The sequence below is a fragment of the Zingiber officinale genome, chromosome 5B, assembly GCF_018446385.1.
Source record: "Zingiber officinale cultivar Zhangliang chromosome 5B, Zo_v1.1, whole genome shotgun sequence".
Lineage (NCBI taxonomy): Eukaryota > Viridiplantae > Streptophyta > Magnoliopsida > Zingiberales > Zingiberaceae > Zingiber > Zingiber officinale.
The window spans coordinates 115,640,675-115,712,763 of record NC_055995.1 but is presented as its reverse complement, the minus strand read 5'-3'; the positions used below and the strand labels follow the sequence as shown (position 1 = coordinate 115,712,763).

Sequence of the window (72,089 nt, the reverse complement as noted above, 5' to 3'; positions counted from 1 at the left end):
CTACCCCCTAGAAAGCATGTAGCCCTAGGTTTAAGCCAGAGCATCTCACAAGCATACTAGGATTAACTTGCTTGTGTATGAAAAACACTTAGAATGATATGAGATGCATAGGGTGCTGCCTGGACTTCAGAATACTTATGTTTGTGCATCAACACAAGTCTGGCAATAAATATCAAATTCATATTAATCAAATTAAGTTGTCCATGCTTAGTCAAACCAACTGGAACACTTACTTAATTTGACTAACTAAGTAAAAGCTGCTACCTCATGGTAAAACAGCCAGTAATTGAGGGTTAGACATTTGTTTAAAAGTAAATATTTTATTACTCATGCTTGGACTCTAGAACATTAAATTTTTTTATTGACTGGCATTAATCAAAGGGGAGTAAAAGAAAGGTTTTTCAAATTAAACCAAGTTCATGTTTTTAAAAGTATTTTTCAAATAGAAGTTTTTTGTTAGACTTTACTTAAAATTATTTTTAAAAAACTTGATCATTTTTAAACTTGGTGTTATTTTTCATGTTTAAACAAATTATTATTAAACTTAGTGTTTATTTAAAATTAAAATTATTTTTCCAGCTTATTGTTGAATTAATATCAATTTTTGAAGTAAAATTAGTTTTTAACACTACAAGAAAAACGTCATTCAACAACACTCAAACGACAACGGTTTTATACCAAACCGTTGTCTTTTTGCCTTTTAACAACGGTTTTAACAAAAAATGTTGTCTTTTAGTAAATTTTTTGGCCTATGACAATGGTTTTTAAAAACCGTTGTCTATTTATATTTTTTTGGGGATACGACAACGGTTTTTAAAGGGTACAACAACAGTTTTTTAAAACTGTTGTCTATGTGCGCTTTTTTGGGATTACGACAACGGTTTTTAAAAACCGTTGTCTATTAAGTGTTGTTGAATGCGAATGTTTTTTCTTTCGCCACTTTTTCTCCTTCGTCATTTGTCTGTTTTACGCCTTTTTTTTTCTGTCTCTTTCCCAAAACCCTACTCTTCGCCACCTCCTCCTCACCGCCCTCTTCGTCGCCTCCCTCTTCACCGCCTTCTTCGCCGCCTCCCTCCTCACCGCCCTCTTCGCCGCCTCCCTCCTCACCACCCTTTTCGCTGCCTCCTTCCTCGCTGCCCTCTTCGTCGCCTCAACTTTCGGCCTCGCCACCTCCTCCTCGCGGCCTCTACTTTCAGCCATCTTCACCGCCTCCTCCTCGTCGCCTCGACTTTCAGCCATCTTTGTTGCCTCCTTCTCACCAGCGCCTCCTCCTCGCCACCTCGACTTTCATCCATCTTCGCTGCCTCCTCACTAGTGTCGCCTCGACTTTCTTTGCTAGAGTTTCTTTAATGCCTCCTCCTCACCATTTACTAAAGAAGATGCCTTCACTGATGTGGTAATTCTTTGTGACTGTACAATAGTGCAAGCAGAGCAATTAAATGTGCTAGTTGTTGTAAGATTTTTACTGAAAATGTGTGATAATACATATAGTTTGTCAGGAGTAGGTTTATTTGCTGAAATCACTCATTTTACAATTTAACAACATTTAGGAAGTGCATTTCTCGGTGCTCTAGCATTATGTTTAGGCAAACTTATGGAATTAATTTCTGTTTTTTTATCTAACAGAAGTGTTAAGTAATTATCTTTACAACCTTTTATTCTTGGACTTTCGTTTACAAAAGTATTTATCCTCTGTTGATGGTAATTTTCTTAGCAGATGAACTATCCAATCTGGCTAACCGGTCATTGTGCATACCTAGTCTTAGCGTTCATCTTTATTTTTAAATTAATAATAAAAGATTCAGTTTAAGTCTAGTCAATCAGTGTCAGTTCCAGGATTATGGATACTATTTTTGTGCCATCATCAGACAATCTAATTCAAGTTTATGATTGCTTCCAGGGTCATTTTGATGACGTTGAAAGAGCACCTATCTTGCCATCTAAACCCCCTAAGGAGACCAAAGAGATGGTAATTTTCTTGTTCTATCTAAATTTGGCAACATTAAGATATATAAATTGAACACTTCTAAGTGGGAACAATGTCATAATGGACTTTTTAACAGGATGAAAATAAGAGTAAGAAGGGTCTTGCCGAGATATATGAGGTTCGCTGCTTCATTCATGCAAATCATTTTTATTAATCAGCTAATGCGTGATACATAGACTATGCTCACTTCTCTCTGTCTGTCTCCTTTTTTTTGTAATTTAGTAAGAATATGCGCAGAAGACGGGTCTAGCTCCAGCTCTTCTTTCTGCTTATGATAAACTTAAGATTGAGGTATTTTACTTGTCCACTTATTTACTATTCCTATGTGGTAAATTTTGTCATAAAAATTCAAACTAAACCCTGGCAATTAGTAGCTATTTTTACCAAAATTATCTGCATTTTTTTCAATTTCTAATTTCAGTTGCTGGTAGGATAGTAATCATAGTTTAGTGATTGATGGCTGATGAGAATGAGAATTTGTATGACTTAGGTGTCAGTTTATAAGTCTTCATCGACGCATTTTCTTTAAGCTCCTTACAACTGTTGTATTCTTACTATTGAGAAATTATATTGAAACCTCTCAAGCTCTTTGGGTTTTCCCTCCTTTCTGTTTGTCTGCCTGGGAAACTTTCTCAGAAGTCCTGATGGAAGATTATATTATCGATAGATGTCTTTCTTACTGATGCATATAATGACTTTACTTTATAGCCAAAAAAAATTGACATTGGGATATCTGCAATCTGAATTTGTTAATAATACAGATCCACTAGATCTATTGTATTGATCTGCGATAACATCTGGCTACTTGTGTAGCTTCTCAGCTTTTCTCATACACTTTCTTTTATGCCTGCAGGCAACGATGCTATTCAAAAAGATTTCCTTAAAGTTGGATGCGCTGTCTCACTTCCATTTTGCTCCAAAGCCGGTTAGCAATAAAGCTTATCAAGTGTTTAATTCTTTTAGTATTTATTTCTTGATTGACCATAAGTTATGATGTAGGTTATTGAGGACATGTCTATACAAGTCAATGTACCTGCTCTAGCAATGGAAGAGGTAAAAATATCTTTTGGAGTTGTCTTTTAGTTTATGGTAAAAATAGTTTCGAGTCACTGAAATACAATGGTTTTGCAGGTTGCTCCATTGGCCGTCTCAGATGCGGCTATGCTTGCCCCTGAGGAGATTTTTCATGGAAAAGGAAACATCAAAGAAGAGGCAGAGTTAACAAAAGAAGAGAGGAAAAGGAGACGGACCAACCAGAAAAGAAGATTTAGAAGATTGAAAGGTATCCTTTATTCACTTATATTTATAGTTCTGCTTATTTTCATGCTTGTCTACAATCTGTGCATAATGGTCAAAAAAATTAGTGGCGAACTTGTGACAGACATGATCCACCACTTAGAATTACATAGTTCTTGTGCACAGGATTGCATAATTTCATTTAGCTCTTTTTAGGTGTCCTCAAGAGTATTGGGAAGAATGCCGACAAGCTAAAAAAATGAAGAGGCTTTAACAAATTAAGGAGCACTAGGAGCTGCAATCCCTCCTCTTCACCGGCATCTAAGTAGAAAATCTTGTGTTATATTGTTCTACCTTTGTTTTAATAGTGTTATCATTTTGTTGGTTGCTTATGAAATTTTGTTGGTTGCTTATGAAATTTCTCCAGAATGTTATAGATATTATTTTTTAATGTTAGAAAATTGTATATTAAATTTTATTTTGAAATTTAGTATTTTGAATGATTTATAATATTAGAAAATTGTGTATTAATTTTTTTTACTTTTTTTTCTAAAAAAGACAACGGTTTTTCACCGTTGTCGTAGATAGTTTAAAACTGTTGTTGAAGACCCTGTTATTCAAGGTAGACGCTCAAAGACAACGATGAAAAACTGTTGTCTTTGAAGGAAAAGACAACAGTTTTTCACCGTTGTAAAAAATGTTGTCTTTGCCTTCAAAGACAACGGTTAAAAACTGTTGTCTTTGGGCACCCCTTTTAACAACACGGCCTTTAACAACAGTTCAAAATGGGTTACGACAACGGTGAAAAACCGTTGTTGTTAGGCATTTTTCTTGTAGTGTAAGCTTAGTGTTTATCAAAAGTTTTTTTTTAACCTGACGCTTTTATCAGAACTTTTATCTAAGATGAGTACTTTTAAAGCTAAGTGTTTAATCAACTTCATGTGCAAGTCATGTGCATTAAGCCCAAGGAACATGGTGGGATATTGGTTTTGAAAATATTTTTAAATGCTTTTGGAAAACCTTGGTGAAGGCTATCTTTTGATAATAATCACCATTGAATAGTTAGACACAAACTTGAAGAAAACACTAAAGTTTTTGTAAGTTCTCAAGTTTGTGTCAATCTTTGAAAATATGATGTATTTTCATAGAAAACTATTTTTCCATGATAAAGTATACCCTAAATAATGTCTACACAAATTTTCACGATTTTTAGAATTTTGTAGAATTTTCTAGGGGTTTCTGAAGTTAACTGAAATGGAATTTCAGCAACTATCAGAACTCCAATCGATCACCCGATCGATTGGAGTGCCTCAATCGATGGGGCGATCGATTGGGAAGGAAAATCCCGTGAGCAGAAGCTCACTGGATCGATCCACTGATCGATCCACACTACCTGAATCGATCAGTAGATCGATTCAAGATGGTTCAATCGATTGGAACCCCACTCCAATCGATCGAAGATGCTGATTTTGGCTGGGAAAGTTTATTTTCAGCATTTTGAACCTATTTTAGTCTAGGTAACCATTCCTAACCCCTCAAAATATATTTGTATACATAAAGAGGGTGTTTTCATGTTGAAAACAAGGATGGATTGGTTGAGGAAGACTAAATTGAAGTTTAGGTTGAGGTTTGATTCAAATTTTGAACTTTTGAACCTCAAAACTTCTAAATTTGGGTTTCCTAAAGGTTTAGAGATTCCAGGTCATTGTTGGTGCAATGACAGAAGGTACGACCATGTCTTTAGGGGGAGGTACTCTTTAAAGATATGAAAACTATTTTTAATACACCTTGGAAGGTGGTTAACCTTTTTTTTAAGAACATGCTCAAGGTTGAGCATTGGATTACAATAGAGAGTGGATATCTTCATTGTTTAAGTTGTAAATGCTCAAGGTTGGGCATTTGTCTACATTGGGGAAGAATGTAGGGTTAATGATAATGAAGGGTATGGGACCTTCATTATCATGTTGATCACAACGAGTGAAGTTGTGAACAACGATTAGCAACTCTTCAGGGGGAGAGTCTCAAAGGGGAAAATTTTTTAACAAGTGAATTTGTTGATGTGTGTCAATAGGGGGAGAATGTAGGGTTTAAGTTAGGCCTTCATTATCTAAGAGGGAGGTTGCCTTTTTAGTAGGAGAATGTAGGGTTTAACTTACGCCTTCATTACCTAGTGGCATGAAGGAAGTTGAGGCTATGGGAATTAACCTAACTTAAATGAGGTAATGAGATATTGTCAAACATCAAAAAGGGGGAGATTGTTGGTGCAATATCCCACAGGTCAAGGTTGACCTAGTTGACGAAGATTGAGTCTTGGTTTGGGTTTCAATGTTTGGCAATACAAGACTTCGATGACATGGACAAGTGCAGGTGCAGTTGTTCATTTGGGGAGATTGTTTGATGCAATTTCCTTCTGATCAGGGTCTGATCAGGTTGGTTGAAGAAGAGTCAAGTAGGTCAAGGTTGACCAGATACTTGACTGAAAGTCCTGGTGAGTGAAGCTAGGCAGAGGAAAGTCCTGGTGAGTGAAGTCAGGCAGAGGAAAATCCTGGTGAGTGAAGCCACATGAAAATCCTAGTGAGTGAAGCCAGGTGAAAGTCCTGGTGAGTGAAGCAAGGCAGAGGAAAATCCTGGTGAGTTAAGCCAGGTGAAAATCCTGGTGAGTGAAGTCAGGTGAAAATCCTGGTGAGTGAAGTCAGGTGAAAATCCTAGTGAGTGAAGCTAGGTGAAAGTCCTGGTGAGTGAAGCCAGGCACGGGGAAATCCAGATGTGTCAAGGTTGACCAGACATCTGGTGAAAGTCCAAGTAAGTCAAAGGGGATTGACTGGATACTTGGTACAAGGAAGAAAAGTCCAAGTAGGTCAAAGGGATTGACCGGATACTTGGCAAGAAGGGAAAAGTCCAAGTAGGTCAAGGGAGTGACCGGATACTTGGCACGATGAGGAAAAGTCCAAGTGGGTCAAAGGGATTGACCGGACACTTGGTGAGGGAGTCCTAGCAGGTCAAGGGTGACCGGATGCTAGGCATGATGAACCAACAGGGCATGGTTGACCGGATGTTGGTTTAGGAGGCTTTAGACTTGATTTTGGGAGAAAATCATGAGCTGGATCGATCAGCCGAACGATTGGCTCATGCACAATCGATTGGCCGATCGATTGGGCGAGTCTTCGCGACAGGCCTCCTCCCAATCGATCAGTGGATCGATTGGGACGAGTGCGCGATCGCACAGAACAACGCTGGATCGATCGGTCGATCGATCCAGAGCCCCCAATCGATCAGTGGATCGATTGGAAGCTGCGACTTCACGCGATAAGCCCTGGATCGATCAGCCGATCGATCCAGGCAAATTCCCAGAGCACAGAGGCGCTCTGGATCGATCAGTGGATCGATCCAAAGCCTCCCCGATCGATTGGGAGCAATCCAATCGATTGGGATCAGACCGTTGGCGCAGATAAAGGTCGTTGGCGTGCGTCTTCTTGAAAAGAATTTCACCGATTCATCTCCGATCCTCACAGCATCTCCACAGCAACTCTTTGAGGTTCAGATCGCCAGTTCTTGAAGGATCTTAGAGAGACATCCAAGTCAAGAGGCGAGAACACAACAAGAAGAAAAGCTAGGGTTAGGGGTTTCATTGCTTATCTCGTAAGATATTTCTTGTATCTATTTTCTCTTTGCTTTCTTCTTGTATAGAGAGATTGTAGGGCTTCTCTGCCTTTGGTAGTTACCATAAAGGAGTGTTATTCATAGTGGAGGGTGTGTGCGTGTGTGGATCCTTGGACTAGTCACCTCTTGTGAGGTGGATACCAAGTAAAATCCATTTGTTAGCGTTGTATGCTTTTGTTTCTTGTATTTCCGCTGCACATCTCTGAAGAAACGAGCAACACCGACGACGAGCACGCGATGAGCTATTCCCCCCCCCCCCCCCCCCTCTAGCTACATATTTGGTCCCAACAAGTGGTATCAGAGCAAGATCGCTCTTCACTGGAATCATCGTCGGAAGAGGCAAACAAAACAAGCAAAGCTAGAGGGTGAAGAAGTTGGAGCAAAATCATCAAAGTCAAGGAATTCAAGAAGCTCAACTTCAAGATGCAATTCCAAGACGGGCTTGGATTTGACACAAGGGTGGCTCCACCGTACACATCTACAAGCTTCGATTCTTGGAGATCAAGAATCAAAAATTTCTTGATGATGGAGATAGAGCAATGGTTTGCTCTTATGGAAGGCTTCGAAGCTCCAACAAACTCCAAGGGCAAGCTTCTCAAGAAAAGCAAATGGAGTCAAGAGCAAGTTCAAAGGAGCAAGGCAAACGATAAAGTGACCAAGCTTTTGGTCAACTTATTGCCAAGCAATATTTTGGCTCAAGTTGGAGAATTCAAGGATGCCAAGGAGCTTTGGAGCAAGTTGGCAAAGATTCATGAGATCCCCTCCACTGTACCAAACCAAGAAGAATCCAAAGAGGGCGACTCATTGGAGCAAGACCAAGGGGAGGACTCCGAAGTTGAGAGATGCTCAACTTCTGAAGAAGAAGTCCAAGAAGAAGCTTCATCTTCGAGGGAATGCAATGAAGGGAACAAGGAGGGAGCATACTCCTTGTTCCATGTACAAAATGATGAAGCCTCCACCTCTAGGATTGAGGGGGAGTGTAGATCATTGACCCCGGAGCAAGAAGAAGCCTCCACATCCGGGTTAAGAGGAGAAGAGGATGAAGAAGCTTCCACCTCCACAAGTCAAGACAAATCTATTGGAGGAGTATCAAGTTCGGATCAAGAGGAAGCCTCTACATCCACATCACATGGAGGACCAAGTGTCATCCCTACATGTGAAGGTAAAAATATTTCAATTAATAATAAAAATCATATTATATGTTTTGAGTGTAGGGAACATGGGTACTACAAGAGCAAGTGCCCCAAATTGGCCAAGAAGAAGGGCCAAGTGGCACCCAAGGGCAAGGAGAAGCCCAAGGAGACCGTCCCCGGAACAAAGAAGAGAAAGGAGCACATTGTGTGCTTCTTGTGCCAACAAAAAGGGCATTACCGAAGTCAATGCCCTAAAGGGAAGAAGGTGGTCAAAGCTCAAGGAGGAAGCTCAATTCAAGGGGGAGCCTCCAAGGTAAAAAGGAAGGTAACCTTTATTGAGCCTACCCCTTTAAATTATGATAAAAAGCATGCTAGTTCCAATTTATACCATTTTAATGCTATTTACCATAAGAATAGAAAGCATGCTAGCTTTAAGGAAAATCATGTAGCTTTTCATGCTAAAACTACCACACCTACGGTTAGGAAGGTAGATAAGAATTTAGGCAATAACTCTAAGGATTTTAGTTATGAGCCTAGAAATAGAAATGCTCATGGACTTAATGAAAAATCAAAAACTAAGGACTTATGGAAAGAAAATCAAGTCTTGAGGTCAAGGCTTGATAAAATGGAAAAGGCCCTAAAAAGGATGGAAAATATCCTAAAAGGGCAAAATGAGCAAAACCTAGGTCTAGGAGTACTACATGTAGGACCGTTGGGCCGGCTAGAAGGGTTGATAAATAACCTGTCAATTAAAAACAGACAACCCTTCCTCGAACGATTAAGCTAACACTTGTAAAATGAATTAAGCAGATAAATAGAAGCATAAAAGAAAAGACGAGGCACCAGATGTTTACTTGGTTACAACCGATGTGGTTGTTAATCCAAGGAAGATTAAGCTCAAAAACTCCTTTAGGCGGAGAAGCCTCTTACAGCGTTTAGGCACAGAAAACAGAAGCTTAACTACAACTAAAGCATACAAGTGTTTGGAAATAGAATGATCGTGATTGTTTAAAAGCTTCTGGACCAAGGCTATATTTATAGCCTTGGTCGGGGCGCCTGGATGGGTTCCGGGCGCCCTGGGGGGGATAAAATTTATCCCCCAACGGTTGGATCGAGTCAAAGCTCGATCCTGTGAAAAAGTCCCTTCCGGGCGCCCCGGATGGTTCCGGGCGCCCCGGACAGCTCCGGGCACCCCGGATAGTTCCGGGCGCCCCGGAGCCAAAAGTCAACCCAGTTGACTTTTGGTCCGTGCTCTCTTCTCTGGTTCAGCTCGCCTCTGGTCCGGGTCTTTCTGCTCCGGCTCCGCTTGCTTGGGTGATCTCTGACATCCGGAATAGGGCTCACCCGAACCCATCTTCCGGTCTTCTCGAGCGTGCTTCCCTCCGGCTTCTCGTCCCTCAGAATTGTCGCGTGTCCCTTCTCGTCCACCAGCGTACTCATCCGCAGACTTCGTCCCTCGGTCGCACCCCGTACCGACCTTCGCACTAGCTGCGTCTCTTGCTCCCCGAGCAATCTTCCGCTCCGGCTTTCATACCTCGGAACCACCGCGCGCACTTCCTTCTCATCCGCCGGTGTACTCTTCCGCAGCACCTCGTCCCTCGGACGCACAGCGTGCCGTCCTTCTCACTAGCTGCGTCTGCCGCCGAGTACCTGTGCTCCTAAGCTCCTGCACACTTAGACACAAGGTTAGAAACAACGCAGGACCTAACTTAACTTGTTGATCACACCAAAACAACCTTGGGGTTCCAACAATCTCCCCCTTTTTGGTGTGATCAACCCAAGTTAAGCTAGGGTCAACAATAGATATGAAATTAAACAGTTTATTGCAATAATGTGCAACAAGATATAAAAAATTAAATTTCAGAAATTTTTAATTTTCAATTTGTACCTCCCCCTAGACTTATACTTTCCTTCTCCCCCTTTGATCACAATAAAATGAGGTTTAAAATTCTAAGGGTTTAAAGACTTAGGAAATTTTGAAAAGTTATCTGTTAAAATATTTCTAAGTCAACAGCAGCTTTTTGAAAAGTTTCTAAGTTAAAAAAAAACTTTCTAAGCCCAAAAAAGACTTCTATGCAAGAAAATTTAAACATTAAAAAATTTTCTATGCATTTATTTATTTATTTAGTTCTTAATTCTATTTATCAGAAAATTTTAAATTTTCATTTTAACTTGTCATAGTTTCTTAAATCAATCTTTTTCATATTTAAAATCGCAAGTATTAAACATGTAAAAATTTGTATCATGTTAATTTCTATTTTTTGAATTTTTACTTCACAAAAATATTTGAATAGCATAAATTTTAACTTGATAAAATTTTTTGACAATATAAGAAGTTCTTTCGGAAAGGTGCAAAATTCGTTCGAAAGACTATTTTGTGATTTGCAAGAATTTGACGACAAAAATTCTAACTTGCAAAAATCTTTTAACAGTCGATTTCTTAATCCGAAAAATTCTTTCGATAATATATTTGGAAATAAATCTTTTGATAAAGTACTTAATTCGCAAGAATCTAGTTTGCAAGATTTGTTATACAAAAGTTTTTCTGAACCGAAAATCTCTTTTGATAAATCAATTTCTAATTCGAAAAAATCTTTAGGCAGCTTTTTGACTGGTTTAACCAATTGATTAGAAGATGGAGACCATACCTGACTTACCTTTTTGGCCGTAGGTTCTCCCCCTGTTGAATTAATTTCTTTCGAAGATTCTCCCCCTTCATCGATCTCGGGATGTACTTCGGCTGTTGGGGCTGTCTTGGTAATTTCTTTCGTCTCGGATTCTTCTGATGACGACTCGATGTCTATTGAGGAGACGACTTCAACCGGTTCTTCATAGAGCATTAAGAACTTTTCCCAAAGTTCTTTCGCGCTTTTGTACTCTCCGACTCTGTCGAAATCTTTAGTTGGTATTGCGCTTAGAATGTGAAACTCTGCCCGAGCATTTGCCATGGACTCTTCACGTTGCTTCTCGTTCCAGAGGCGTATGCCGATTTTCTCTCCGTTCGTGTCTTTCGATGCTTCATAACCTGTTTTCATTATTAGAGAAATACCAATATCAGAGTTAAGGAATACCTTCATTTGTTGCTTCCATGAAGAAAGCTCCCCCTCGAATGTTGGTGGGTAGTCGCTAGCTCCGGCCATTGTTGCTTCAGACGGCAGTTAGTCCTTCTGAGGCGTCTCGGCTCTGATGCCACTTGTAGGACCGTTGGGCCGGCTAGAAGGGTTGATAAATAACCTGTCAATTAAAAAAAGACAACCCTTCCTCGAACGATTAAGCTAACACTTGTAAAATGAATTAAGCAAATAAATAGAAGCATAAAAGAAAAGACGAGGCACCAGATGTTTACTTGGTTACAACCGATGTGGTTGTTAATCCAAGGAAGATTAAGCTCAAAAACTCCTTCAGGCGGAGAAGCCTCTTACAGCGTTTAGGCACAGAAAATAGAAGCTTAACTACAACTAAAGCATACAAGTGTTTGGAAATAGAATGATCGTGATTGTTTAAAAGCTTCTGGACCAAGGCTATATTTATGGCCTTGGTCGGGGCGCCTGGATGGGTTCCGGGCGCCCTGGGGGGATAAAATTTATCCCCCAACGGTTGGATCGAGTCAAAGCTCGATCCTGTGAAAAAGTCCCTTCCGGGCGCCCCGGATGGTTCCGGGCGCCCCGGATGGTTCCGGGCGCCCCGGAGCCAAAAGTCAACCCAGTTGACTTTTGGTCCGTGCTCTCTTCTCTGGTTCAGCTCGCCTCTGGTCCGGGTCTTTCTGCTCCGGCTCCGCTTGCTTGGGTGATCTCTGACATCCGGAATAGGGCTCACCCGAACCCATCTTCCGGTCTTCTCGAGCGTGCTTCCCTCCGGCTTCTCGTCCCTCGGAATTACCGCGTGTCCCTTCTCGTCCACCAGCGTACTCATCCGCAGACTTCGTCCCTCGGTCGTACCCCGTGCCGACCTTCGCGCTAGCTGCGTCTCTTGCTCCCCGAGCAATCTTCCGCTCCGGCTTTCGTACCTCGGAACCACCGCGCGCACTTCCTTCTCGTCCGCCGGTGTACTCTTCCGCAGTACCTCGTCCCTCGGATGCACAGCGTGCCGTCCTTCTCGCTAGCTGCGTCTTCCGCTCGAGTACCTGTGCTCCTAAGCTCCTGCACACTTAGACACAAGGATAGAAACAACGCAGGACCTAACTTAACTTGTTGATCACACCAAAACAACCTTGGGGTTTCAACACTACAAGGGTCATCCAAGGGCCATAAAGGTTTGGGATACAAACCTAAGGCTAAGAAGGATGCAATTTCTTACCATAGGGTTCCATATAGCTATAGAACCGAGTCTAGGTCTAAGGGTCAAGTCAAAAATACTAGGGAGGTTATCCCTAAGAGTATTTTTGCAACAAATGTGACTAAGACTTCTAAGAAGTCTAAGAAAGTCACTAAGAAGGTCACAAGGGAAGCAATCCCTAGGGTTGACCTAGAAAAAGTGACCAAGGCTTCTAAGAAGCCAAACAAAGTCACTAGGAAGGTATCTAGGGAAGTTATCCCTAGTGAATATCTAGAGCATCCAAGGAGCACCAATAGATGTTGGGTTCCTAGGAGCATTTTCTCTACCTCATAGATGGGTTAGAGAGTGTCAACTCTAAGAAGAAGGGTAGTTAACCCAACTTTGAAGAAATTGACACTCAAGGAGCATTTTCAAGGTTATTATTAACCTTTGAAAATGAAATAGGTTTATCATTTACTCTTTGGAAGAGTAAAATGTGCCAAAATTGAAGATATTGATTTTAATTTTAATTGGCACAATTTGGGAGAACATAAGAAATACCAAGTTGGGACTTTGGTATTTTCTTAGTAATTCAAGGCAAATCTAAGCCTTAATTTAAAGTGCTACTCTTGTGGGAAAAAAAAATGAAATATGCCAACACTTGAGGAATATGCTTAATTTCAATTGGCATAAATTAATCAAGAGAATTAGAAATGTCAATTTAGGTTTTGGCACTTTCTTGAAGCACTTTGGGCAATCTAGGGTTTAAGTTTTAGGATTAGCTAAGATTAAGGATACTTAGATAGGTAATCCAAGTATTTTATTTATGCTAAACCTTGCCATGATTGTTTGCCCATTATATGCCATGACATCATATTTTATTGTTGCACTCATGCTTTATTATGAAAATACAAAAATATCATGTCATGATATACATACATCATGTAGTTATAGGAAATTTTCTTTTGAAAATTATTTCTTTTTGATATATGCCATAACATTATCATGCATTATGTTTATTTCCTTAAAATTAAGGACAAATGGCATTTATCAACAGGTGGTTTCAACAAATGACATCCTATGTAGATGTTAAATATCCACAAAATGCCTAGATAGATATGCATGATCCCTAGATTAGGGCAAAACCAAAATTTTACATCTCACAAAGACCTATAAGATGACTTGTATGTGTTTTGTGCACAATAGATACAAGTGAGATGTTAGGATGATGAACAAAACTCAACATGTTGATCTAGTGCATTTCCTTGAGTTTTAAGTTCATCAAAACACATAGTTATGTGTTTTTCCATCATTGGGAAAGCTAATGTACAAGTCATGTGTATTAAGCCCAAGGAACATGGTGAGATATTGGTTTTGAAAATGTTTTTAAATGCTTTTGGAAAACCTTGGTGAAGGCTATCTTTTGATAATAATCACCATTGAATAGTTAGACACAAACTTGAAGAAAACACTAAAGTTTTTGCAAGTTCTCAAGTTTGTGTCAATCTTTGAAAATATGATGTATTTTCATAGAAAACTATTTTTTTTCATGATAAAGTATACCCTAAATAATGTCTACACAAATTTTCACGATTTTTGGAATTTTGTAGAATTTTCTAGGGGTTTCTGAAGTTGACTGAAATGGAATTTCAGCAACTATCAGAACTCCACTCGATCACCCGATCGATTGGAGTGCCTCAATCGATCAGGTGATCGATTGGGAAGGCAAATCCCACGAGCAGAAGCTCACTGGATTGATCCACACTACCTGAATCGATCAGTAGATCAATTCAAGATGGTTCAATCGATTGGAACCTAACTCCAATCGATCGAAGATGCTGATTTTGGCTGGGAAAGCTTATTTTCAGCATTTTGAACCTATTTTAGTCTAGGTAACCATTTCTAACCCCTCAAAATACATTTGTATACATAAAGAGGGTGTTTTCATGTTGAAAACAAGGATGGATTGGTTGAGGAAGACTAAATTGAAGTTTAGGTTGAGGTTTGATTCAAATTTTGAACTTTTGAACCTCAAAACTTCTAAATTTGGGTTTCCTAAAGGTTTAGGGATTCCAGGTCATTGTTGGTGCAATGACAGAAGGTACGACCATGTCTTTAGGGGGAGGTACTCTTTAAAGATATGAAAACTATTTTTAATACACCTTGGAAGGTGGTTAACCTTTTTTTTAAGAACATGCTCAAGGTTGAGCATTGGATTACAATGGAGAGTGGATATCTTCATTGTTTAAGTTGTAAATGCTCAAGGTTGGGCATTTGTCTACATTGGGGAAGAATGTAGGGTTAATGATAATGAAGGGTATAGGACCTTCATTATCATGTTGATCACAACGAGTGAAGTTGTGAACAACGATTAGCAACTCTTCAGGGGGAGAGTCTCAAAGGGGAAAAATTTTTAACAAGTGAATTTGTTGATGTGTGCCAATAGGGGGAGAATGTAGGGTTTAAGTTAAGCCTTCATTATCTAAGAGGGAGGTTGCCTTCTTAGTAGGAGAATGTAGGGTTTAACTTACGCCTTCATTACCTAGTGGCATGAAGGAAGTTGAGGCTATGGGAATTAACCTAACTTAAATGAGGTAATGAGATATTGTCAAACATCAAAAAGGGGGAGATTGTTGGTGCAATATCCCACAGGTCAAGGTTGACCTGGTTGACGAAGATTGAGTCTTGGTTTGGGTTTCAATGTTTGGCAATACAAGACTTCGATGACATGGACAAGTGCAGGTGCAGTTGTTCATTTGGGGAGATTGTTTGATGTAATTTCCTTCTGATCAGGGTCTGATCAGGTTGGTTGAAGAAGAGTCAAGTAGGTCAAGGTTGACCAGATACTTGACTGGAAAGTCCTGGTGAGTGAAGCCAGGCAGAGGAAAGTCCTGGTGAGTGAAGTCAGGCAGAGGAAAATCCTAGTGAGTGAAGCCAGGTGAAAATCCTAGTGAGTGAAGCTAGGTGAAAGTCTTGGTAAGTGAAGCAAGGCAGAGGAAAATCCTGGTGAGTGAAGTCAGGTGAAAATCCTGGTGAGTGAAGTCAGGTGAAAATCCTAGTGAGTGAAGCTAGGTGAAAGTCCTGGTGAGTGAAGCCAGGCACGGGGAAATCCAGATGGGTCAAGGTTGACCAGACATCTGGTGAAAGTCCAAGTAGGTCAAAGGGGATTGACTGGATACTTGGCACAAGGAAGAAAAGTCCAAGTAGGTCAAAGGGATTGACCGGATACTTGGCAAGATGGGAAAAGTCCAAGTAGGTCAAGGGAGTGACCGGATACTTGGCACGATGAGGAAAAGTCCAAGTGGGTCAAAGGGATTGACCGGACACTTGGTGAGGGAGTCCTAGTAGGTCAAGGGTGACCGGATGCTAGGCATGATGAACCAACAGGGCATGGTTGACCGGATGTTGGTTTAGGAGGCTTTAGACTTGATTTTGGGAGAAAATCATGAGCTGGATCGATCAGCCGATCGATTGGCTCATGCCCAATCGATCGGCCGATCGATTGGGTGAGTCTTCGCGACAGGCCTCCTCCCAATCGATCAGTGGATCGATTGGGACGAGTGCGCGATCGCACAGAACAGCGCTGGATCGATCGGTCGATCGATCCAGAGCCCCCAATCGATCAGTGGATCGATTGGAAGCTGCGACTTCGCGCGATAAGCCCTAGATCGATCCAGGCAAATTCCCATAGAACAGAGGCGCTCTGGATCGATCAGTGGATCGATCCAAAGCCTCCCCGATCGATTGGGAGCAATCCAATCGATCGGGATCCGACCGTTGGCGCAGATAAAGGTCGTTGGCGTGCGTCTTCTTGAAAAGAATTTCACCGATTCATCTCCGATCCTCACAGCATCTCCACAGCAACTCTTTGAGGTTCAGATCGCCAGTTTTTGAAGGATCTTGGAGAGACATCCAAGTCAAGAGGCGAGAACACAACAAGAAGAAAAGCTAGGGTTAGGGGTTTCATTGCTTATCTCGTAAGATATTTCTTGTATCTGTTTTCCCTTTGCTTTCTTCTTGTATAGAGAGATTGTAGGGCTTCTCCGCCTTTGGTAGTTACCATAAAGGAGTGTTATTCATAGTGGAGGGTGCGTGCGTGTGTGGATCCTTGGACTAGTCACCTCTTGTGAGGTGGATACCAAGTAAAATTCATTTGTTAGCGTTGTATGCTTTTGTTTCTTGTATTTCCGATACACATCTCTGAAGAAACGAGCAACGCCGACGATGAGCACGCGACGAGCTATTCACCTCCCCCTCTAGCTACATATTTGGTCCTAACAGAAAGTCCTGATGTCGCGAACCAGGTGGAAGACTGGACATGTCGTGGAGCGGACGTCCAGCAGAAAGTCCTGGAGCCTCGGGCGCTGAGCAAAAGTCCAATTGGTCTGGAGGACCGGTCTAGCAACAGGTAAATTCTCCTGAGTGGAGTAGGTGAGGACGCGTTCCCCGGTGAGGGAACAATAGGTGTCAGTTCGACCTAGGGTTTCCGGACGGGAAATCCGAAGTCAGAACCGGACAGCCCGGAGATTGTCAAATACTTTATTTATCATGTCCATATTGTGCTAACTTTGTTTTACAGAGTATGGTTAGTTTCTAGGACTAACGTATTTTGCAGGAAACGAATTGGACACATTTGCCTCGGATGAACAGTACCCGAGGCGACCTCCATGGAGCTTGGAGGCGCCTCGAGGTCACTTGTAGAGACGACCTCGCAGCAAGGCGTGAGGGTGCCTCCATGGAGCTTAGAGGCGCCCTGGACACTGGCGCGAGGGCACCCTCCATGCAGTTATAAAAATTAATTTCATAATTTCGTAAAAATTTTATCACATCTTTGATTATGATGGTTTAACAGTTATAAAAAATTTTAGAATTTTTACATTTTTAAAATTAACTTTAAAATTATTTTTCTCATAATTCACAAAAATCCAAAATTTTCAAAATTTAAAATTTTTTTATGTTAGTAAATTTTTTTTCCTTAGATGTTAATTCAGATTTATTTCCAAATTATTTTCTAACATTTTACCTATTTTTAATGTGATCGAATGGGGATAATTAGAGATTAAGTCTAAGAGGTACATTCTTTTTTCATTAATTGTTATGAATTTCAAATTATGTACTTGTTATTTTTACTGTTATTTGTTTTTAGTTTACCCTAACTTAACTTGTTTGCTCACATCAAAAGTGAGAGATTGTAGATACCCCATGGTAGTTTTGATGGGATCAACCAAGTCAAGTTAGGTCCTGTTATTTTTTGATGCCTTGTGTTTAAGTGTGCAGAAATTTAAGAGCACATGAAGTTGAGCAAAAGATGCAGCTAACAAGAAGGACGACACGGGATAGAGTCAACGGACTCAGTGTGTCTGAGAGACGAGGCACTATGGAAGAGTACGCCAACGGACGAGAAGGAAGCGCGCGACGTTTCCAAGGGACGAGAAGTCCAAGTGAAAGGTTGCTCGAGAAGGCCGGAAAATAGATTCGGGTGAGCCCTATTCCGGATGGACGAAATCACCCAAGCGAGAGGAGCTAGAGTGGAAGATCCGGACAAAAAGTCAACAAGGAGTTGACTGTGGTATGGGCACCCAGAGCTATTCCTAGCGCCCGGAGCTACTCCGAGCACCCGGACCGGTTTGGTCCAGCCGAGGGCGCCTTGGCCAGGCGCCCCTATGTGATGGCAATCAAGGCTCCCGGAGCTGTTCCAGGCACCCAAACCAGATAAAATATTATCTTTTTCCTATTACATTGCCATTGCGATGTGAATAAAGTTTTATTCACACCCAAGCGCCTAGAGCCCTTTCAGTCGCCCGGACCGTGCCATGTCAGCAACAGTCAGTTTCAACTAGTGGACTATAAATAGAGCCCCTGGTCTTCTCCTTTCAGAACAACACACTTGGTACTTCAAGTTCTATTCATTTCTTCATTTCTAAGAGTCACTTTCGTGTACGAGGCTTCTTCGTCTCTGACATTTTGTTCGAGAAGGAGATTTTCTACTGAGCTTACTTTCCTTGGAGTAGCAATCCTCTGATTGTCAACTAAGTAAATTGTTACTTGTCTCGTACTTATTTTTCTTTCATTCTATTTAATTAAGTGTGTAATTGTGTTGAGCTCGATCGAGTTGAGAAAGGTGTTTGTTTTAAATTATGCAGGGTAATTCACCCCTTCTTGCCGACCGCAAAAGACCTACAGTTTTATCAGATCACAACAAGACTTAACTTAAACTTTAACAACATCAAAACTTTGGTTTGATTCTGATACACCTTGCACCAATAAATTTGAGTAAGAACTTTTGAAGGATAATGATTGAATGCTCAAGGTGGAGCATTAGAAACAATGGGCGATAGAGAATCTCCATTGGGATGTTGGACGGTTAAAATGAATAGAATTATGGAATAAATTTTTGATGTATGTCAGAGAGAGAATGTAGAGTTTAATGTTGGTGCGGGAAGCATCCGACGATCGAACCTGAGTTTTGATAATGACAAAGGATTCAAAGTTAAGGTGTGTTGTGATCTAACAAGTCTGTTGAGTGTTTCAGGAAAAGTCCTAACTGTGGTTAGGCAGGTAAAAACCCTAAGGGGTGGTAACCCTAGGTCATAGGGGGTGGTAACCCTATGCGGAAAGTCTTGGTGGGTCGAGTGCTTCAGGCAAAAGTCCTAGGGGGGGTAACCCTAGGTGAAAAGTCCTGGTGTCGCGAACCAGGTGAAAGACTGGACCAGCCGGGAAGCGGAAGTCCAGCAGAAAGTCCGGAAGCATCGAGCACCGAGCAAAAGTCCAGTCGATCTGGAGGATCGCACTAGCATCAGGTAAATCTCCTGAGTGGAGTAGGTGAGGGCGCGTTCCCCGTAGAGGGAACAGTAGGCGTCGGGTCGACCTAAGGTTTTCGGTTGGAAATCTAAAGTCAGACCCGGACAGTCTGGAGACTGTCATTATATTCTGTTATCATATTTACTGTTGTTTTGTGCTAACTTTGGTTTGCAGGGTATGTGTTTGGGACTAACACTTTTGCAGGACCAAAGGAGCACAAGTTAACCTCGGATGAACAGTATCCAAGGCGCCTCCATGGGGCTTGGAGGCGCCTCGGGTGCGAGCCGAAGCCAGCTGTCCAAAATGGTTGGAGGCGCCTTGAAGGAAGCTCAAGGCGCCTTGAACAAGTGGTTTAAGGCGCCTTGGACAGTGATGAAGGCGCCTTGATATGGATAAAGGGCAGCGGTCAAAGCTTCATTGCAGAATAATTTCCGGGATAAAACTTAGGGATTCAAGGCGCCTTGGAGCTTGATGAAGGCACCTTGAACACCCTTTATAAGAGGGTCTCGACCAGCAGCTCTCAACAATGCACTCCAAGCAATCCTTCTGTGACTAGCTGCTAACGACACGATCCCGAAGTGCTGCAACGACCCCCCGACGACCCTGAGCTCCGAATCTTCAGTTATTGATATTGTCGTCGGTATAATTTAATTATTTCTTATTGATTATTGTACTTCACTTGTAATTCTATTCGAGCTTATAGTTGTTGCCCACGGAAAGCGATCAAGGATCGCGGGCCTTCGAGTAGGAGTCGATCTAGGCTCCGAACGAAGTAAATTCCCCTGTGTCTCTGTGTTTGTGTTTCTTTATTCCGCTGCGTGTTTGTAACTCCGATAGTTTTACGAATCGAGCGAAATAGCCGCGAGCGCTGTTCCCCCCCCCCCCCCCCCCCCCTCCTCTAGTGCTTCTCGATCCAACATTTAAGTTAAGAAACTCTCATTCATACTTTGTCATAAGTTCTAACAATAAGTCTAATTCGGCTTGGGTTTGACTTGAAGGGTCCGGACTTAGGTCTTGCTTTAATCGAGCTACGGTTTGTATGACCTTAGACTTACATCTCAACTTGACTTTTGACTTCTCTGTGACACGTGGGGCTAAACTATCTCTCCCCTATCACTAAGCTATACAAATTGTCATAGTTGAATAAAGATAAAAGGAATGATTTTGCTGAGAAACTTGTGTTCATCCTGGTAGGCCATAAGAGGGAGGTGAATTATCCTAAAAAGACAAATATACCCTTCTCGAAACTTACAACTTTGATTAAAATAAACACTTTAATAAAGAACTAAAATGAATAAAATAAGTACGAGACACAAATGATTTACTTGGTTTGCAATCGGGGAGGTTGCTAATCCAAGGTAAATGAAACTCAACTAATGAACTCCTTCTTCGACACAAGTAGGAGGCGAAGAAGTTTCGTACAAAACATTGAACGCACAGAATTTTGAAGAACAGAGTGGAAAAACTCGAATACAGAAAGCGTTGTAGTTAACTAACTGAACCAAGGCTCTATTTATAGTGCTCTGGTGAATTTTATCCATTGCTGACGTGGCACGGTCCGGGTGCCCCCAACGGGGTAAACCATATCCCCTCGCAATGGCTGTTAGATAGAGTTTTTTCATGTCTGGGTGCCTGGACTATGTCCAGACACTCAGATTGTTGCTGACGTGGACCCGAAGAGTGATCCACTGCGACGAGGTGCCCTTTGGGTACCCTTGTGATCCGGGCGCCAGAATCATCTTATTTGGGCGCCCGAATCGGTCAGCTTCGTGCTGACTGTCTAGCGCCTTCTCCAGTCATTGCCTTCTTCTCCAGTCGCTTGGGTGATCATTTGGCCTTCCAGAGTTGAGCTCATCCGAATCTAACTCCAGCTTTCTCTCCTCGAGCAGTCTTTTGCACTGATTTCTCGTCTCTTAGAAACGGCGTGCGCTTCCTTCTCGTCCGCCATCGTACTCTTTCGCGGCACCTCATCCCTCAGACACACCGAGTCCGTCAACTCCTTTCCCGTGTCATCCTTGTCACTAACTGTGTCTTCCGCTCGACTTCTTGTATTCCTAAGGTCCTGCACACTTAGACACAAGGATCAAATACACACGACCTAACTTGACTTGGTTTACCACATCAAAACCAACACAGGGTACTTACAATCTCCCCTTTTTTAATATGATCAACCCAAATTAAGTTAGGGTTAAAACAACAAATAAAATAGTAATATAATTACAATAATAATACGACATGCAATTGATAAATATGCAAAACATTTAATATGCAAAGTAAAATGTACCTCCCCTAAACTTAATATATAATTCTCCCCCTTTGAGCATATTAAAAATAGGGGTAAAAAGTTTAAGGGTTATACAAACAGTGACTAGCATTTAAAAAAATTCTAGGAATTATTTTTCAAAAATCTAAATTTTGAGAAATTAAAACCATTTTTTGAAAAAAGAATTTAAAATTATTTTTAATTGTCAAAAAATTCTAAAAATTTTTATCAGTGTTAAACATAATAATCTAAAATAGTGATAAAATTTTCATAAATAATCATAATAAATATAAGTAATAATAAATCATTTTGTACAAAGATATGTATTTTAAAAAAAATGTTTAAAAATATATTTTGAACTCGAAAAATATTGTAAATTTTTATGAGTATCTAAAATGGAATGTATATATGAAAAAAAAAACAAAATTTGAATGATCTAGAACTTTTAATATTAAAAATTAATATTTTGATAAAAAAATCATAGAAAATTCATTAACAGTCAAAAAATTTTAAAAAAAGTTTATTCTAACAGAGGATATACTATATTATCACGGTAAAAAAATTCACATAAAAATTATAACAGAAACTTTATAAAAAAATAATTTTCTAACTACAGCAATTCCTAGTCTAGCAAATTAATTAAAAAGAAATTAAATTAGATATGATTTTGAACCCCAATATAGGTTCCTACCTACTAGATTGACAAAATATTTTCTAGAGATAAATTTTCTTGTATATTTCTAATTTCTCCTTTGTGGAATCTATAATACTAATTTAGCCCTTGATAATTTTTTGAATTTTAAGTAACACAATTTAAACATGTAGAATTTTTTAAATTTTCTATTTATTCTTTCAACTTAACATTTTTAATTTTTAATTTTTAATTTTTAATTTATCAAAATCCTCTAATAAACATGATTTTTCTAAGATTATTTTTAATTTTTAATTTTCTTTTTCAATTTTTTGTTTTTTGTTTTGAGTTTACACGTTGATTTAGACATGGATTTTATTCCAAAGTATAATTGATCATCTAAAACTAGATTCTCCCCTTGCATCGTTGCATTCATCTGATGTGGCTAGCTTTCGAGTTGTTTGGTTCTTCGTTATTAGTCATCAGTGCTAGTCCAGCATAGGTTTCTATTTTGAATACAGATGGCAAACTTTCATCTCAAGTGGCCTTGAAATTTTTGTGCTTGTTTCGCCTTGGCCCTTTGTCTTGCTCCTTCTTGAGCTTTGGATAATCCTCCTTTATGTGTCCTTCTTTTTGGCAACGGTAGCATCGAACCTTTTTTTTATTTCTTAGATTTTTTCTAGACTACATTTCCTTAAACTTGTTAGATTTAAAAAACTTTTTAAACTTCTTTATCATATAAGCTTCTTGGTCTGCAACAATATCTGAGTCTAACTCGAATTCATCCTTCTTGGTGGCTTTCAGTGATAGATTCTGACTTAACTCTTTTGTTGTACCTGCACATCTAGTTTCATTTAATTCTAATGTTGAGAAGAGTTCTTCTAAGGTACTTATCACCAAGTTCTTAAAGATGTAATAGGCGTCTATTATTGAGGTCCACTCTAGAGTTCTGGGAAATGCATTAAGCGCGTAGTAGACCGAGTCCCAGTTGGTTACCGTTTCACCAAGATTAATTAGTTTGATGATCAGCTCCTTAATCTTCGTGTGTAGTTGAGCCACCTTCTCACCTTTTTCTAAACGGAGGTACGTTATCTTGTTCTAAAGAATATCCTGTTGTGCAAGCTTCACTTCGAATGTGCCTTCATAGAGCTTCAGGAATTTCTCCTAGAGTTCTTTGGTCGAGGTGTAGCTTCCGATGCAATTGACTTATTGAGATAGTAATACACTTAGCAAGTGGTATTTCACTCTACTGTTGGCTACAAAGTCACTTTGTTCCTTCTTCGTCCATTGATTTTCTTCTTTCTCTTCTCCTTGTTGATCCTTAGGAACTACAAAATCATATTTTATTATTAAAAAAATTTTGAAATATGTTCTTAGAAATACCTCCATTTAAGTGTTTCCAGTGTGCGAACTCTCCCTCGAACTTTGGCAGGTTGAGGCTTGATCCGGCCATTGATTTCTTTGCTTCGATGGGCAATGAGTCCTTCTAAAGCATCTTCACTCTGATACCAATTGTTGGTCCGGTAAGCCGACAAGAGGGGCTGAATTATCTTTAAAAGACAAGTATACCCTTCTCGAAACTTATAACTTTAATTTAAGAAACTAAAATGCATAAAATAAGTATGAGACACAAATAATTTACTTGCTTTACAACCGGGAAGGTTGTTAATCCAAGACAAATGAAGTTCAACTAATCAACTCCTTTTTCGACACAAGTCGAAGGCGGAGAATCCACGTATAAAATGTTGAACACACAAAACTTTGAAGAATAGAGTAGAAAAACTTGAATACAGAAAGTGTTGTAGTTAACTAACTGAAATAGAGCTCTATTTATAGTGCTCTGGTGAATTTTATTCGTTGCTGATGTGGCACGATCCAGGCTCCCGGACCCTCTCCAAGTGCCCCCAGCAAGGCAAACTCTATCCCCTCACAAGAGCTGGTAGATAGAGTTTTTTTATGTTCGGGCTCCTGGACCATGTCTAGGTGCCTGGACCGTTACTAACATAGACCCTAAGAGTGATCTACTGCGACGAGGCACCCTTTGAGCACCCTGGTGGTCCGGGTGCCCGAACAGTCCGAGCACCCAGATCAGTCAGCTTCGTGCTGACCGTCCGACGCCTTCTTCGGTTGTTGCCTTCTTATCCGGTTGCCTGGGTGATCCTTTGGCCTTCTAGAGTTGAACTCACCCAAACTTAACTCCGACCTTCTCTCCTCAAGTAGTCTTCTGTTTCGACTTCTCATCTCTCGGAAATGTCGTGCACTTCCTTCTTGTCCGCCGGCATACTCTTCCGTAGCACCTCGTCCCTCGGGCACACCGAGTCATTTAACTCTCTTCCTGTATCATCCTTCTCGTTAGTTGCATCTTCCGCTCGAGTTCTTGTGTTCCTAAGCTTCTACACACTTAGACACAAGGATCAAATATATAGGACTTGACTTGGTTGACCACAACAAAACCAACACAGGGTACTTAAAACTTGGATTTGAAATATATCTAAACAAACGATAGATGAATGCAAATCTACAGTTGTATTGTATAGGCATATATAGGAGGATAGGTGCAGAAATTATGTTTGTGTCAATGAACGGAAGATTAGACCTTGTGAAATATTGTAGAAGATCAATGATAATGTTTACAGGTTGTGTTTCCTAGACACTTGGAAACTTCTAATGTCTTTAATGTGAAACACTTAAGCCTCTTTTTTGTGGATTCTGATGACACTACTCTAAACTTAACACAAGTTATTTTCAACCCGGGATGACTAATGTAGGAGGCTATGAATAATTTTTTTTATTGTTTAGGATTATTTTCATCTTTTTTGCATCTTAGAGTTTTAAGTCTATTTAAATAATTATTTAATTAATGTTTGGGTATTATTTTTTGTTTTGAATTAAACTTTTTTAGTTAAACCTAGAGATGACGGCTTCTCTTTGTTTGTCAATTTCTTATTTCTTGTCTTCTTTACTATTCCTCTCTAAACTTTTAGCTCCAAAATAATCTCTATTCTGTCTAGCGTCATCTACCTTCTAAACTTCAGCATACATCACCTCGATTTAAGGGAGCTTCACCCGGCTGGAAGATTTGACGGCTAAGCAAAAATAAAAATAGAGGCATCGTCGCAGTCGGAGCTAGCATGGAGGGATGTACATTTTGCCCGTTAGAACTTTGGTGGTTGGGAGGGATGTTTGTGTTTGGGAGCTGCCACGGCATGGTACAAGACCGTCAGAAACAAACACGCCTTTAGGCATTGGGAGATGGGTTTAGGTTTTTCTTTATTCACCTTTTCACAAAGAAGGTTCACCGTCGTGTCAGTCGTCAATTTTGGTTCGAATGCATGTCGCATTTTCACGATCGAAGAAGACGCATGTTGACGCAAAGTGGTTGGAAGTTGGCTTTGGTTCGAACACACATGACTGTTTCATGAGAGAATGAAGAGGTGTAAAACAGGAAGTAGCTGGGTATGTGTTTTTGGAATTTCCAAACTCCGGTACGCAGTGGTGGAGCTAGAAATTAAAATCTACCTCGCTAATCGAGGCTATACACACACGCATAAACGTTATCCTGGGTGGCAACAGTGGGCGACACTCACAACGGTGGAAATCAGTGATTTTTTTTTAGTTTTTTTTATTTTTTTTTATTTCTAGTTATGCCAATAAATTTTTGACTTTAAAGTTTAGGGGTCAAGTTATAATATTAAGCATAAAAAAAAAAAAAAATTTAAATGTGCACGGGATGTGCAAGATAAGTTACATTGTATCAAAACTCTCTCTATATATAGATATATAATCTTAAAATGTCGCTAGACTAGAGCCTAGTAAGGTTCAACACTTGGCTCCGCCCTAATGCAGAATGTTTTTAACGCGGTTGAGTAAATTGTCTATTTTTAAATTTATACTTGAATTATGATGGCAAAAAAGTTATAACGCACATCTTAGACGTTACTTATAGTTCGTCCTCAAATTATGTGAAAGGATTTATACTCGAATTATTATCAAAAGTTAAAGCAACTTTTTTGGTGGAGGACTATTATTATTATTATTATTTAAAACAAAAAATGTCACTCGAATCCTAATTCCTTTGTTAGTTTCACATGCTCTTTAAAAATGAAAATAAAAGATTATTAGAGCATCCATATATGATTCGAACTCTAGAAAAACTTTTTTATTTTTACATTTGTATCACGTCAAAATAAAAAAACTCTTATACATCTCTTCATTGTCAAAAAAAAAAAAAAAAAAACCTCCAATAACTTCTTCATAAATTCCACATTTTTTATTTTATATATATTTTTTATCTTTTCTTCCTATTTTAACATTTATATAATTATTTTTTTATAAAATATTAAAAAAATATTTTAATATTGTATATATTTCTTATCCCATGTTTGTCTATTTTTTAACCAATATTACAAAATATGCATGAGAGGGAGCTTTTCAAATTTGTCAACTCACAATAGGAGTTTTGATGGTCCTTATGCTCATCTTAGACTATCCTCATAGTCTGTATATAAAAAGAGAAAAATTATGGTGTCGATTTATGTTGACTATCAAATAGTTAGACTATAGAAAAAAAATTTCAAAAATATGTATCCATCAAAAATTGACCATTTATCCTATTATAGTACAAATGTCACCTTCTAATTAACACTCTAATTAACTGAGCACCAAGAAGAATAGTTTCACATGCTCTTAATATCGCAGCGGCAGTCCTCGTGCCAAGTGCTAACTGCTGCCTCATACAGCAGATCCGTTAATGGACGGCAGCATGCACCAACGTGGAGCTCCTCCCCTCCATTAGTACTACCGATCAAAAAAGCTCTGTCATGAGACCGACGAATATTATATTTCTCAATCCATTTCGTTCTCAAATCTAAATTACGATGATGACGACGACGATGTCTATGTCTGTGATGATGGACGCATATATATACCTAGTAATCAGTGTGCGAGCATGCCGCATGCTGCATGCAGCTTGCAACGTTTCCCACGTGCACGGGCACACACTCGCAATGCGATGCGAGTTAGAAGAAGCTGGGGGCGAGGGCACTTTCGTCGGTGAAGTCGACGCAGCGACGAGTTTGGTTGAATTTCCCCATCTGACTGTCTAAAGATGAGAAAGATCAATGTGTTCCTGGTGCATGCCGACCGAGGACAGCGCAGCGCAGCGCAGCTTTGGGGTTGTGAGGGGGTATGGACACTCCACTCGATCCACTCCACTCCACTCTTATTTAGGATTAAGGTCCCTTCGCCTTTAGAGGGAATCTGCTGCTTCACTTTTTCGGGTTCCCGCTTAAGAAGATGAGGACGTTTTTGTAATTAACAAGGGGAGATTTAAAATGGTGCTTTCGTTTTGTAATTATCTTTTTTTAATCCATCTGTTATAATAACGATCAAAATTATCGGTAAAATATATATTTAGTCGATAATTTATTTAAAAATTATTATCAGTCGTGTGTGTATAATTTTGATATCTTACGCTACACGTACATTTTATTTTTATTCTTTTTATTTTTTAAAAAAATTTAAATTAAAAAATAATTAAAATATTTATGTAAGATTTCATTTTAGAATTGATGTTTTTTAATTGGATTATAATTTGTAAACTATTTTTGTTTTTAAAATTTTACCGGTTCAGGTTTTCTAATTGAATTATAGTATTTAGTAAAAAAAATAATTAAAAATAAAATAAATTTAAGTATTTATGAGGTATTGTCGTATGTTTAGAGGATATATTTATATATTAAGATTCATCTAAGGAAATATTAATTTTTTTAATTCAAAATTAAAAAAAATAATAAAAAAAATTCTGATAGGTGCGCTCATCACTATATATATATACCGTCAAATTCATTTTAAATGGAAACAATTCGTCCGTAAATCTGACTTTGCCCGTAGTGTTTTAAAAATAAATTGCTACAGCGTGGCGCTTAATTTTGACCGAATTGAAACAGTTTGGACCAACTAAAAATGCTATAATATGAAATAGTTTTAAATATTTGTTTGTTAAAAATATTATAGCAATAATTTTAAAAGTATTATTAGCTAAAATTATTATATAAAATGTTGGAGCAATTTTGATTAAAATTATTATAATAATATTGAACAATTTTAAACTAATTATTGACTAAAATTTTTATAATAATGTTCCAACAATTTTAATTAAAATTATTATAAAGTTGAACAGTTTAAGTGTAATCATTGATTAAAATTACTACATATTAGAGCAATTTCAATTAACATTTTAACAGTTGATTATGGAATAATATTGATAGATGTTAAAAGTAAATTTTATCTAATAATTTTAACAAATATCAAAATAATTTTAGCTATATGGATGATAGGCTAACTTTAATCAATATTCATATGACATTTGGTTATTTACTAGGAATCAGAATCGGAATAGGAATAATAATCATAGTATTATGGAATGAGAATAGGTATGAGCACGAATATTATTCTTAAAAATAATATTTGATTAATTAAATATTTTCTATCGGAATAAATCAAATTTTCTTATTTTACCCTTAGAAGAAAATAAGAAAAAAAATATATGTGAGAGAAAGTGATGGAAAAGAACATGATGAGAGAGGATCAAGAGAGAAAATATGATAAGAGAGAAAGTGTGATGGGAGAGAATAATTAAAGAGAGAAAAAGTGTGATGAGAGAAAATAAGGACACAGAGTGTGTGATGGGAGATGATCCGGCGGTAAAAATCCGGAACCCCATAAAAAGGAGTCAACGCTGAGGGGAGGTCAAAGGGTCCAGTGGCTCGCCGGAAAAGGACGAGCCGACCGGACTCGGAAGAAAGGGAAATCTGATAGTAAAAGGCACCCTGGTAGGGACCAGGGTTCCGACGCTCAAATGAAGCAGTGCATAATGACCGAGCGGAAGGATGTGCCGCCCGGCCGTCGCAAAGAATTAAGTAGGGGTGTCAAAAATGAACCCGACCCGACGACCCAACCCGAGTCGACCCGAAAAAAATCAGGTTCGGGTTGGGTATTTTCGGGTTCGGGTCGGGTTCGGGTTGGAGGGTTGGAGGGTTAAATATTTTCGGGTTGGGTCGGGTCGGGTTCGGGTTCGGGTTGACCCGGGTTGACTTAAATATAGGGTTTTGTGGGGTTTTTTGGGGTTAAATCAAATTTTATTTTAAAAATTTAGATGTTTTTATGTATATTAATATCATGTTTGTATGATAATGATGGAGTATTGAGATAAAAGTGAAGAATTATAGGGAAAATAGCCCAAAAAAGTCGTTTTGAATCGGATTTTCGGGTTATATGGGTCGAGTTCGGGTTGATCGGGTTGGTCGGGTTCGGGTTCGGGTTTAGGTGTTTTGGGTTGAAGTCGGGTTCGGGTCGGGTTCAGGTTGGGTTAAAAAAAAAAAAAAAATCCAACCCGACCCAACCCGACCCGACCCACCCGAATTGACACCCCTAGAATTAAGGTCGTCCGGACGACGTTCTTCGCCCGCCCGGCAGGCCGGGCGTCCCGGTCAGACGGTGGGTAAAAGACGCGGACATCTTCTGACAGCCGTTAAGTCGTATGGCTATGCCATACTTCTAGTCTGACAACGGGGGGTCCTGCTGTCCCATCAAAAAACATGCTCGGACTGTAGCAGTATGGTGTCAGGTAAGCTCTCTGACAAGTGCATACCGGGGTATGGGTTGCTGACACATATGCACCTCGGTGGGCGTGCATTAGTCCCTTCTCCGTCCTATATAAAGAGGCTATTGCTTCGTCAAAGGTACGTATGATACAAGCTTGGCAGCCCCTTTTTCCACCACTTACCTGACTTGAGCGTCGGAGGGTCGTCGCCGAGAACCCCTTCCCGGCTAGACTCTTGTGCAGGATCGCCGGAGCTTCGCTCGACCAGCCGGAGATTCACTTCATCGACTAGGAGCGTGTCACGTGCCCAGCGTCCTTTGGTTCAACGATTCGGACAGGATCAGGAGATATTGAGGAGAGAGAATATGTGATGAAAGAGAAAGTGTGATAAGAACAAATGACAAAATATAATATGATATGAGAGAAAGCATTGGGCAAAAGGCGATAACGCTCGCCCCCAGCGCCCCCGCCGTACCTTGCCCAAGGCCATCACGAGGGAGGTTAATCACGATAACCGGAGAAGCTAGTGTGCAGTGGGAAGAGGGACACGGGGAGTTCCAAAAATTTACGCCCTGACTACCCCGCAATTCGAACCCACGATCTCATTGGGCAATCTTCTACGCACTAACCACTTCGGATAACCCCGTGGGGCGATATGAGAGAAAGCATTGGTGGCAAAACGGATGAGAGAGAAAGTGTGATGGGAGAAAGTGAAAAAAGAGAAAGTGTAATGAGAAAATGAGGAGAGAGAGTTTATGATGGGAGAGATTGAGGAGAGAGAATGGAAAAAGAGAAAATATGTTGAGAGAGAAAGTATGATAGGAGAAAATGAAGAGAAAGAAAGTGTGATGAGAGAAAATGAGGAGAAAGTGTGTGTGATGGGAGAAATTGAGGAGAAAGAAAGTATGATGAGGGAGAAAGTGTAATGAGAAAAAAATGGTGAAAGATAGTGTGATGGGAGAGAAAGCATGATGAGAGAGGATAAGGATACAGAAAGTGTGATGAGAGAGAAAGTGTGATGAGAGATAATAAAGATAGCGAAAGTATAGTGAGAAAAATGAGGAGAGAGTGTATGATGGAGAGAGATTGGGGAGAGAAAAAGTACAATAAAAGAGAAAGTGTTATAATAGAATGAGTAGAGAGAAAGTATAATGATTGAGAATAAGGGAAAAAAAGTGATATAAAATAAAAATTGAACAAATATATTAAGGATATTTTCGTCCAAAACTTATTTCTCATTCCTATTATCATCCAACCCCAATTGAAGAGGTGAGTTCCACCAATATCCAAATTTTTAAATTTTATTTTAAAATTTTAATTTCATTTCTATCAACCAAACATAAAATTTGAAAATAAACTCATTATCCCATTCTTAAATCCCTAAACCAAATTAAACGCCACCCAGTATTACTTATTTTACAGATATTTTCGTTATACCTTTTTTTTCATGTTTTAATTTTTTTTTCGCATTTAAAATGTTCTCAATCTATTTAAAAATTTATTATTTTTAATTTATGCTATCCAATTTGGTTAAGCAGTTTTAAAAAATAGATTGAAGTAGTTTTAGCCTTTTATTTTTTGTCACGTGCAATCTGCCCATATTCACGTGCTCTTACAAAATTCTCCATCTACTGTTCTAAATTCCTTATCGTAATATATAATTTTATTTTATTATAAATGCCGCAATTAATTAGCTTTAAGTGTGAATTGCCAAGTGTCATTAGCTTTAAGTGTGAATTGCCAAGTGTAATTAGGAGGAGATTAGCATATTAGCGGCTCTCATTTGCCACGTGTTTTACTCGCAATTAATGTGGGACACACGTGCGAATTGTGCCTCAAAGAACATGACAAGAGAACCGGCCTCACTTCACACGGCTAGGTCAGTCGACAACGAGCCGCAGCCAAATATTTTAATATTGATAACAACAAAATATTAAATAGTTTTGTTCTTTTCTATCATTTTAGTCGTGATAAACTTTATAAAGTAGTCGATTGATTATTACTTAATAGCTGACTTAGAGTAGCCTGCTATTGAATTATGAGTTGACAAAGAAAGGTGGAATAATCGACATCTAAACCTCATGTCTAAATGGATCTTTTTTATTTAAATAATTTATTCTACGAAAAATATAATTGAGAATTGATATTTATTTATTTAAATTCTAAAAGTATTAAAACCTACCACGATTTTGTATTGACTTCGATCGAGTAAAAGCCAGAGATCAGGCACCGGTCGTGATGGTCCACGTGGGAATAGGATATGTAATTGTCGTTGGTTGGGACTTGTCGATCGCTTCCAACAAGATAAGCATGTCGATAAACATATATATGGTATTAATTAAGACAGATTTAAAGTTATACTCTTTTGTATATATATATATATATATATATATATATATATATATATATATATATATATGTTATGTTGTTATGTTGGTCAAATTTATGTTGATGGTATAAAAATATTAAATATTCATGAGTTTAAATTAAAAAAATCTTTTATAGATATATAATATTAAAGCTAAAGAATTTTTAAAAAACTAAAAAAAATTATATATGATGCTATATATATATATATATAAATTTAAAAAAATCTTTTATAGATATATAATATTAAAGCTAAAGAATTTTTTAAAAACTAAAAAAAATTATATATGATGCTATATATATATATATATATATATATGTCTGAAAATGATGAAGTCATCTTATTGAGGATGTGGTTCAGTAGTTGACCTTGTGAAGACTCTGATCCGTTCTGTAAAATCAAAAACATTAGTGTCAGATCAAGGAAGAGATCTCCGACATTGGTCCTCCGACGCTCAAGTCAGTCACGAAAAGGGTATAAAGATGACAAAGAACTATAGTAACAGCAGGAGCTTAAGCACAAATAACGTATATATCTGTCAGTACATGGACCTCCCCTTTATATAGTGCTTTAGTAGTAGACATGTACATTTCTTAAGGCGCGCACACGTTTTCTCAACTATCTCATAAAAAAACTCGTTAAAAAAATGTCTCTGATATCATTCCTTAACAGAGCGTGTAAATCCTTGACTGTCGTATGATTTGCCTATTGACCATACCTCCTGTTAGTAGCACCAACTTCTAGAATGATATAAAGAGCTACGCAAGGGGTTCCACTGTCTGGCCGAGCGGGAGAGCCGCTCGGCCGAGATTCCCCGCTCGGTTGATCTCGGCTGTTCCTCTCTACGACTGGAATTCTCCGCTCTGTCGATCTTAATTGTTCCTCTCCACGACCGCTTAGCTCGATAGGTTGTTCCTCGCGTGATCGGATATACGGTCCGGTCCGACTATCCCTTATAGGTCGTGACAATTGTGAACATCTAATATCTTCTTTATAGTCATCCCAATCGAACGATCTATTCTGATCAACCTCAAAGTCGAACGGACCTTTCAGGCCCGTTCGACCCGTTGTCATCCGCTCGATAGATCAAACGACTTCCTACTTTTAACCACTTAATTTTGACCACCACATGGATAACTATTCTGGCCTTTGACTCTCTAACATCTAAAGACAAATGATTTAATAGTAAGTAAAAGAAATAAAAATAATAATAATAAAAATAGTCGACCCTATCGCTCGTACTGGGCGTTCAAATTAGACGTATAGGATATATATATCCTAGAGTTTTCTGTTTTCCCTATAAATAATTAATGTTTGAAACAGCAACACAAGCCCACTCTTCTACCTTCCACGGCTACTACTACAGCCGCAATGGCGTTACTTTTCATCGCCTTCTTCTTCCTCTTCCTCTTCCTCTTCCTCTTCATTCTGTTACACTGCCGAGCTGCCACCTCCAACTTCTACGGCCCCAAGAACCACCCCCTCATTGGCAGCATCGTCGCTTTCTACCGCAACCGCCACCGCCTCCTCGACTGGTACACCGACCTCCTGGCCGCCTCGCCGTCGCAGACCTTCGTCCTCCGGCGATTCGGGGCCAGGCGCACTGTCGTCACTGCGAACCCTGCCAACGTGGAGCACATCCTTAAGACTAACTTCCCCAACTACCCCAAGGGGCGTCCCTTCACGGACATCCTCGGCGACCTCCTCGGCTCGGGCATCTTCAATGCCGACGGCGACCTCTGGCTCACCCAGCGGAAGCTCGCCAGCCACCACTTCTCCACGCGTTCTCTCGAACACTTCGCCCTTACGGTGCTGCACTGTGAGACCTACTCCCGCCTGCTTCCTGTCCTCCACTCCGCCGCCGCTGCGGTGGACCTCCAGGACCTCCTCCGCCGCTTCGCCTTCGATGCCGTCTGCCGCGTCTCACTTGGCACGGACCCTCTCTTCCTCCACCCGTCCCTCCCTTGTTCCCCCCTCGCCGACGCCTTCGAACTCGCCGCAGCCATCAGTGCCCGCCGCGGCACCGCCCCGGTGGCTGCCGTTTGGAAAATCAAGCGTGCGCTTGGCCTCGGCTCTGAGTCCCGGCTCCGCGAGGCCGTTCTCCAACTCCACGCCGACATCTACGCCATCATCGCTGCCCGTAAAACTGAAATCATGATCGACGGCGCCGGAAACGACCTCCTGTCGAGGCTCATTGCCGGCGGGCACAAGGACGAGGTGGTGCGCGACATGGCGATTAGTTTTGTGATGGCAGGGCGCGACACGACGTCGTCGGCGCTGACGTGGTTCTTCTGGCTGATGACGCGGCACCCGTCGGCGGAAGCAGAGGTGGTGGAGGAGGTGGTGAAGCGGATCGGCCGTCACGGGACGATCGATTACGCAGCCCTGAAGGAAATGAAAATTCTCGAAGCGTGCCTGTGCGAAAGCATGAGGCTGTACCCGCCGGTGGTGTGGGACAGCAAGCATGCGGCGGCGGACGACGAGCTGCCGGACGGGACGCGGGTGCGGAAAGGGGACAGGGTCACCTACTGCCCCTACGGGATGGGGAGGATGGAGGCGCTGTGGGGGAAAACTTGGGCGGAGTTCGACCACCAGAGGTGGCTCACGACGACGGCGGAGGTGGTGCGAGAGTCGCCGTACAAGTTCGCCGTGTTCCAGGCGGGGCCGAGGTTGTGCCTGGGGAAGGAGATGGCGTTCGTGCAGATGAAGTACGTCGCTGCGGCTGTGCTGCGGGAGTTCAAGCTGAGGCGGGAGGAGGCGGACGACGGTCAGCCGCCGGAGCTCGTGCCGCTGCTGACGGCGCATATGGCCGGCGGACTCAGAGTGCGCGTCGAGAAGAGAAAATGGAATAATGATATAATTAATTAATTAATTAGTAAATTATTATAATTATAGTCTTTATACCAACAATATCTCATCTTTATGAATTATTATGCACATTAAAAACAAAAATATGTATTTAAAAAAAAAGATATAATAATATTTAATAGTAGCCAATTTTAGAATAGTTTTTTTTTATTGCTGAATTTTTGTCGTTTACTTGGGATGCTTTGTGTGGCTGGGACGATCTCAATTGGGATTTTCATGAGGAGATTGAAATAGGCCCAACAAATGAAGTAACTACTCATAAAACGAATCTTACGTTTACTTGAAAGGAAAATAGAGAAGCAAAATATCATTCATAAAATAAAAGACATCAATGGATGTGTTTAATGTGAAGGTCTTGCATTGTGTTCTTATGTGAAAGTCCCCTGCAGCCTGCTGTACCACAGGATTAGTCGGCAATCGACAAATTGTTTCAAACCTAGCCACTCGAGATCGATGGTGCGGTGCAACATAAGATCTAGACACAAACCTGGCCCTGCACAGTAGCTTCTTCCCCCCTGAACAACCCCAATCGTGCCAGATTATTGTTGCAGCTCCTTATCAGAAGGCCTGAAACTATCATCTGTAACGTCAAGCCACAATGAAACTCCTTTGTGGTTGTCGCAAAAACAAACTTTCCTAACAAAACTAAGAGGAATATCAAGCTCCATATCTCACACCACAATTCACCTATTGCACGATGAATGGATGAAAAGAGCACTGTAATTGGCATGGGCAAAACCTACTCTTTTTTCTGCCCACAGTAGCACAAAGGCCCATGACATGAACATGTTCTTGTTAGTTCAAACCACAAGGATAATTTAGCAATATCAACAATTAGGAGCTCTAAAGTAGTCATAATTTACCAAACTGAAGGTGGGATAGTTCGTCTCCATTTATATTTCTGCAATCAAATAATTTTGAAACCATGGTTCTCTGGAAGGGGACGAACATATAAGCGCATCACGCCCTGAAAAAATAAAAGAAAATAACATATGAGAATAACAATGAATAAAAACTAAGAATACAAAAGCAAATCACTCGTTCCTGTTCATTTTGCCATTTACCCAAGGCCATCATTGTCATCAAAAAATTTTTTTAACAGAATTAGTTTCTTAAATCGAGCTTGAATTCAACTCTTTAAGTTCTTTTAAGTGATGTGTAAACCTAAGCCCAATTTTTAAAGCCTGAACAATATGGAGCTTGATCAAATGATATGAAGACCATTTCAGAAAAGTATACTATGTTTTTCCATATTCTAGTATACTATACAAGAAGATAACAATAGATGTTAAACTAAGCAAGGGATTCTAGGATGGTATGACTAACCAGCTGCCTTTGCTGCAACGGCTTTGGTAGACATCGGTTACAAACAAGATTTGCGATGGTTTATCTACTCCAACTAAAATTATTTACTTTATTTGCATCACTTTTATCCTAGAATTTTATTCTGAGATGATAAAAAATAAGGCATATTTTTATATCCCATGAAGATTAAGGAATTCGATTCTTAATAAGAGCAAGAGCAACTAAATCTGAATCTACAAGATAAACCTCAAAACAGACATTCAATCAAAATGTTTTTAGAAGGGGTGAAGTTACATTGATTTAACCTTGAACTCCTTAGTAACTTTCTCTTGCACAAAGCTCATTATTCCTTGGTTAAATCACATATTAATATTGTTTTTGCAGATTACTGGTCAGATTGAGACAATCTGAGAATCTAATGACACAAGCTATTCCATTTTTGCTCAACTAACTTTGAAAGACTTGTTCTGTTGCCACAAAAATATAAATGAAATACATTGCTTCACAGAATTGACTTTTTTTAACACTCTTAAACACCAAAACGAAAGATTAATGCAATCTACTCCACAACTGTTTCTGAATCACAGATTTATTATTATTATTATTAAATATGAATAAGGAATGAAGACTATGCTAAAGCACAAGAGACGGACCTTAACTAAAATGAGTTACAAAGAACAAGTATTAATTTCAAAAACGATAAATGAAGGCCTTTGCCATGAATGTTTAGATCCTACTCAGAACTCCTTTACCAAAGGATTGCCCATCGTTATGACTTATGAGACAAGACTCCAGTCCATGGCTGTGAATACAAGCCCCAGCATTGCGCATTAGATATGCCTACAGAACAAAATAAGTAAAATTGAAGGCAATAATATGCTAATAGAAACATCTCAAGTTAGACGCATTATCAATATATGCAAATGCCAATTTAATTGAAATTTGATGGATTGATTTCAAAAAAAACAACAACAACCATACGTCATTGGGTTCGATCTCCAATTATATCATCATCTATATTTAAATGAATTTTTTGTTGTTTTATCATTACTAACCAAGTCTTCTTTGGTCTCTCTTCCTCAATTAATGTGTACATTTATTATGGTCTCACATCGTCTAACAATGAAGTTTTTAGAAAGTAACAAGGAAAACATAGAAACATATAGCGAAAAGGACCGATATATTTAAAAATGCATCACCCTCAAGTTTTTTAGAATAACAAATATTTCAGAATTGCATTGCCATTCACTCCAAATTTGCATTCTAAATGAAGGGATTGTGATTAAAGAGCCAAATTCATTTTTTAAAAGAAAAACACAGGTAAATTAAAAAACATGAAATAGCTCATGCAAGATGAACTAATACAGTATATTCTTATCTAGATGGTCTCACTTTCCAAACATATAATAAATAAGCAAATATTGATGTATAAACCCCATTGCTCTAGTAATTAACAAGCGATGACGCATATGTCTACATCATCATTAAGTTTGTCGGAAAAAATCTGCGGCAAGCTTTCAGGTTTCTTCTAACGTTGATAAAGCTACAGCAAATGAGGTTTCATATGTTCAAAATTGAGAAGAACAAAGAAAATGGAGATCAATTACCTTCGTGAAAGAAGGGAGCGCAGTCAGTGCACTTGCAAGGTTTATGTGGGTAGGGTTTGGTCGATGGGGCAGATGTCACGGCGCCACTCCCAGACATGACGCACATATCCTCCTGCACCAGCCGCTCCTTCTGAACCCCACGAAATGAGAAATGAGGTAGGCGGAGGGGATCTAGGATTTTCGACGCGAAATAGGGCCGGCGGCGCAATCGACGGTGAAAGTAAGACAAAGGTTTCGGCGTGAATTGGGGAAGAGAATATCCATAGTAAATTAGAAAAAATTTATATAGAATAATAAATTCAAAATATTATTACTAATAATATTTGTACGTCGGATCAAATAAAAATATAAGATTAATAATATTTTTTAAAAATTTCTTTTATAACTCTCACACATTATTAAAAAGGAGTAAATTAAAAAACCAAAATAAACCAGGAAGGTCTCAAGGTCACCAAAAATCGATCCGGGTTGAATTGTATAAAATCTTATTTCATCCACCTTGGATCTCATGTGCCTTTTAATTAATCAACAAATAGAAGCTAGTTGGTAAGTCAAAAGCAGTAAACGATTTGACCTGCCAAAGCATCGTGATGGATACGGTGTTTTCCAAAATTGATTTGGATCATCAAGTCAAATGTTCAACTTAAATTAGTAGTTTATCTTTTTATTACATTTCTCCCCCAAAAAACTCTATTACATATTCGCGTTTTGGCCCGTCAAAAAACGCAATTCAGAAAGCACTACCCCTGCAGCAGCTCCTCTGTGCAATCACCACGCCGATTAAATAACGATTTAAAATAATGTTTTGCTCTCTATTTTTATTATTATTAAAAGAACATCTAAAAATTATTAAAAATATATTTTATTCTAATTGTTCTTTTCAAAATCATCTCTTTATTAAATTGATCTGATACTACTCTAATGATTAAATTTTAATTAAATAACTCAAATATTAGTTAAAATTATTTCTTTTTATTAAATAAATATAATAATATTATAATACTTTATTAATTTAAATTTCTCGAATATTAATTAAAAATACTTTAAAATGGATGAAAACTACTCTAAATTAATCAAACCTATCTCAGTTGATAAATTTTATTTTAATATTGATTAAAACTACTCTAAAATTATTTTAATATTACTTAAAATTACATTATTTTTGATGTTGAATTGTCAGAATTAGAATAATTTTTTATTAATGTTAAAGTAATTTTTATATTAATTGAAGAAGAAAATTTAGAAAACAACTCCTCAATAATTTTTGCGTTTCATTTTAATTTATTAAATATTTGCCTTTTACCCCATCCGAAAAGACAATTTAGTAAACACGACCCCGCAGCCGGGAACGGTTCCCTGCTTAGACAAATCGGCATCGAACACGTGTTCCCATTCGCTTAGCTATTTAATGCCTTCCCCTTGACCCGATTCACCAACTCCTCTACTTCTTCTCGGCTTAGCTCCTCCCTCCTCCTTCCAACCCTAGCCCTAAATCGGAGCCACCGGCGGCGAAGAGGAGCAGATGGCGGTGGAGTCGGCAGCGCTCTCGCGGATCGGCCTCGCGGGTCTGGCGGTGATGGGGCAGAACCTGGCCCTCAACGTCGCCGAGAAGGGATTCCCCATCTCCGTCTACAACCGCACCGCTGCCAAGGTCGACGAGACCGTCGCCCGCGCCGCCTCCGAAGGGGGCCTCCCTCTATTTGGCCACCGCTCGCCCCAGGATTTCGTGCTGTCCATCAGCCGGCCCCGCTCCATCGTCATTCTCGTCAAGGCCGGCGCCCCCGTCGACCAGACCATCGATGCGCTCTCCCACTATCTGGAACCCGGTGACGCCATCGTCGACGGAGGTAACGAGTGGTACGAGAACACGGAGCGCCGCATCCGTGAGGCCTCGGCTCGCGGCTTGCTCTACCTTGGGATGGGCGTCTCCGGTGGCGAGGACGGAGCCCGCAATGGCCCCTCCCTCATGCCCGGTGGTTCTCACCAGGCCTACAGCAACATCGAGGATATTCTCACCCGTGTAGCCGCCCAGGTCGATGACGGGCCCTGTGTCACCTTCGTTGGGGAGGGCGGCGCTGGGAACTTCGTCAAGATGGTTCACAACGGCATTGAATACGGTGATATGCAGCTGATTGCTGAGGCCTACGACGTACTCAGGATTGTTGGTGGGCTGTCTAATGCCGAGCTTGCTGAGACCTTTGCCGAATGGAACCGTGGTGAGCTCGAAAGCTTCCTTATCGAGATCACTGCTGATATCTTTAGCGTCCATGATGAGCATGGGGATGGAGAAATCGTCGACAAGATCCTGGACAAAACTGGGATGAAGGGGACTGGTAAATGGACGGTCCAGCAGGCAGCCGAGCTCTCAATTGCCGCCCCAACCATAGCTGCTTCACTTGACTCCAGGTACCTTAGTGGGCTTAAGGATGAGAGAGAGGCTGCTGCCAAGACTCTAGAGCAAGCTGGAATAAACAGTGCTGATTATTCTACAGTTCGATCTGTGGATAAAAAGCGCTTAATTGATGATGTACGACAAGCCCTCTACGCTTCTAAGATCTGTAGCTATGCTCAAGGTATGAATTTGCTCAGATCTAAGAGTGCGGAGAAGGGCTGGAACCTCAATCTTGGGGAACTAGCTAGGATTTGGAAGGGAGGGTGCATCATTAGGGCCAGATTCTTGGATAGGATTAAGAAGGCTTATGAGCGCAATCGGGGACTTGCAAATCTGATTGTTGATCCAGAGTTTGCAAGGGAGATGGTACAGCGACAGGCAGCATGGAGGAGGGTCGTTGGACTTGCGATCGAGGCAGGTATCAGCACCCCAGGTATGTCTGCCAGTCTGGCTTACTTTGATACATATCGACGGGCAAGGTTGCCTGCAAACCTGGTGCAGGCGCAAAGGGACTATTTTGGGGCGCACACCTATGAGCGGGTTGACCGCCCAGGATCATTCCACACAGAGTGGTCTAAGATTGCAAGGCAGAGCAAGGTCGGTTCTGGAATCCTTAACTGAGGGATTTAGCTATGATGATGATACCCCAATTGAGAAGCAAGTTCATCGTTGGTTTTTCTCATTCTATTCAGACTTATAATAAATATTCATCGTTTGAAATATGCCTCTAAGGAACATATTTTTAGTTATGATAGTTGTATCCGTCAGCGGGGGCTTAATCAAACAATGCTATTTGATTTTCTACTGAAGTTTGATACCTTGTTTGTTCTGAATTTTCTTATTCCATCACTTTACTTATATGTTCTGTTTGCATTGGGAAATTGAGCTTGTGGAACTCTTGTCCAATAATGACATTTGCTGATCATTGTTGGATAAGTGTCAGGCATTTAGAATCTTAACCAGTTGAATTTGATAGGACATGTTAAAAGGTTATGGTTTATCCCTATAGGTGTTTTCCAAATGCGCATAACTTCAGAGATCCCCATAGTTGTATTGCTTCAGATCTTTAATCATTGGCTCAATATACCAAAAGTAGCATCTAGCTGTATACTATGAATTTTAGATTTAATGAAATTTTATGTTTTATACTTCTCTTACATGTGGTTTTTGACTTGAACACTTTTCATTTCTGATGCCTTTACAAATTGTTATTTGAATTTCCACAAAGATAATACTGTAACTTATGAACAGAACTTAGATGCATTGTAACTCTAATTGGGTTGCAACAAGTGAACTGCTCTCTTTGATCCCTTTTTTTCCCAATATAGAGAGACTGAAATCTTGGCTTAAGAACTCAGACAGCAACATAGGTTTCCCTAAATTATAAAATGTATCTGATAGAATTCACGTATCTTTATTATTTTGCAACATAGATGAAATTTCTTCTTAAGCGGACTAACAACAAGAACTCCTTTTGCAACAATGAGATACATAATGATGAAATTACTGCAGAAAAGTGATCTCTAATATAAAACCAGAAGCTTACTCTTTGTTTTGCAGTCTGGAGTTTAGATGATTATTAACCTTGGTGCAATAAAAATAAGTCACGCTACCAATAATTTAGGTGAAGATGCACTATAATTGGAGGCATAACACAGGTTTCAAGGCTATATGTATCAAACCAACTGTAGCAACTGTTGCCGTAACAGCTTGAGTTCCTTGTTAGATCAGAATGGGGTAAGGAATGGCATAAAAAAATGAAAGAAGGGACACTGGCTGGGTGTCGATATACCTTTGTGTAAAAGAATAAACCATCAAATTTGGGCACTGTATTGAAAGGTCGTATATTGTCTGACATGATTGGCATTATGGCAAATGCCTGATATATGGAACCAAGAATCCCTCCTTGGTTATTATGATTCATGAATAATTATATCCATAATAGAATAATAAAGCATCATGCTAACTGTATCTTGATACAAAAATTTATTTTTTACAATGATAACTGTGCTCTTCTATGTATCTTAATTTTAATCTGTAAAAAAACCAGTTGATCTCAAATATAGAGACCAGATGAACTCAATCTGATGTCCTTGAAATGTCCTGTTAGTCTTGTGCAAGCTTAAATAATTTGTGAAGTTGTTTAGTAGGGATCTGTATACATGTGTTATTAAATTCTTTTTCCTCCACTGCTCGTTTCCTAAACTCTTGTTGAAGGTATTACGATGCAGGTTCAATCTATGTTGAAGCTCAATGTAACTCTTCAAATTTCAAACAGTTATAATTTTTTGACTTGAGATTCGGAATTAGACTTTATTTGTTGTCATACGTGTAAAATTCCTCTTGTTTCCTAAACTCTTGTTGAAGGTATTACGATGCAGGTTCAATCTATGTTGAAGCTCAATGTGACTATTCAAATTTCAAACAATTATAATTTTTGACTCAAGATTTGGAATTAGATTTTATTTGTTGTCATACGTGTAAAATTCGAAAATTTACGTTTGTTATCTATGAAATCGTAAGTGTCAAATTTCAATCCCAAATTTTACCAGTTAACTTTTTTCCAGGGTATTTTTGTTATTTTTTTGGTAATTTTTACTTTTTGAGATATTTAAGATAATTTTCATATTTCTAGTATTTATCAGAGAGGATTTATTTTGATTTGCGTCTTGATTTTAGTTAAGATAATTCAGTTAATTACTTTCTTTTTATGACAAGATCTATTTTCTTTCTTTACCATATTAGAATTAAGATCGATTAATTGTTTATATATATATATATATATATTTTGGATAAAAGACTTATTTCTTGTTATTTCTTTTCTTTATCAGATTGAAATTAAGATTTCTTAATTGTAATTTTTTCCCTTTATTTGGGTCTTAAGTTGTGATCTATATAAAAGTCATGTTTAGGTGTTGAGGGACAACCATCTATTTTGAATAAAAAGGTTTTCATTTTTGGTAAATTTGATGAGTTTTTTTGGCGTTCTCTTCTCTTGTGATTGTCCTCTAATCTCCCTTCTAGTTAGCTTGTAGGATAATCGTTATTCTGTCTGACGTCAGTTGGTATCAGAGTCGATAGTATCCAATTGAGGAAGTCAAGCGTTAAACTCAACTGAGGGTCATCGTTGTTGCGGTCGCAACAATAGGTAGATTTCAATTGAGGAATCCAAGCACCATGGGTGCAACGTTCAATTGAGAATTTACGGAGACAAGTTGCAGAATTAACTCAACATATGACAGTAATGATGGTGGCTCAAAATTTTGAAGGTCGGGAGACTTTAGATCAATGATCTAAATCTACCTTTGAGAATCCTTACTAATGTCAAATTGTTAGCTAGGAACATCGTGTTTGGGAGGAGCTTTATGAAGATCTTGATTTTCAGGTTGAATTGTTTATATTTTTTGGTACGTTACAAATAGAAAGTTTTGGCGATTGGTTGAACGAAGTGGAGTGAGTCTTTGAATATAAGCAGGTTTTAGATCGGATGAAGGTGAAGATGATTGCCATCTGACTCAAGGGACGAGTATTGGCGTGGTGGGGTAAGTCCAAAATAGATGACTGGGAGAAGATGAAGAAGAAGTTAAGGGTCACTTTCTACCTTTCAGCTACACTTAAACTGTGTTTCAGCGACTTCACTCATTGCGATAGGGTGTGAGGTAGATCGATAATTATACAGAAGAGTTCTGTAGGTCCCTTTGCGACCGGTTAGGAGGGGTGAATAGCCTGAAATAAAAAATAAAACCTTTCTTGTCTTTTCAAGCTAAATTAAGAAACACTTGCATAAAAAGAAACTTAATTAAAGAAAAAAAGAGAGATCATTTACTTGGTTACAACTTAGGTGGTTGTTAATCCAAGGCAAGTAAAGTTCACTAAAAGTCTCTTTTAGGCGAAGAAGTCTCTTACAGTAGTTGAAGCACTCAATTATAAAGTTAAATAGAAAGAGAATTGATTATAAGTGTTATTATTTAGCTTCTGGGATCAGGATTGTATTTATGGCCCTGATCGGGGCACCTAGAAGGGTTCCAGACACTTAGAGGGGGATAAAATTTTATCCCCGTCGTAACGAATCACGTCACGTCACGTTTCGATAGAGTTTCTAGTCAGGGTGCTCGGACCGGGTTGACACAACCCCCCTTGGGTGAGGCGCCCAGGTGATTCGAGCGCTCGAATCCAAAAGTTAACCCTCAGTTGACTTTTTAGTCCGAATCTTCCGCTCCAGTTTTGTTCACTTGGGTCTGGTTTTTTCGCTCTGGCTCTGTTTACTTGGGTGATTTCGACCATCAGGAATAGGGCTCACCCGAACTCATTTTTCAACCTTCGAGTAGTCTTCCACTCCAGCTTCTCATCCCTCGAAAACGTTGCGGTCCTCTTTCTCGTCCGCTAACGTACTCTTCTGCAGTGCCTCGTCTCTCAGACGCATCGAACTCGTCGACTCTCTCTTGTGCCTTCCTTCTCGCTATTTGCCTCTTTCACTCGATTTCCTGTGCTCCTAAATTCTTGCACACTTAAATATAGGGCATCAAAATACAACAAGACCTAACCTGACTTGGCTGATCACATCAAAATTATCATGAGGTACTTACAATCTCCCCCTTTTTTATGTAAGCAACGCAAGTTAAGTTAGGGTAAATCAAACATAAATAACTAATAACCAGGTAATAAATTTTGTAATGGATAAAAATTAAATAAATACACTCCCCCTAGACTTAACCTTCATTTCTTCCCCTTTGATCATATAAAAATGAAATATTTTAAAATGACTTGGAAATAAGTCTAAAACAAAGTCTAGGGGAAAATATTTTTATAACAATTATCCAAGAAATCATGAAAGTTTAAATTTCGACAAAATCGGGACTTTAATAAGTTATAAATGAATATTGAAAAAAAATTAAAAAATATTTTTAAGTATTGAAACATTCTAAAAATTTTAATAGGAGTTGAACAGGTATATATAAAGCAGTTATAAAATTTTACACAAAAGAATTAACTTAAATAGAAAATAAATTTTTTAAAAAATCTAAATTTTAAAAACTACCTTTTTAAATAATTAACAAATATTTTTAGATTGGGAAAAACAAAATAAAAAATTATAACAGTTAACTATTTAACAGTTAATTTATTAAACATTCATTTCAATAATTAGCTTATAGGTTGTTGCGAGGCGCTAGGCTTCTTGGATATTGGAACAACAATTGTTGGATCGCGGTAGCCGGCTAGAAAGGGGGTTGAATAGTCTGTAAAAACAAAAAGCACAACCCTTCTCGACTTCTTAAACTAACACTTGCATATAAAGAGTAAGTAAATAAAACAGAAAGGGCGAGGCTCACAATTTATTTGGTTACAATCGGGAAGGTTGTTAATCCAAGACAGATGAAAAGCGTACTAACAAATCTCTTCTAGGCGGAAAAGCCTCTTACAGCGTTGACGTACAAAAAACAAAAGCTTAACTCTAAAAAGAAGCGCACAAGTGTCTGAAATGAATTGCTTGGAATTGTTGAAAAGCTTCTGGACCAAGGCTATATTTATAGCCTTAGTCGGGGCGCCCCGAAGGGGTTCCGGGCGTCCTGGGGGATAAAGTTTTATCCCCCAATGTTCAGATCGCGATTGACGTGTTCTGGTCAAAAAGTCAATTCTGAGCACCCGGAAGGTTCTAGGTGCCTCAGAGGAAAAAGCCAACCCTGTTGACTTTTTCCAGCCGGGGTCTTCTGCTCCGGCTCCGTTTACCTAAGACCGAGTCTTCCGCTCGCTTGGGTCATCTCTGTCATCCGGAATAGGACTCACCCGAACCCAACTTCCGGTCTTCTCGAGCAGGCTTCCGCTCCGGCTTCTCGTCCCTCGGAATCACCACGTGCTTCCTTCTTGTCCGTCAGCGTACTCATCCGCAGTCTTCGTTCCTCGGTCGCACCCCGTGCCAACCTTCTCGCTAGCTGCTTCTCTTACTCCTCGAGCAGTCTTCCGCTCCAGCTTCTCTTCCCTCAGAACCACTGCACGCTTCCTTCTCGTCCGCCGGTGTACTCTTCCGCAGCGTCTCGTCCCTTGGACGCACCACGTGTCGTCCTTCTCGCTAGCCGCGTCTTCCGCGCGACTATTTGTGCTCCTAAGCTCCTGCATACTTAGATACAAGGTTAAAAACACACAGGACCTAACTTAACTTGTTGATCACACCAAAACAACCTTGGGATTCCAACAATCTCCCCCTTTTTGATGTGAGCAACCCAAGTTAAGTTAGGGTAAAGAGACATAAAAAAATAAACTAATTATTTTTACAATAATGTGCAAAAAGATAGAAAAGTTAAATTTTGGTCTACCTCCCCCTAGAATTATATTTTTCCTTCTCCTCCTTTGATCACATAAAAAAAATAGGGTTCCGAAAAAATCTAAGGGTTAAATTTTTTTTCTAACTTTCTTAACAAAAATTCTAAGTTGAATAAATTCTAAGTTAGAGAATTTGTAATAATTTTCAGCAAAAATATTCTAAGTTAAACAATTTCTAAGTAAAACTTTTTAGGTAAGAAAAATTTTTTAAGAAAAAATTCTAAGCAAAGCTTTAAGTAAGATTTTTTTTTTTAAATTCTTACTTGAGAAATTTTGCAAAAAAAATTTTGAAAATTTTTCTAAGTAAATATTTTAAGTAAAAATTTTTAATTTCAGAAAAAACTTTTGACTTTTAAGTAAAATTTTTACAAAACAAATCTATGAAATTTTTTTTTTCAAAAATGTTCTAAAATTTTTTTAAAGCATTATTAAATTTTAATCTTAATTCTTTATCAGAAAGTTAATTAAACATTTTATTTCAATATTTTGGTTTCCAGGTCGTGGCGAGGCACTAGGCCTTCTTGATTATTGGAGCAACAACCACTTCCTTACACAAAATCTCATAAAAAAACTCACTGTTTAATTTTCTCGCTAAAAGCTCTAAATCTACTTAGTTCAAGTTCAAGTCAGACAAGACTTTGGAACTCAATATAAGTTCTAGCCTACTGGATTGATTAAAAAATTTTTAGGGACATATCTTTTTGAAATGTTCCTAATTTGTCCCTTATGATATCTAAAATACCAATTTAAATTGTTATATTTTTTAACATCGGTTTTAGATAAGCATACATAGTTTTTGAAGTTATCATTTTCTTCTTTTAATTTTTCATTTTCTAACTTAATTATGTCGAATTCTTCTATTGGGCAAAATTTAGCTAATATTATTTTTAAATTCTTAATTTCTTTTTCTAACTTGCAGCAATCTTTTGTTAATAGTTTAACGAACTTAAACAATTTATCAGGAGGAAGAGATTGTACCTGACTTACCTTGTCGATCTCGTTGTCCATGTCTCCCCCTGAACTGCTGCTTTCTTCCGACATAGCTCCCCCTTCATCGATACTCTCGATGCTCATTTCAGAAGAGCTTGAATTGCAGTTGTCGTCTTGATGACTCGCCATTAGTGCAAGCCCGAAGAACGCCTCGACTTTCGATTCGGATGACGTATCGTCCCACGTCGCCTTTAGGGCCTTGCGCTTTTGGACAGGATTCTTACCTTTATCCTTGTCCTTGTTTTTTTGCTTGGCGCAGTTGTTCTTGGCGTGCCCTTATTCGTCGCAGTGGTAGCAGCGGATGGTCCTTTTCTTTTTCCCCTGTGGATGGTTAAATTTCCTAGATTTACAAAGATTCTTAAACCATCTTACCATCATTACCATTTCCTCATCGTCGAGAGAAGACTCCGACTCAAGTTCGTCTCTCGATGCTTTGAGGGTGACATTGTTCTTGGGCTCCTTCGTACCTGCACATCTTGATTCGTGCACTTCAAATGTAAAAAAGAATTCTTCTAATGAAATTTTTTCTAAGTCTTTCGAAATGTAAAAGACATCTACTAGTGACGCACATTTTGAATTTCTCGGAAAAGAATTTAACGTGTACCTGAGTGAATCTCAGTTACTTACATTTTCTCTGAGATTCGAAAATTCGGTGACGATTTCTCTAATTTTCGAGTGCAGATGTGCAACTGTCTTGTCTTCCCCAAGTCGTAGGATGGTGAGCTGATTGCGAAGTAGATCTCATCTAGCGAGCTTGGCTTCGGGCGTCCCTTCATGCAGCTCGAGGAATTTCTCCCAAAGTTCCTTCGCGGAGTTGTAGTTGTCGATTCGGTTGACTTCTTGTGGCGGAAGAACGCTTAGCAGATGGTATTCTGCTTTTCCGTTCGCCACGTAGTCCTCCTGCTCCTTTTTCGTCCATTGGTATTTTTCTTTGCCCTCTGGAGCTACAAAATCAAATTCCATTATTAGAATTAACTCAAAATCTGTTGTAAAAAATACATGCATTCGCTTTTTACAGGTAGCGAAATCCCCTTTGAATTTCGGCGGGTAGATACTTGGTCCAGCCATTATCTTTGTTTCGATTGGCGGTTAGTCCTCCTGAAGCGCCTTCGTTCTGATACCACTTATTGGATCACGATGGACGGCTAGAAGGGGAGTTGAATAGCATGCAAAAATAAAAAACACAACCCTTGTCAACTTCTTAAACTAATATTTGCATATAAAGATTAAGTAAATAAAACAGAAAGGACGAGGCTCACAATTTACTTGGTTACAATCGGGGAGGTTGTTAATCCAAGATAGATGAAAAGCGTACTAACAAATCTCCTCAAGGCGGAGAAGCCTCTTGCAGTGTTGACATACAAAAACCAGAAGCTTAACTCTAAAAAGAAGCGCACAAGTGTCTGAAATGAATTACTTGAAATTGTTAAAAATCTTCTGCACCAAGGCTGTATTTATAGCCTTGGTCGGGGGGTCCCAAAGGGGTTCCAGGCGCCCTGGGGGGATAAAACTTTATCCCCCAATGTTCAGATCGTGATTGACGCGTTCTAGTAAAAAAGTTAACTCCGAGCGCCCGAAAGGGTTCCGGGCGCCCCGAAGGGGTCCGGGTGCCCCGGAGGGAAAAGTCAACCCCGTTGACTTTTTCTAGCTCGGTCTTCTGCTCCGGCTCCGTTTGCCTTTGACCGAGTTTTCCGCTCGTTTGGATGATCTCTGCCATCCGGAATAGGGCTCACCCGAACCCAACTTCCGGTCTTCTCGAGTAGGCTTCCGCTCCGGCTTCTCATCCCTCGGAATCGCCGCGTGCTTCCTTCTCGTCCGCCAACGTACTCATCCACAGTCTTCGTCCCTCGGTCGCATCCCGTGCCAACCTTCTCGCTAGCTGAGTCTTTTGCTTCTCGAGCAGTCTTCCGCTCCGGCTTCTCGTCCCTCGGAACCACTGCACGCTTCCTTCTCGTCCGGCTGTGTACTCTTCCGCAGCGCCTCATCCCTCGGACTCATCCCTCGGACGCACCACGTGTCGTCCTTCTTGCTAGCTACATCTTCCGCTCGACTACCTGTGCTCTTAAGCTCCTGCACATTTAGACACAAGGTTAAAAACACATAGGACCTAACTTAACTTATTGATCATACCAAAACAACCTTGGAATTCCAACAACAACCACTTCTAGACAAAATCTTTTAAAGAAATTAAACATTTTATTTTTCTGCAAATTATAACTTTAAAAAAAAATTTAATTTATTCTAAGCAGGATTTGGGAACCTAATATAGGTTTTTTCCTACTAAATTGATTAAATATCTTTTAGGAACATATTTTGGTGATAACTTTCTAATTTGACCCTTATAGTATCTAAAATACCAATTTAGTTCTTGATAATATTTAGAATATGAGCATGTAGAATTTTTTATTTTTTTTATTTATTCCTTTAAATTAGCATTTCAATTTTTAATTTATCAAGCTCCCCTATTAAGCAAGATTTTGCTAAGATTCTTTTTATTTCTAAGTTTTTTTTTTTCAAATTTTACTTTTTGGTTTTTAATTTTCATATTAATTTAGTCATATATTTAATGCCAAAGTAAAATTGACCAGGAGGTAAGAGACATACCTCATTTACCATATCATATTTGAAGCTTGATTCTCCCCCTACTTTGCTGCATTCCTCTAATGTCGCTCCCCCTTCATTGATGCTGGCTTCTTAGGAGCTTTGTTCTTTGTGACTAGCCATTAGTGCTAATCCATCGTATGCTTCTATTTCCGACTCAAATGACGAGCTTTCATCCCAAGCGATCTTGAGATTCTTGTGCTTGTTTTGCATGGGGCCTTTGCCTTTTTTCCTTTTTGAGCTCTAGGCAGTTCTTCTTTATGTGCCCTTCTTTTTGACATTGGTAGCATCGAACTTTCCTTCTATTTCTTTGATTTTTTCTATTCTACAATTCTTTAAATTTATTAGACTTAATTTTTTTTTAAAATTTTCTTACCATGTACGCTTCTTGGTCTCCTTCCAGATTTGAGTCTGACTTGGGTTCATCTTTCTTGGTGGCTCTTAGTGCCAGATTCTAACTTGACTCTACTGTTGTACTTGCACATTGAGTCTCATGTAATTCTAAAGTTGAAAATAATTCCTCTAAGATACTTACCTTCAGGTCCTTCGAGATATAGTAGGCATCTACGATCGAAGTCCATTCAGGGGTTCTGGTTAAAACGTTTAGTGCATAGCATACCGAATTTTGGTTGGTTACCGTTTCACCGAGGTTGCCTAGTCCGGTGATCAGCTCCTTGATCTTCGTGTGTAGTTCAGCTACCTTCTCACTTTTTTTTAGATGGGTGTTCGTCAGTTTGTTTCGAAGAATGTCTCATCGTGCGAGTTTCGCTTTGGATGTTCCTTCATGGAGTTCCAGAAACTTTTCCCAAAGGTCTTTTACCTATGTGTAGCTTCCGATAGGATTTACTTCTTGAGGCAATAATACACTGTGATATTTCGCTTTGGTGTTGGCTACAAAATCACTTTACTCTTTTTTCGTCCAGAGGTACTCTTCTTTCTCTAGGCCTTGTTAATCTTTTGAAATTTCAAAACTGTACTTAATTATTAAATGAATTTCAAAGTCAATTTTTAGGAATACTTCCATTCGACGTTTCCAGTATGCGAACTCCCCCTCGAACTTTGGTGGGATGAGACTTGGTTCGGCCATTGATTTTTCTTTGGTCCGCAGTTAGTTCTTTTGAAGCGTCCTTGCTCTACCAATTATAGGTCCCTTAGTGACCAACTAGAGGGGAGGTGAATATCTTGAAATAAAAAATAAAATCTTTCTCGTCTTTTCAAGCTAAATTAAGAAACGCTTGCATAAAATGAAACTTAATTAAAGAAAGAAAGAAAGAGACAAATCGTTTACTTGGTTATAATCTAGGTGGTTATTAATCCAAGCAAGTAAAACTCACTAAAAGTCTCCTTTGGGCGAAGAAACCTCTTACAACAGTTGAAGCACTCAATTACAAAGCTAAACGGAAAGAGAATTCATTATAAGTATTGTTATTTAGCTTATGAGATCAGGGTTGTATTTATAGCTTTGATTGAGGCGCTTATAAGGGTTCCAGGTGCCTAAAGGGGATAAAATTTTATCCTCATCGCAACGGATCACATCACATTGCGTTTCGATAGAGTTTCTGGTTCGGGCGCCCGGAATGGTTCCGGGCGCTTGGACCGGGTCGACATAAATCCCCCTGGGTGAGACGCCCAGGGGGTGCCCAGGTGATCCGGGCGGCCGGACCCAAAAGTCAATCGGGGGTTGAATTTTGGGTCCGAGTCTTTCGCTTCTGTTTCGCTCACTTGGGTCATGCTCTTCCGCTCCGGCTCCGCTTACTTGGATGATTTCGGCCATTTGAAATAGGGCTCACCCGAACCTATTTTTCGACATTCGAGCAGTCTTTCGCTCCGGCTTCTCATCCTTCGGAAACGTCGCGTGTCTTCTTCTCGTCCGCCAGCGTACTCTTCCACAATGCCTCACCCCTCAGATACACCGAGCCCGTCGACTCTCTCTTGTGTCATCCTTCTCGTTAGCTGCGTCTTTCGCTCAACTTCCTATACTCCTAAGTTCTTGTACACTTAGATACAGGGAAACAAAACACAACAAGACCTAACCTAACTTGGTTGATCACATCAAAACTACCACTGGATTTTTACAAGTTCCACCAGCTGATCACCCGAAATGACCTATCCGAGATAGAGGAGAAAACGGTTGCACGATACTTAGGGGGGTTGTGTCAATCCCTACAAGATGTTGTTGGCCTTCATTCATTTTTAAGAGTGTCTCATTGCGACAGGGCGCGAGGTAGATTGATGATTATACAAAAGAGTTCCACCAGATGATCGCCCGAAACGACCTATCCAAGATAGAGGAACAGTCGGTCGCATAATACTTAGGGGGATTGCGTCAATCCCTACAAAATGTCGTTGACCTTCATTCATTTTTAACAATGTCTGAAGCTTGTCAGCGCACACTAGTTGTTGAAAAACAACATAACCGGAAGCTAGTGGTGAGGGACGACTAAAACAATCGATCAATTCACCCTCGAAGCTCACATTTTATATCGTAGCAGCCTACACAGGTTAATCCTAATACTCCTGTCACGTGTTATCGTTGTGGTGAACAGGGACACAGGCTAATCGATGTAGAAAACATGCTCTTGCTAATCAGAAAGGCAAAAATATGTTGGTCGAGGAAGATATGGTAAAAGATACTGAAGCAATTGGTGACCCGGAGTATGATGCGTCTAACGATGTGATTTATAGTGACAACCAAAAGATTAGTCGTTTGTAAGAGTTTGCTAGCTCCTAAGGGCGATTCGGAGGAAAATTGGTTGAGAATCAATATTTTTCATACTACCTGTATCATCGTCAATAAAGTTTACAAGATGATCATTGATAGTGGCAGTTGTAAGAATGTAGTCTCTGCTGAGGCTGTCCGGAAATTATAGCTAAAAATGGGTCTTCATCCTAAACTATACAAGTTATTTTGGTTGAATAAAGATGGTGAAGTAATTGTAAATCGATGATGCTTCGCATCTTTTTCAATTAATAAATATTTTGATTGTGCGTGGTGTGATGTGATGGTTATGAATGATTGTCATATATTGTTGGAGTGGCACTGGCAGTATGATCGTAGTGTCATTCATGATGGCGGAACAATACATATACCCTTTAAGTCAAAGGAAAAAATATTGTGTTGTCGCCACGATGGAAAGGAACCACTTCAATTCTGGTAGCCAAGAATATTAATCTAATTTCTATATCTAGGTTTTTAGATGAGATCGAACATATAGGTGTTGTTTATGCTTTACTTTCGCACCGGAGAGAAACCGTAGCCACGGACGTTGAGTTACCAATCGAAGTACAGAAGTTGCTAATGGATTATGATGAGCTGATGTTAGAATATCTTCTTTTTGGGCTACCATCCATGTGTGATATCCAACATCAGATTGACTTTGTTCTGGGGTCGAGCTTACCTAACTAACCAGCATATCACCTCATTCCCAAGGAGTCTAAAGAATTGCAGTGATAAGTGGTGGAATTTTTGTAAAATGGCTATATCCGTGAGAGTATGAGTCCATGTGCAGTTCCAACCCTACTATTAGTGCCAAAGAAAGATGGTTTATGACGTATGTGTGTTGACAGTCGAGTCATCAACAAGATCATGATGAAGTGCAGATTCCCAATTCCTCGCTTGAATGATATGTTGAATTAGTTATCCAGTTCTAAGGTCTTCTCAAAAATTGACCTTAATAGTGGATATCACCAGATTAGAATAAGGCCCAGAGATGAATGGAAAACCGCATTCAAGGCGCAACATGGGCTATATGAGTGGATGATCATACCTTTTGGATTGTCCAATACACCCATCACCTTCATGAGATTTATACATTAGATTCTACGACCTTTTATGGGAAACTTTGTGGTAAACTACTTTGATGACATTCTCATCTATAGTCTGACATGGGCATCCCACTTTGATCACTTCCATCCTATTTTGAAAAGTTGAAGACAGTGTTTATTTATTAAGATGAAGAAGTGTTCACTCTTTACTACGTCAGTAACTTTCCTTGGTTTTATTGTTTATTGATGGTGTGCATGCAGATCAAAGATAGATGCGGTCTTAGAGTGGCTGTAGCTGAGGGCCTTGCACAACATCAGAAGTTTCCACGGCTTGGCTTCTTTTCATCAATGGTTCATCAAGAATTTTAGCATTCTGATTGCTCCCATCACTAAATGTCTCAAGGGACGAGATTTCAAGTCATCTGAAGAAGCAGAGGCTAATTTTCAACTAGTCAAGAAAAAGATGACTGACACACCAGTTCTGACACTTCCTGTTTTGACCTAGTGTTTAAGGTTACCTGTGATGCATCTTGTATTGATATAGGAGGTGTTCTGAATCATTCTGAACATCCAGTTGCTTTCTTCAGTGAGAAGTTGTCCGAGTCCTAGAAAAATTACTCTACCTACGACTTAGAATTTTATATCATTGTTCAATGCTTAAAATATTGACGTCGCTACCTAGTACAAAAGGAATTTATCCTGTTTACTGATCGTGAAACATTGAAATATATTAATGGTCAACACAAGCTGAGCAGACGACATACCAAGTGGGTGGCTTATTTACAGGAGTTCACTTTCATGCTGAGACACCAAGCTGGAAGTATGAATCATGTCGCAGATGCCTTGAGTTGTTGTCCGTCATTACTCACCACCTTGAGAGCCAGTGTGGTGGGCTTTGAGGTTTTTCCAAATATGTCCATAGCCGACCGATCATTCGGAAGAATATTTCAAGAGGTACATAATGGACACAGACATGATTTTATTTTGTATAATGATTATCTATTTTGAGGGTTGCAATTGTGCGTTCCTGATTGCTCTTTGAGGCAACAAATCATAAGTGAGCTTCATAATGAGGGGCACTTTGGACATGATAAGACGCTGACCCTTATCTTTGCCAATTTTTATTAGTCCAGGTTGACTAGTGATATGGCCACTTTGTAAATCAATGTTCTGTATGCCAACGATCTAAGGGGGTACTCACTAATGCAGGCTTGTATACTCTCTTACCTATCCCTGAAGCTCTTTTGTTTGATGTCAGTGTGGATTTTATATTGGGATTACCCCGCACCTAACGAGCCTTAGATTCTGTTCTTGTTGTGGTTGATAGGTTTTCAAAGATGATATACTTTGTAGCTTACAGGAAGACTATGGATGCTATCCGAATTATCCATCTTTACTTCAAGGAGATCGTGCTCTTACATGACATACCTCAATTCATGACTTTATACTGTGATACCAAGTTTATCAACAATTTTTGGAAAAGTTTATGGGGAAAATAGAAACACGATTGGCACCCCTAGATAGATGGTCAGACTGAGGTGGTGAATCAGAGTTTGAGCAATCTTCTGAAGTGTCTAACAGGAACTAAACTAAGGTAGTGAGACTTGATGTTACCTCAAACAGACTTTGTCTACAACAGATTGAGGAACAAGACCACATGTTTAAGTCCTTTCAAGATTATCTATAGGCGGAATCCATCAAGGATTTTGGACTTAGCTCCTATCCTATGTTTGAGACAATTTAATCCTAAAGCAGATAAGATGACATAACATCTTCGGAATATTCATGAGCAAGTGAAATTGACAATTCTAGATAGCAATACCAAGTACAAAACTCGGGATGACAGTCATCCTCGACAGGTATTTTTTGAAGTTGGAGATTTTGTTTAGGCTATATTGCCTCATGATCGTTTCCTGTTAGAGAGTATAATAAGCTGAAGGATTGAAAAATTGGACCATGTGAGAAACTGTAAATGATCAACGATAATGCCTATAGGTTGTGCCTTCATAGTAATCTGAAAACTTCTAATGTTTTCAATGTAAAACACTTAACTCCCTATTCGATGGGTGCTGATGAAGCTAATATGAACTCGAGGGTGAGTTCTTTCAATCGGGGGAGACTGATGCAGGCTCTACCCATGTTGAAGCCTAATATAACCTTTCAAACTTTAAATGGTAATAAATTTTGACTCGGGTTTCGGAATTAAGCTTTGTTTGTCGTCACATGTGGAGAATTCAAAAACTTATGTTTATTACTAGTGAAATCGTAATCGCCAGATTTTAGCCTTAAATTACACCATTTAAACCCTTTTTAGGGTTTTTTACTATTTTTAGTAATTTTTGTTTTCTTGGATATTTAGGATAATTTTCGTATTCCTGGTATTTATTAGAGAAGATTTGTTTTTGATTTGAGTTAAGATCAATTAATTATTTTTTATTCACGTAAAGATTTATTTTTTTTACGAGATTAAAATTAAGATCTGTTGATTGTTTATACTTTCCTTTTCAGATAAAGACTTATTTTCTTTCAAGATTGGAATTAAGATATTTTAATTGTAATTTTTTTCTTTTATTTGGGTCTTGGGTTGTGGTCTATATAAAAACCATGTTCAGGTGTTGAGAACAACCATTTATTTTGAATAAAAAGGTTTCCTTTTCTAGTAAATCTGATAAGTTTTTTTGGACGTTCTCTTCTCTTATATTTCTCCTCCAATCTCCTTTTTAATTAGTCTATAAGATAATCACTATTCTATTCGACGTCACATCACCATATAGATATATTCATTATTCTTATGTTATTGATTTGCTTGAGAGAAATCTGCCCTTTATTTAGTTTAATTGTTTATACTTTTCCTATTTGGTAAAAAACTTTTTTTTTTTTACAAGATTGAAATTAAAATCTCATAATTATAATTTATTTCTTTTATTTGGATTTTAGATTGAGGTCTATATAAGAATTCTATTTAGGTGTTGATGACAACCATCTATTTTAAATAAAAAAGTTTTTTTTTAATAAATCTGATGAGTTTTTTTAGAGTTTTCTTCTCCAATCTCTCCTGATCTAATTAGTCCATAGAATAATATCACCTATCCCATATCATATCACTATGTATGTATACTCATTATTCTTATGTTATTGATTTGCTGGAGAGAAATCTGCCTTTACTATTCTTTTCATTTGACTATTTATACTTGCTGGTGAACTCGAAGTAACGTAGAGTTGCCAGACTGTAGAGTTCTCAACGATTGATTTATTCCTTCTGTTTCTTTTATGCATTTGAAATTATTGAGTTCAGTTGCATCTCACCTTTGCTTCTGCTGTTTGAGTTGAGTCTCACCATTGCTTAATTGACAAAAGTAAGTTATTAGAAAAAAAAAAGTTGATAATCACAATTAATTTCATTGATTATCTTTGAAGTGTTCAGTTTGGTCTTATAGAAATTTTCTATCGACTATCAGGATAAATTAGGAAGCGCACGTAGAGGTCAATCCAGAAGTCCAACATCCTTTGATTGTGCTCTTTATTTGGAAGAAAAATTCCTACAAATATATTATAGTTGGGAATCGAACTATAAATATTTGGATGATAATCAAAATATCCTACTACGAGTAGTGGCGGATCCAAATAAAAAAAAAGAGGGTGCTCAAAAAAGAGAGTTGGAGCGTATCTTCCTTCTCACTATCCCTCAGACTACAGCATACTGGTGGAATTTTCTGGGAGCAAGGGGGTGCTCAAGCACACCCTCGCTCCCTCCTAGATCCGCCACTGATTACGAGTGAGGTTTTGGTTCTGATATATTTGCTACCATTATTGATGTCTGAGTACCTATAATTATGTGTAGTTATGAATTTGTAATGCTAGCTAGAATCATAACTCAATTTAATGATGTAGGCATAGAAATTGACTTGTAAATTGTGAATAAGTTCTCAGATTTTGATTTAGTATTTAAAAAGAAAAATAGGAAATCTCGCTTGATCACTCATAACATAATATTGTTAGTCCAACTGTTAATGAGTGACTCTATTAACACTTTACATGCATATCTCAAAATGCTTCATTTTTTAATCAAAAGGTCTTTTTGCATTCAAAATCTTTAGTTTTTATATTTTTAGTTTTTTAAAATGAGAAACTCTAAAAGAGAAAAAAAAGGAAGTAGATTTGTATATTATTATGTAATTTTTATACGCGAGCATTAGAAATTCTTATGGTGTTGCCATGGAGCTAGGAATTTAAAAGGGCCATACCCCAAGTTGATGTAAAAAAGTGATAATACTCATTGTTCCTCCGTTGTCATCATCCCACGATGAGATGAAGAAAGATAAATTAAGAATTGAGTGACCCTTTAAATGGGAGGATTATTTGTCACAATTGTAACTCGAATCCTTGCCCATGCAAGTCTATCACTTGAGTACCAACTTAGTTACGTAATGGGGATTGAGTTATGATCATGCCCCAAGTTGAGTTATGACTTGGATGCACCTAAAATGGTAATGGGTGATAATTGAAGCGTGCTTTTGCATACTTTGGTCCTTTGTGTGGTTGAATGATAGGTGAGTTTAGGTTTTAGATCGAGTAAGAGAAAAGGTATAAGCATTGGTTTATTTTTTTTTAATTGACATCAGGTATTCAGCTTATACCAATTAATCCTAGGGATGATCAATTTAGTCCCACAAATACTATAATAATTAAAAAAAATACTCACAATAGATGACCCATCAACTTAGTATATTTAGGTCAACTGTATATTAAGAAAAAATTATTCATTAATTCGTCCAAGAAATAATTCGATCTGATGCTTGAGAAATTAAGAAAGTGTTTTATCATTGTACCATTACTCCGAGGGCATGAGCATCAGTTTGTTAATGATGGGGATGGTAGACAACTAGGATGATGGTGGTAGATTTTGATGGTTAGGTTAGCCCTAATGGATCAAGGAGGGGTTGGTAACTTTGTGGTTTACATCACGGATGAAGCTCATCCTCTCACATGACATTTATCTTTAGGGGTTTGATTCGATAGAGCACAAAAGCTCAACATCTCCCTCTAGACAAGCCTTTTTAGTGGTGAGATTGAAGGGAACAAGCAAGATTTATACTCTCCTTTTGAATAAGCTTTTATTGCTCAGAGCATTCGTATTAGGGGATAATTAAAGGAGATATTTTTTTAAATATTATATTCCCAATCTTAAATATCCTCAATTGGAATGGGATATTGTGGAGGAAATTTGAAATCACTAGGCATACAGTTATGCTTGATGATTTCTCTCTTTTTTTTATAAAAAATAAAAAATATATATTTAATGGTAGACTTTGAGATATTGAGAGTGAGATATTTAATAGGTGATTTGTATAAATATTTAGTTTGTGGGATATTTGATTATGAAATTTAGGATATTTGAAGAATGACTTATTTAATTAATGATGTAAATGTGAGGACCATAAATACTTTTAAAAATATATAAATATTCAGTTTTACTATGGATGCTCTGTAAGATTAGATTGAGGTATAACATAAAACTCAGTAACATCACCAAATTTAGATTTCTTAATTCACAAGACAAAATAGTGTTTGGTTGTATAACTCCCTTTCATCGTCACTCGAATTAGATTTCTAGGTGTACCTTATTTTCTCCTTTTTAAGGAGTAATCATTATTTATGAGAAGGAAGACCAATGTGACTGAGAAGTTATGAAGCTTAATGAATAATCCAACAACGTTTAGATCTAAATTAAATGGTGAAGTAGAATGAGCTTTTCATAAAGTACAAATAATGGATTTTGGGTCTAAATTATTAACTAGAGTTTGAGTTTATGTTGTCTAGTAAATGCCATTCTTGAATTAGTATGAAAAATTGTAAATAATTTAAGGGAAATAAATTGATTTTGAATATCTAAAGTTATTCGGAGAATTAATTTTATGCGGCGTTGTGACTATGTTAGGATATTGGGTTTATTTTAAAAAAAAATTAAACATGTACTGAGGTCACCGGCAATAGGCAGTCAACACTCGGTCCAATCTCCTCTATAAATGAGCTACCGATCCGACTCAGCGCTCCTTCCTTACTCGCCAAGCTAAAATCGAAGGTATCGCTTTTCTAAGCGAGCAGAGATGAAGGGGAAGGGCAAGATCCATCCGTCGCCGGCGCCGTCGACGTCGACGGATGCGGGGGAAGATCAGGGAGTCGAGTCCCTAGCCGTGTTCGCCCTCCTCCCCTTGGCGATCCTCGCCCTCACGGCAGCGCTGAGCGACGAGGACAAGGAGGTGCTCGCCTACCTCCTCACTCAGTCGATCGAGGGTTCGCCGGATGGGAAATGGAATAACCGGGAGCCGGGGAAAGGCCAGCACCGCCCAACTTACGGCTGCGGATGCTTCGACTGCTACACCACCTACTGGTCGCGCTGGGATCGGTCCCCCCAGCACAAGTTGATCCACCAAGTCATCGAGGCCTTCGAGGAGCACCTGGCGAGCTCGGAGAAGAAAGGAGACACCAGCTCGAAGAAGAAGAGTGGCGCCAAATCGAGGGTTCGGCGGAAGAAGCATAAGTCGGCAGAGAAGGGTCGGGAGAAGGCGGAAAAGGAGTCGAGTAAAGATGCCGAATCGGAGATGAAGGAAGAAGCGGAGAACTTCGTGAAAGAGGAGGTTCCGGCGGGAGCTGCTGACTCCGAGGCAGAGGCGACCACCACCACCGGCGGACGGCGGCGGAGCTGGGCGGACGCGATTGGGATCTATAACTGGCGTCTATGGGGATTTTGGGGGTCAGGAAACCAAAAACTAGCCGGAGAAAAAGAGGAATAATTAGGGGAATCACTAAATTCTGCAAAATCACTGGTATTTCTCTTATCTTCGCCTTGTAAATTCCGCTCACTAATCCTTGTCGTAGGTGATTGATTTCTGCTTAGGCGTTTCAACTTTCCAATCATGTACTTTATGGTTGTCTATTACTCGTATCCCCAGTAGATAATCACCTACACGTTCCTAACTTTGAGTTCTTGCCTTAGCTTATTGTGCGTGGTAGTTTCTTCCTATGCATGCAGTGATGATATCAATGTTTGGTAAGAGTGGTTGCTTGGTCTTCATTTGATGTTGTCCCATCTGAATTGGTCCACTTCAGTGGAAATCAATGCAACTGCCTTGTGGATGGAGTTGGATTGATTTGTGAATATAATAGTTAGGAAGGGTGTGTTTAGTGTGTAAGGGCATATCAGTGATCTTTCTGAACTATATATATTCTATGATTATGAAATTGAACCAAGTGGACTAAACTAGGCTTGTAATTTGTCCTGAATGAGATTGCTCCTTAGTTGGTGGCTTGTGATAGGATAGAGAAATTAATTAGTGAGGTAAGATCAGGGATATCTTGGAACTAATTGAATCAAGTGGACTAAACTAGGTTTGTAATTTGTCCTGAATGAGATTACGCCTTAGGCGGTGGCTTGTGATAGGATAGAGAAATTAATTAGTGAGGTAAGATCAGGGACATCTTGGAACTAATTGAACCAAATGGACTTAACTAGGCTTGTCATTTGTCGTGAATGGGATTACTCTTTAGGTGGTGACTTGAGATAGGATAGAGAAATTAATTAATGAGGTAAGATCAGGGATATCTTGGAACCGCATATATTATATGTTTGTTGAAATTGAACCAAGTGGCATTAAACTAGGCTTGTAATTTGTCTTGAATTGTAGCAAAAGGTAATTACGCTCACCTCATATGCCCCTCATAGTCTGTCTCAGGTTATGTGAAGGGAGGTAAATTATGGGTCAGCTTATAGCCAACTGCCAAGTGACTAGAGGGTGGAGGGAGTTTTTTTTATAATTTGTCTTGAATGATTACTCAGGTGGTGGCTTGAGATTAGATAGAGAAATTAATTAGTGAGGTATGCACAGGGATATCTTGGAACTAATTGAACCAAGTGGACTAAACCAGGCTTGTAATTTGCGCTGAATGAGATTACTCCTTGGGTGGTGACTTGAGATAGGATAGAGAAATTAATTAGTGAGGTAAGATCAGGGATATCTTGGAACTACATATATTTTATGCTGGTTGAAAGTGAACCAGGTGGCACTAAACCAGGCTTGTAATTTGTCCTGATTTTTTTCTTTTTTTTTGGGTCCTGAATGATTACTCAGGTGGTGGCTTGAGATAATTAGGGAGGTATGAACAGGGATATCTTGGAACTACATGTAATATGCTTATTGAAATTGAACCAAGTTGGACTAAACAAGGGATGTAAGTTCTCTTAAATGTTTACTCATTAGGTTGTTGACTGAGATAGGATATGAACTTGAAGAAAATTATATTGGAGTGAAAAACTTGCCTTGCTTGATTGTTTTAGTTTCGGATAGGATATGAACTTATCAGTTGGTCTTCTCGAATCAGAATTCAGAAGTATATATTGATTAGAAAGTAGTAACAAATTCATCGGAAAGACAGGATAAAAGCAAAATGATGCTTCTTTAATGCTCGTCAGTTAGTAATTCCAGAATATTAATTTGTCAGTATAAGTTTAATGCAGTAATTAATGCTTTCTGGACAATACCTGTCGATGGTTGTTGGAACTTTTCACTGATTATATTTCTATAAATGAGCTAGCTAATGTGTTAACTCTTGTTTAATAAGATAATTAAGCTAAATTAAGTTGAGTCTAAAATAAACTAAATTATTGAAATAGTTGTTCAACCTTCTTTTTCGTTTTCTTTTTTTAGCTTAGGCTCAAGCCATTTAGATGTTATTTGAGCTTGTTTACATTTTTTAAACTTATGGTTGGTTGGTGAACTTGTAATATATTATAAAGTTGTTTGTTTGGTTTGTTGATGAACATGATTAACAAACTTTGTTCGTGAATATTACTTAGTAATCTATATATTGAAGTTTGTTGATTTAATTCAATAAGTTGGTAAGTTGATTATCTTTGTACCTTGAACAGACATAAATAAACTCTTGTTCATACAACTCTACTCATCGCATCTCCTTCTACTCTATCACTTTTTGCTAGATAATTCGTAGAGGTCTTGCATCAAGTTCATTAACGAATAAGTTTTATGTCACTACATATGTGCCAAATGTGCCAAGTTGTCAGGAGAAACACCGAAAGGAAAAGGATTTCTGTATCCTCCATAATTCTTATCCACTGTACATGGGTATGTCTCTTTGGCCCTTTCTCCTTATCTTGTTACTATATTCCCGATAACCGGCCCGGTTTAGTTGAGCAGATGAGGAAAAGAAAAGGAAGACAATGCGGGAAGAGAGGCTAAGAGAAGAGGAGTTGAAATTGGGAATATTTGGGTTAAGGGATCAAAAACTACTTTTCAAATAATAATTCTATTGAGACTATTATTAACAATTATTATAATTTAGGGTTTGTGTTACTAGGGAACACTAAATAAATAAATCGTGTTAGGTAAACCAAATAGATCCTCCTTAGCTTAGAGAAAATCTCAAATATTTCTATTACACCCTTAGATTTGAGAAATTGCAAATGTAGAGGAAGTCTTGCTTTGATTGCAATAGCAAACAAACTTTCACATCGACGATTGTAATTACCTCCCTTTTCTAAGTGACTAAATCTCCGTCAGTTTTAAAATTTTCAAATGCTCTTAATTAGATTTCTAACTCTTTGCTTTCAAAGAATATTTGAAAACTATAAAGTAAATCATATTATCTAAAAATAGCTGGTTGGACTATAGTGTCGATCAGATATACTGGACACTCGGTCCGATTGGACTCTTTGGCCAAACAGAGAGGCTGAGTGAAAATTAAGTTCTTGATATCATTCCTCAATCCGACCTGATCGCTCTTACGAGCAATATTCAATTGGATTTTAGAAGGGACTCGGGTGGTTTATTAGATAAGCATATTAAGGGTTCCCTATTCAATGGCCCAACATTCCTTCTTGTTGTTTTGTACAACAATTGTCAGATAATCAAGGAAATATTTCAGCTATTCAGTGGAAGCTTCTATGTAGAAATTACGGATCTATTTTGGGAAAGGTGTTAAAGCATCATTATGGTATGACCTTTTGTTGGCAATGCCTCAAGATTTGTCTAGAAAGTAAAATTAACACTATAAAAGGGAGTCTCCACCTACATGTGCAAGTACACTTACGCGTGCAAACTCTACACATACATGGTTTATTTACTACTCTTCATTGCTTTCCACTCGACCATTCATTAACTTAAGCGTCATAGTGCCTATGTCGGGGATTTTCTCTCTGGTCCAATTGTCAGTGTTCCTTTTGATACGCAGGATCACTCAGAGTCATTTTGTGCCAACTCTGTCAGAGTCATCTATTTAATGCATCAGTTTTTTCCATTTTTAGACCCGATTAAGCGTGATGGCAAGAGAGCTCTCTTGAGGTGCTATAAATAGTGGTCGTGAAGACTTAGTGTTGTTAACATAGGGATCAAGTGTAGATATTTAGTAAGGTGCACATAAGATTTTGAAGAGCTTAGTTTGGTTCTATTGGATGACTTGATAAGTTGGTTGGTGTTGCGCAAAGAGAGGGTAACACCTTTCAACCTCTAAAACGCGGAAGAAGAGGAAGAGAGAAAAGAGATCGCGCGGAGCAATAAGACAAAGACGCACAAAAGGAGAACAAACATGAAGAAGGAGAAGAAGAAGAGTTATCGTGGTTCGACGGCGTGCCTACTCCACAAAAACGACCGAAGTTTTATTAGAATTCTCTCTACACAAGAGAATCACATCTAATGATTCTTGTGTTTGTTGTTGTACAATAGACTTACAATAATCTCTATAAATAATGCTAAACTCCAGACTCGATAAAATCGTAACAGAATTTTGTTATGAAAAATCACAACAAAATTCTGTTATATAAAATGTTAACAGAATTTTATTACAAAAAATCTTAAACAGATTTTTCTTCCATAATATCACTCATATTAACTTTATCCAAATATGAGCCACCCGTCAATAATCTCCACCTTGATGAATATTCACCCCTTCGAAGAACACGAGTATCTGAATAAAGTTCCATCTAGATCTCTGGGTTTGGACTTCCTTCCTCTAACATTTAGAGATATGGATTAAGTTCAAGCAATGCTTGAACTTCTCTGTAGTCATTGCTTTGTCAGCATGTTTGCAGCATTATCTGCAGTGTGAACCTTCTCAAGTTGAATTTCTCCGAAAGCAATCAACTCTATGATCTTGTGAAACCTCACATCAATATGTTTGGTTCTCGCATGATACACTTGATTCTTCGTCAAATAGATAACACTCTGACAACTTGACTCCACCTTGCTGAACACCCAGTTCTCTGACCAACCCTGTAAGCCATAAAACTTCCTTTGCTGCTTCAACTGCTGCCATGTACTCGGACTCCGTAGTAGACAATGCAACAATAGATTGTATCATAGATTTCCAACAAATATGTCCTCTTGCTACAGTGAACACGTATCCTGTAATAGACCTCCTGTTATCTAAATCTCCTGCATAGTTTGTATCTACGTACCCAACAATTGAAGGATCTTCCGATTGTCTACTGAACATGATGTCATAATCAATTGTATTTCTTAAGTATCTAAAAATTCATTTCATTGCATCTCAATGTGGTCGATCAGGATTTGAGAGAAACTTGCTTACCATACTAACTGCTTACGCCAAATATGGTCTCGTGCAAATCATGGCATACATCAGACAACCAACTACACTGCATAAGGAACCTTTGACATCTCTTGGATCTCGTCATCCGTCTTTAGACACTATGTACTGGATAACTTGAAATGATGCGTCAGGGGTGTGCTCACCGACTTTGCATTCTTCATGTTGAACCTATCCAGCACCTTCTCCACATAGCTACGTTGAGACAATCATAATCTCCCTGCATCTCTATTTCTGTGAATCTCCATCCCAAGAATCTTCTTGATCTCTCCCAAATCTTTCATGTCAAATTCCTTGCTCAGTAGTCTCTTCAATTTGTCAACCTCTTTCATCTTCTTCGCAACAATGAGCATGTCATCTACGTAGAGTAGTAAGAAAATCAGTGATTCATCTTCAAGGCTCTTCACATATATGCAGCAGTTATACTCACATTTCCTATATCTGTTTTGAATCATGTATGAATCAAACCATTTGTATCATTGCCTAGGAGATTGTTTCAATCCATAGAGCGATTTCTTCAACTTGCAAACCAACCGCTCTTGTCCGGGCTGACTAAATCCCTCAAGTTGTGACATAAAAATCTGCTCCTCCAAATTTTCATGAAGAAATGTCGTCTTCACATCCATTTGCTCAAGTTGCATATCGTGATGTGTCACTAAAGTCAACACCACTCTAATTGACGTATGTCTTACCACCAGGGAGAAATTTTTTCCATAGTTAATCCTCTTTCTCTGTGAATATCCCTTTGCTACCAACCGAGCCTTGAACTTCACTTATTCTCCCTCTGACATTGCTTTTTTCTTTTTGAATATCCACTTGCACCCTATAACTTTCTCTCCTTTAGGAAGTTTCACTAGATCCCACGTTTGATTCTTATGCAACGACTCCATCTCCTCTGCTATAGCACCCGCCCATCTGTCCTTCTCAGAACTGTGTATTGCCTCCTGAAAAGATGTAGGGTCTCCGCTACTAGTGATAAGCGCATAAGATACCAAGTCTTCGAATCTGTATCTAGTAGGTAATTTTACGACTCATCTCGTTCTACCACTAGCTATAGTGCGATGTTCCGTGTGCTCTGAGCTATAATCATCAGAGTCATGAGTCTTTAGCTCCACTTGTACAATATCTTTCTCCATGGTGTTCTGTGGTGTTTCATTTCCTTCTTCCTGAGTACGCTGTAACATAGCTTTCTCGTTAAACACCACATCTCTACTGATCACCATCTTGTTTGCCTTAGAATCCTAAAACTTGAAGCCTTTAACTCCTTTCTGATATCCCAAAAAAAATGCATTGCTTTGACTTTGCATCTAACTTTGATCTTTCCTCATTAGATATGTGCATATAGGTTGGACATCCAAAAACTCGAAGATGAGAGTAATTTACTTGATTTCTTGTCCATACTTCCTCTGATACTTTGTCTTCTAGTGCTGCCCTTGGTGATCTATTAATAAGATAATATGTCATGTTAACTGCTTCCATCCAGAAATTCTTTGCAAGCCCTACATTCAGCCTGAGACATCTTGCCTTCTCAATGATTGTCCTGTTCAACCTTTCTGCTACCCCGTTCTGCTGAGGTGTTTTGCGAATCGAAAAATGCCTCATTATCCCATGTTGCTCACAAAATTCCTAAAATTTTGAATCCGTGTACTCAGTCCCATTGTCTGACCTAAGGCATTTGATCTTCCTTCTGGTCTGGTTCTCCACTTCAGTTTTCCACAATTTAAACTTTGCAAAAGTTTCCGACTTGTGATGCATAAAGTATACCCAAACATTTCGTGAGAAATCATTAGTAAAACTCACAAAATACAAGTGCCCTCCACGTGATGTTACACTGGCTGGTCCCTAGAGATCCGTATGTACGTAGTCTAGAATCCCCTCTGTCTTGTTTGCTGCCGTTTTGAATTGCAATTTGCTCTATTTCCCAAGAACACAGAATGTGCATAATTCAAGCTTGCACGTCTTGACACCCTTCAACAAATCTCTCTTGTGAAGTTCTAGCATCCCATGTTCACCCATATGCCCTAGCCGCATATGCCACAAGATAGTACTGTCTGATTCAGACTCTACCGAGGCGACTCCCCCTACAATTGTAGTCCCTATCAACTTGTAGATGTTTCCTGCTACCTTTTGTCCTTTCATTACCGTCAGAGCTCCCTTGCTGACCTTTATCACCCCACTCACTGATTTGTAATTGCAACCAATACCACCCAGTGTGCCTAGTGAGATTAAGTTCTTCCTTAGCTCTGGTATATATCTGACATCATATAAAGTTCTGATCACACCATCAAACATCTTGATTCTGATGTTTCCTATGCCGATAACTTTGCATGACGCATCGTTTCCCATCAACACTGGATCAGAATCCACTGCCCTATAGGTGTCAAACCACTCCTTGTTTGGAGTCATGTGATATAAACATGCAGAGTCTAAGATCTATGCATCTGTCAGTTGCTCCGAACTTGACATAACTGATAGCATATTTCCATCATCGCTCTCTGAATTTTCTTCTTGAACTATGTTTGCAGACTTTGTCGAACTACCTTTATTCTCTGTAACATATTTCTTTATCTCTGGACAATCTCTCTTGATATGACCTTTGTCTCCACATTTGTAACACGTGATCACCTTCTTCCTTCTTGATTTAGAACAAGTCTTGTTGTTGTTACCCGATCCATGTCGAGATTTACTCCTATCACGTTCTTGGTTGCTATTTACCACAAGTCATTCTTCCTGAGAAACTTCATCGCTTGTTTTCTTCCTTTGGTGAAAATCTAACAATGCACCTGTGATCTCAAAATAGATCAAACGGAAGAGATCCGAGTGGAAAAAATGTATCCTTTTGAAAAATCTCTTGTAACTTTTCTTTTCAATTATAAGCGGTGGAATCGTCCATCACGGTATATACAAAATAATCGACTTGCCATTCTATACGAAATGAAATGTCACAATATTTTTTTTATACATGTTTAAGTGATGGAAAACAAACAATATCTTTTACATATCCACCTAGTTTATTGATTTTTTTCAAAAATGATAGAACGTAAAATTTCTTTGTACATGATAGAAAAATTTATCCATGAAGACCTATATAATTATTGGGTTTCTACCAATGAGCAAAAAAAGTATAACTTGAGTAATGAATTAATAAGTAGAATAAAAATTATAGAAAAAGAAAAAGTATCTCTTATATTATATATATTAGAAAAAAAGGACCAGATTATGTAATGATGAGAATAAACAAGAATACTTGGAGGTGGCCCGGAGCATGTTAAGATTGACCTGATCCAGATGCTTACGAGGAGGTCCGGAACATGTCAGGATGACCGGATGCTTGTGGGAAAGACCTTGAAGTAGGTCAGGGTGACTGGATACTCGCGGGAGACCCGAAGCAGGTCAGGATGACTGGATCCTTACGGGGAGAGCTGGAGCAGGTCAGTGTGACCAGATGCTCATGGGGAGGCGAGTATGTCAGGATAATTGGATCCTCGCGGGGAGGACCGAAGTAGGTCAAGGGGACCGGGTGCGGGTGCTTGCGGAGAGACCCAGAGCAGGCCAGGTTGATCAGATGCTCGCGGGGAGGCTCGGACCATGAGAATAATTGTGGTCCTTCGTTTGAGGAGAGGATTATTGGGGTTCAATCAAAGTCCCACATTGAAAAGATTTGATAAATATCATGTGTTTAAAAGAATGTAGGATATTTCCATTGGCATGAAGCTTTTTGGGGAGAGCCCAAGAGCAAAGTTATGAGGGTTTAGACTCAAAACGGACAATATTATATTATTATGAAGATATATGAATATCCTTTTGCACATCAGTTGGATCGTGATTTATTGATTACTTGGATGACTTCACTTCACTTGACTGACATAGTTAAGTTGGTTTTATTGGATGACTTGATGTAGTTAAGTTTAGTTAAGTTTGGTTCTATTGATTACTCGGTGACTATCTATTCTTCTCGCAACTATATGGCACACATACTTGTACTTAATCTATCCTAATTAGGGGATGAGCATAAACAACACCTCAAATTAGTAGTTGAAACTTTGTAGAGCGAGCAATTGAATACCAAATTCAACAAATGTGTCGTTTTGTCGTCGAGTAGTGATTTCTTAGCCATATCGTGTTTAGAGATGGCATCATTGCCTCTTATGACAAAATGTTCTAAGAGTTGAAGCGAAGGCTAGTCCATGCTCTTATTCATGTCATTTCTTCTTATGTCTACGAGTATACTTCCATATGTAGCCGTATCAATCTAGGGATTAGGAGGCGATTCTAATGCAACATGAGACGGTGGGTGGTTGCTTATGTTTCTCAATAGATCACGAAACACTAGCGCAAGTGCACAACTACATTGTCGATCATCTTGACTAACTTTCGTAATATTTGCATTAAAGATTTAGCATCATTTTTTTTAGTAGAAAAAGATGAAATTCTTAATGAGAGTTAGATTATATTCATCAGTTTTTGCGATAATATCTTGTTTCATAATAAGATTAACTACATTAGATATCTTTCGTATGTGTTTACTTTCTTTTAATGGTCATTTGCAAATAAATAACATTCGAGTTATTTAAACATATTTACACTAACATTGTAAAAAATAATAATTAGATTTGAGTGAACAATTTAATAAAATATTATGAATTCGAATTCGAATTCAAAAGTAGTCGAGTTTTGTTTGAATTTTATAATTTAAAATACTAATTAAATATTTTTTAGACCGGCTCTAAAAATTCGTGAAGAAGTTAGATTTGTTTACACTCATAAAGATAACCGAGAGGGAGATGAAGACGAATGGTAGTCGAGAGGGAGAAAGCAATCTAAATAAGCTAGAAATTAAAACAATTCTTTTTCTTCTTTCTACTAAATTTCATTTGCTTATAAAAATTATGTCTATTATTCCAGAAAACTAAGATATTGCTTGTTTCATATAACATATTTTCTTAAAATGTATATTGTTTTTAAATTTTTAGTACTTAATGCTATGTAAAATCATGATCAACAAAAAATACGGATTCCTTCGGATGAGTCTAGTGACTAGTACATGAGGTGTTGTTACAATGAGGTTTGAGGTTTGAATCTCGGTAAAGTCGAGGAAAATATCTCTTATGTGCTAGTGATTATTTCAAAGATTAATAGTCGTCTGTTATTTATTTTCTCCGTGTTAGTCTTAGGACGAGTTGGCGAGGGCGCTGGGATGAACGTATTTATCTTTTGCCACAATGATCAACAAAAAATACATATTGGTAAAAATAAAGACATTTAGTTTTAAAAGAAAATATTTTTTTGATCACACCCATTTGCTAACTTCTCGCTTCCATCCTTTTGTCCCGATCTATGAGTACTTTGCTCTTATTCTTGTGCCCATTAATGTTGCCTCTCATCCTTGAGCCCAATAATGTTGTTTTTGAGCCCACTTAGACAGATCATTTAGCCATGGATATCGTGGGGGTTACAATTAGATTCGCAGTCTATGGCCGTTTAAGATTATTATTTATATTTTATTTTTTTTAACAATTATTTTAAAATTTATAAATATTAAAAAGGGTGAACTTATTTAAGTTATTTATCTATTTACTTAGGGTAAAGGGATTTAAAGTCACATACTTCATTAGTTATTTCGGTATTAAATTTTTCTATTTTGTTTTTGAAAATGGTATTTATTATTGTATATATCATATAAATCAAATACTTTTCATAAATTTAATGTTGAATGGATAAAAAGATAAAGTAAGATCAATGAATAATTAAAAGTTTTAAATGTGATTAATAAATATAATAAGTTAAATTTAGCTGCATCAGATAAATATGTTAAAAAAGTGACGTTAGAAAAGTAAAATAATCGAACATTAAAGAATTCAAGAAAAATAAGTTAAAAAATTGACTTTAATAGAAAGGTAAAATAGTCTCACCCGTATCAGTCTCGTATTAAAACTTTAAAGTAAATAAATTAATTTATAGTTTACTATACTATTAATATCACTAAAATATTATAAATATTTTTAAATAAAAGATTATGATTGAAAAATAAATAAAAATTATAGATAAATACTAATGAACAGTAGATTTATCGGTTCCGTCCCACCTTTAATCAGCTTGTCTAGAGATGGACCGATTATGAGTTATACCCGTTGAATTAGGTCAACCAGTTATCAGTCCATTGACTTGGTTATGAGTTGTATCCATTGAACCAGGTCAATCAGTTATCAATCCATTGACCTGATTTAAGTTTCGGATTGGAATTGGGTCGACTCGGCAAGTCTACCTACCTAGCCCACTCAAACTTTGAGGCTTTCTCAATTGACTAGCCTACACGAAAAATCAGAATAATTATATATTTTTCTAAAAGAAAAATTAGATGCCGGATAAATAATAATTATTTTAGAGACTCATTTTCGTATATGGATTTCTAAAATGTCAAACGTAGAGACTAGAGAGGTCTTCGAGGTTTAATCGAGATAAATTAATTTAAAATAAAATATAATGTCCTCACAACAACTAAGTAATTATTTAAATATATTCAAAATCCTAAACTATAAACAATGAAAATAAGTTCTAATAGAAAACAATTTTTAAAAAATAGCAAAAAAACACTCTTAAAAAATGGAAAAAAAAAATTAGAACCTTTGAAAAGATTTTAAATAATTTTATTTACCTAAAACTGAGTCATTATAACTTCAATCTAAGTCAA

The 72,089-nt window shown here is 38.5% G+C and overlaps 3 protein-coding genes and 1 long non-coding RNA gene across 4 annotated transcripts; 3 read left to right on the top strand and 1 right to left on the bottom strand.

Moving 5' to 3' along the window:
- Positions 1-33,276: 33,276 nt before the first annotated feature.
- Positions 33,277-34,966, top strand: LOC121985453 (cytochrome P450 94B3-like). The gene has a single exon (XM_042538918.1). The coding sequence runs from the start codon at positions 33,308-33,310 to the stop codon at positions 34,802-34,804; it is 1,497 nt and encodes a 498-aa protein (XP_042394852.1). The 5' UTR covers positions 33,277-33,307; the 3' UTR covers positions 34,805-34,966.
- Positions 34,967-35,048: 82 nt separating this feature from the next.
- Positions 35,049-37,972, bottom strand: LOC121985454. The gene is made up of 3 exons (XR_006113184.1): positions 37,717-37,972; positions 36,862-36,949; positions 35,049-35,771 (listed from the first exon to the last, which is right to left on the bottom strand). It is a non-coding gene; the product is annotated as an uncharacterized LOC121985454 (long non-coding RNA).
- Positions 37,973-39,142: 1,170 nt separating this feature from the next.
- LOC121985452 (6-phosphogluconate dehydrogenase, decarboxylating 3, chloroplastic-like) lies at positions 39,143-40,966 on the top strand. The gene has a single exon (XM_042538917.1). The coding sequence runs from the start codon at positions 39,239-39,241 to the stop codon at positions 40,727-40,729; it is 1,491 nt and encodes a 496-aa protein (XP_042394851.1). The 5' UTR covers positions 39,143-39,238; the 3' UTR covers positions 40,730-40,966.
- An 18,875-nt stretch (positions 40,967-59,841) lies between these two features.
- Positions 59,842-60,760, top strand: LOC121985451. The gene has a single exon (XM_042538916.1). The coding sequence runs from the start codon at positions 59,890-59,892 to the stop codon at positions 60,574-60,576; it is 687 nt and encodes a 228-aa protein (XP_042394850.1). The 5' UTR covers positions 59,842-59,889; the 3' UTR covers positions 60,577-60,760.
- The last annotated feature ends 11,329 nt before the right edge of the window (positions 60,761-72,089 follow it).

Coding starts and splice junctions, on each gene's coding strand:
- LOC121985453 (XM_042538918.1), top strand. CDS start 33,308: ATGGCGTTACTTTTCATCGCCTTCTTCTTCCTCTTCCTCTTCCTCTTC.
- LOC121985452 (XM_042538917.1), top strand. CDS start 39,239: ATGGCGGTGGAGTCGGCAGCGCTCTCGCGGATCGGCCTCGCGGGTCTG.
- LOC121985451 (XM_042538916.1), top strand. CDS start 59,890: ATGAAGGGGAAGGGCAAGATCCATCCGTCGCCGGCGCCGTCGACGTCG.